This window comes from Salvelinus sp. IW2-2015, linkage group LG28, assembly GCF_002910315.2.
Source record: "Salvelinus sp. IW2-2015 linkage group LG28, ASM291031v2, whole genome shotgun sequence".
In the NCBI taxonomy this organism is placed as follows: Eukaryota; Metazoa; Chordata; class Actinopteri; order Salmoniformes; family Salmonidae; genus Salvelinus; species Salvelinus sp. IW2-2015.
In genome coordinates, this window is record NC_036868.1 from 29,330,931 (window position 1) to 29,398,598 (window position 67,668).

At 44.6% G+C, this 67,668-nt stretch overlaps 1 protein-coding gene across 2 annotated transcripts; it reads right to left on the reverse strand.

Moving 5' to 3' along the window:
- Window positions 1-5,204: 5,204 nt before the first annotated feature.
- LOC111954607 (A-kinase anchor protein 12-like) lies at window positions 5,205-57,102 on the reverse strand. Of its 2 annotated transcripts, none has more exons than XM_023974473.2 (4): window positions 56,780-57,102; window positions 33,905-34,010; window positions 12,256-16,959; window positions 5,205-6,201 (listed from the first exon to the last, which is right to left on the reverse strand). In XM_023974473.2, exons 1-3 carry the CDS (start codon window positions 56,894-56,896, stop codon window positions 12,281-12,283), a joined length of 4,902 nt encoding a protein of 1,633 aa, XP_023830241.1. In that variant the 5' UTR covers window positions 56,897-57,102; the 3' UTR covers window positions 5,205-6,201; window positions 12,256-12,280. The 2 variants fall into 2 exon arrangements, with proteins under 2 accessions (XP_023830241.1, XP_023830242.1); XM_023974474.2 differs by lacking the exon at window positions 5,205-6,201 and adding an exon at window positions 11,323-11,701.
- Between the last annotated feature and the right edge of the window lie 10,566 nt (window positions 57,103-67,668).

A 67,668-nucleotide genomic window follows, 5' to 3' on the forward strand; every position in this document is an offset into this window, starting at 1 on the left:
TTGTAGTTGTTTAAATGGTTGCATATTCATTTGAGATATTTTTGTGGGATACCATATAACCTATGTGTATGTCACGCCCTGACCATAGACAGCGTTTTATTCTCTATGTTGGTTAGGTCAGCGTGTGACTAGGGTGGGTTATCTAGGTTGTTTTATGTCTATGTTGGCCTGGTATGGTTCACATTCAGAGGCAGCTGTTTATTGTTGTCTCTGATTGGGGATCATATTTAGGCAGCCATTTCCCCACTGTTTTTTTGTGGGATCTTGTTTTGAGTAAGTGCATGTTGCACCTCTTATGTTACGGTTCGTTGTTTGTTTCCTTTTTGTTTTGTAAGTTTCACTTTAATAAAGATGTGGAACTCAGAGCACGCTGCGCCTTGGTCCGTCTCTACACTCGACCGTGACAGAAGATCCCACCACAACAGGACCAAGCAGCGTGCCCAGGAGGGGAGAGTATCCTGGACTTGGGAGGAAATCCTGGCAGGACAGGATCGCCTTCCGTGGAAGCAGATGCAAGGAGAGAAGGGAGGACAGTGACGACGCCAGAGTTCGCGGCCACATAGAAAGCCTAAAAGACAGCCCAATTTTTMGGGGGAGGAGGGGCACACGTGGTGGTCGGCGGAGCCGAGGAGTGAGCCAGAGACAACATGGGAGGAGATAGAGAGGTGGTCGGTCGACCCAGGGAGAGTGCCAGAGCCCGCTTGGGAGTCAATGGAACAGTGCGAGAAGGGATACCGGAGAATGGAGTTGGCGAGGTGTATGCGGCAACGCAGGCGTTTGGAGAAGCGTGTCACCAGTCCGGTGCAATCTGTGCCGGTCCCACGCATCATGCTTCCAGTGCGCCTCCCCAGACTGGTACGTCCTGTGTCTCCTCCTCGCACTCGCCCTGAGGTACGTGTTCCCAGCCCGGTGCGTCCTGTGCTAGCTCCCGCACTCACCGTGTGAAGTGTGTCATTGTTCCGGTACAAGTTGTACCGGCTCTACACACCAGACCTCCAGTACGCCTCCACAGTCCGGTACGTCCTGTGCCTGCCCCTCGCACTCGCCCTGAAGTACGTGTCACCAGTCCAGTGCAACCTGTGCCGGCCCCACGCATCAGGCTTCCAGTGCGCGTCCCCAGTCCGGCGACGGTCCCCAGTCCGGAGCCCTCCGGCGACGGTCCCCAGTCCGGAACCTRCTGCGACGGTCCCCAGTCCGGAACCTCCTGCGACGGTCCCCAGTCTGGAACCTCCTGCGACGGTCCACAGGCCGGAGCCCTCCTTTGCGACGGTCTACAGGCCGGAGCCCTCTTTTGCGACGGTCCACAGGCCGGAGCCCTCCTTTGCGACGGTGCGCAGTCCAGGCACGGCGCCCAGTCCTGCTCCATGGCAGGAGCCTCCCTTTGCGCCGGTGCCCAGTCCAGGCACGGTGTCCAGTCCAGCTCCATGGCCGGAGCTTTCCTCTGCGCCGGTGCCCAGTCCAGGCACGGCATCCAGTCCAGCTCCAAGGCCAGAGCCTTCCTCTGCACCGATGCCCAGTCCAGGCATGGTGTCCAGTCCCGCTCCAAGGCCGGAGCCTTCCTCTGCGCCGGTGCCCAGTCCAGGCACGGCGGCCAACTCAGCTCCATGGCCGGAGCCTTCTTCGGCTCCGGTGCCCAGTCCGGGTACGGCGTTCAACCCAGCTCCATGGCCGGGGCCCTCCTCTGCGCCGAGGCCCAGTCCGGGCACGGCGTTCTACCGGCTCCATGGCCGGACCCGTGGTCTGGGCGGGGGCAAAGTCCCGCACCAGAGCCGCCACCGAAGCTGGCGGATCCGCGAGCGGAGTGGGTACTTTGCCCCGCACCGGACCCGCCACCGACGCTAGATGCCCACCCGGACCCTCCCCTATAGTCAGGTTTTGCGGCCGGAGTCCGCACCTTTGGGGGTTACTGTCACGCCCTGACCGTAGAGAGCCTTTTATTCTCTATGTTGGTTAGGTCAGGGTGTGACTKGGGTGGGTAATCTAGGTTGTTTATGTCTATGTTGGCCTGGTATGGTTCCCATTCAGAGGCAGCTGTTTATCGTTGTCTAATTGGGGATCATATTTAGGCAGCTATTTCCCCACCGGTTTTTTGTGGGATCTTGTTTTGAGTAAGTGCATGTTGCACCTCTTATGTTACGGTTCGTTGTTTGTTTCCTTTTTGTTTTGTAAGTTTCACTTTAATAAAGATGTGGAACTCAGAGCACGCTGCGCCTTGGTCCGTCTCTACACTCGACCGTAACAGTGTAGGTTATTTTGGATATGACATTGTGTGGCTGTGAATTCTCAGTGTCTTATTGTCTATTGGTCCACATATCTCATTATATTGATTGTGTTCCCCATACTCTATATAATATGTTTGCGTTTATTTGATGGATTGATGCAGGGCTCATCCGTAAAATGATTGATCCTCATCTCCTGCTAAAATAAAGGTTAAATCAAATAAGTAATAGTAAACTTGAGTTCTAACTGATCTGGATCCTTCAGTCTGACCCGTCGGTTGTCTTTGGCTCCACACTAACCCCGTCCGGACATCTAGATGTGTGAAGGTTAGTGTCTTTTATGTAGGGAAGCTAATGATCCATCATGTATGACATTCCTTGGAGTGTGTAAACTAAAAAAAAATTATACCATAATATTTTTGCATGTTCTCTATAGTTACATACTTGGGAATTTATCAATTGACCAATTCAGACACTTGGGTACATTTGGGCAAACTCGTCTGATGCACACACACTGCTGCCATCTTCTGGACAACATCTACATTACACCCATATTCCAAGGTCAATGTATGGCCTTCCTTTCGCATTTCAAAGAAAACATGTTTTTTAGTTTTTTATCTTGAACCATATCTAATGTGTTATTCTCCTACATATATTTCACATTTCCACAAACTTGAATGTGTTTCCTTTCAAATAGTATCAGAAATATGCATATCCTTGATTCGGGTCCTGAGCTACAGGCAGTTGATTTGGGTGTGTCATTTTAGGTGGAAATTGAATGGGTCCAATCCTTAATTAATGTCTTAATCAAAATTATGGATTGCCTCTTATCCACTTGTCGTCCTCTTATGCCATAGTTTGTACATCTCAATTGTCAGTAGAAACCATATTTGTTTAAGCAAGTCAGCCATTTCAGCTATGTTTTATTAAAAGGCAATAAATGAGGTTGAATGAACTGTTTCGCTACCCGACAAGGCTCCTCTGATAGCCAGGTGTAGTGGTGGTATGGTGTTGGGACTGCGGTTGGGACAGCTTTATGTAGGCCCTAACAGTTTGTGGGCACCGTTTGTCTCCGTTATAGTTCAATTAATGTATTGTTTAGTGTTGTGCTGTGTAGTGGCTTTGCTGGCATGCATCTAAAACTTTTGGGGGGAGTTTGCCCCACCAAGATATGCATGCTAAAATTGCCACTGCTACCTTGCCCAGTTATATTCAAGGTTAGAACTACCTTTACGGGTTCTGATACTTCTAGACTTTATTTGCATTTTGATAACATATCTACAGTATTTCACTTTTTAATGTGTATAGTATTGCTTACTAGGTATTGTCCAATGAATTCTGTAACCACTCCCCCTTCAAATCAGGGTTGATTGGAAAAAGCTGTTCAAAAGAGGACATGGTATTATCATATCTTTGTACTCCCTGACGAAGGCCATGCAGCCAAAACACGTTGTCGTTCTTCACCTTTGTTTCCCTTGAACATGTCATAGAAATGAAGGCATTTTAATTATTATTATGACGAGTGCCTTGGTGCTCCTTTCTTTTTGATTACCAGTGTACCCCTTTTATGAAAGTGCACCTTCTGTCAACCTAAACCTACTATTGTGTACCTTAGCAGTGCTTCCCTTCCTTCTTTCTACAACATAGTACCATACTTGGCAACATTCTGAAGATAGAAAATGTTGGTAATGCTTTTGGAATGACAGTAACAACCATAACAGTTTAACTGCTACATGCATACTGGGCAACAAAGGTCGCCACCTAACTGTTATTTATTGACATTGTCATCATTGTATGGTATATCACCATTCATTCTCTCTAGGCAAAAGTTATCCTACATGAACACATACTCCAAGACCCTTTGTCGATATTCGCTCTGGTAAAATTTGGCCTAATTTACTACATTGGTTARTTAAGGCCAGGAAAGCATTACTGGTGTGGGACCAGGAAAAAACGCATCGATTTATATTTTGCTTATGACAGAATTTCACACTACTTCATATAAACATTACTGAATTAGCTAAACAATTTAGTTTAACATAACTTCAGATGCTTTGCCTACTTTTCTCATTTAAAAGATCACTGTTGTGGCCAGAGATTTTTATTTTATTAACCTTTAACTAGGCAAGGCAGTTAAGAACAAATCTCATTTACAATGATGGCCTACACCGGCCAAACCCGGACGACGCTGGGCCAATTGTGCGTCACCCTATGGGACTCACAATCACGGCCGGTTGTGATACAGCCTGGATTCGAACCAGGGTGTCTGTAGTGATGCCGCTAGCACTCCGAATGACTATATCAACGTTACACAGCGCATGTATTAGTACTCTTGTTCTCAAAACACATTATTGCAAAAACTATTGGCGTCTGCTGAATGCAAACCTATGTCAAACTTGCTACAGAATACCAATATCAAGAGGGGTTACTACAGAAATGTGTTTAGAATAACTACACACTGCTTATTACACACTTCAAGATTGAGCTCTTGTACTGTATACTGTATCAAGCAAGTCTTAGGATTACATTGCAAAACCCTAGTTATTTAGATATTCAAATCAGTGTAAATGCAATCTTCATAATGAAAACATTAACTTACCTTCATAATAATATAGATACCCTTCATGGAAGAACTGTTAGCCTTTGTTGTTTCCTAAATTTGTTCGTAGATGCCATGTATCAAGTTCTGTGGAGATCGGTCATTCAGTGCCAGACGAGTATTGAGTGTTTTTCCACAAAATTAAAAATAGCGAATAATTCATCATTATGTGTTCTTGAGGCAAATTTGTTCCTTGTGAGGGGAGGGACCTATGTACTGAATTGCAGGACTTTAGGTCACATGGGGTGAGGGGCGTTTCCCTTTTCAATCGCTTGTTATAGCGCCACTATGTGGCCAATTGGCATGGCATTGCATGAGAGTACGTGGCCTTTACCATTATGCAACTTTACATCCTCCAAGGCCTTGTTATCTCAGCAAAATTTGCATTGAAGTGTTTTAGTGTTTTATTGTATTTCTACACGATAATCAGAGACATACTATATATTTCAGAAAGTAACAATACTTTTTTCAGCCAGTGAAGTATGTTTTATCTACAGTAGGAGCAGAAAATATATTGTCAGGCTGAATGTCAAAGGTTAAAGTTTAAGATTGTTGCACTTCTATTGGCTTTCACCTCACACCCTGTCTATTCACATTAAGTCATCCTCTGTAATCAATGATACCGGACCCTGCCATTGAAATCACATCACATGGTTAAGGTAGACTTTCTGCAAAATCCAGACATTGTCTTACATATGTATGAGAAAATGGGGCACATATTCTATACAACCAGAAATAGAAAAGATAAAGGATGGGGAGAATGAGAAAATGCTCAAACAATATAAATACAATTTCCAAGATAATAATCCTCCAACTCTAAGACCACACACACACACTTTCTCGAACTCACTTTACACGTTTACACACACACACACACACACACACACACACACACACACACACACACACACACACACACACACACACACACACACACACACACACACACACACACACACACACACACACACCACACTCTCCATGGGACAGCAGACGAGTTCCAGCATGGGCGATGGAAGCTCATCAAGACAGCAAGCGTACATCACATTGATTACCAGCCAGGTGGGAAGCTTCAGATGAGTGGGACTAGGACAGTGGCTTGGTGTGTGTTTAGGGGGATTGATGCTTCACTCCAGGGGTGGGGGGGGGGTCACCTCTGTGTGAAGGGGCTGGTGCTACAGGACAGGGGGTGAAGGGGGCAGGGGGGAAGGAGAGGGGTGAAGTTGTCGCTCAGTCACTCTGGGCAGGGTGGGTTGGAGCTGAGTCTCAGTGTGTTTCTCCCCAGAGCATTCTCTCGCTCGATCTCTCTCGTTCCCTTTTTCACTATCACTCACTACCTGGTCAGGACAGTCAGGTTCCCAGTCAACCATCTTGCATCTACAGCTGGGGTAGAGAGAAATACATGTTATTAGTAAACGGATACCATTATCCTTGGAAACACARGTTATAACTATAACTACTGTTCCCTGAAGGTGGGAAACAAGGTGCAACACAACTATGGGGAGTTGCACTCTAGCGACTTCGATTGAAGAACAAAAATCAGGCCAAAACTCATGTCTTCCACAGGTGATAAGCGTGATGCTCAGATTAATTCCTTCAATTCAGTACTGCACTTCACAGAGCCTAGGAACGGGCGGTGCGGTGCCAAACAGGTGTTGTACCTCATTTCCCTCCTTCAGGGAACAGTAGTTATATTCATAACATTACGTTCCCTTTCATTCAGTACTTGTGGTACAACACAACTATGGGGAACTAGAATCCCGCCCCAAGCTGGCCCCAACGGATACCAAATGAAATGGCCCATGGCAGACCACCCAGACCTCCACCCCTCAAGATGCAGCAGTTGGGTATTGTGCACACGGGACACGCTGCCTAATGACCCTCTCCTGTCCTAGCTGTATGCATGCTGTGGGCTACACTGGGAGCAGTGACATCCCAAGCGATAAAACCTCACAAAAGTGAGTGGTGATACTCGCCGCAGCACAAATATGCCCTGCAGTCAACCCTTTAAATTATGTTCAAGACGCTGCCAGACACCTGGTGGAGTGGGCGCAAAACACCGCTATGTAACCCTTGGCCCTTTCTGCTATATGCCAGGGAGATAGCCTCCACAATACAGTGGGAGAGACGCTTAGAGAGTGCCCTGCCGTGAGCTGGTAAAACAGACAAAAAGCTGGTCACCTAACCGGAAATCCCAGGTCTGCTCAATGTACGTGCATAAAGCTCGTACTGGACACAGGGCATGTAACCTCTGTTGCTCTTCAGAAGCAAAAGGAGGCAAGGGAAATTGCTCAAAAGCTAAAGACCTGTGGGACATAACCATGACTTTCGGGAAGAAGGCAGCATTCAGATGCAACGTCCCCTTACCGTTGCCAGGGGCGAACTGAGTATAGGAAGGGTATATGGATGACGCGTGGAGGTCCCAAACACGTTTAGCCGAGGCCAAAGCCATGAGCTGGGAGGTCATGTAGGAGAGGATCTTAAGATCCACCGACTCCAGAGTCTCAAAGGTAGCCTCCAAAAACATAGCCAAATCCCATGTTGGCGCAATAGGTTTAGAGACCGGTCTGAGACAGCACACACCTTTTAAGGAACCTAACACCCAGGGGTTGGGCCCCCGGTGTGGAGAATGCCCGACCCTGCTCGAAAAGCTCCTGTAGGAACACTAGGATGTCTCTCACGGAGCACTGAAAATGAACAAGTCCTTTATCTTGGCACCAGAGCTCAAACGCCTGTCACTTAAACACAGCCCTCTCATGGAGGGTGCCCTTGCAGACTGAATAGTAGCAATAACCTTCAGAGGTAAACCCCGCGCACTCTCAGGGGCTGGGCCCAGAGGAACTCAATTATGATGATTTGCTGATGCTACAGTGCCTCCAGAAAGTAATCACACCCCTTAGAAAACTTGTAACATTTGTAGAATATTAAAAAATATATATAACACGTCTTGATTAGATAGGTATTCAACCCCCTAAGTCAATACATGTTAGAATCGCCTTTGGCAGAGATTACAGCTGTGAGTCTTTCTGGGTAAATCTCTAAGAGCCTTCCACACCTGGATTATGCCACATTTGCCCATTATTCTTCAAACTCCAATGGTTTGTTGGTCATTGCTAAACAACCATTTTCAGTTCTTGCCATAGATTTTCAAGAAGATTTAAGTAAAAACTGTAACTCGGCCACTCAAATATTTCACTGTCTTCTTGGTAAGCATCTCCAGTGTAGATTTGGCCTTGTGTTTTAGTTTATTGGCCTGCTAAATGGTGAATTCATCTCCCAGTGTCTGGTGGAAAGCAGACTGAACCAAGTTTTCCTCTAGGACTTTGCCTGTGCTTAGCTCCATGGCATAAAAAAATGTATCCTGAAAAACTCCCAGTCCTTAACAATTACAAGCATACCCATGACATGATGCAGCCACCACTATGCTTGAAAATATGGAGAGTGGTTTGCCCCAAACATAACACATTGTATTCAGGACAAAAAGTTAATTGCTTTGCCACTTGTTTTGCAGTATTATTTGGGCCTTGCTGCAAACAGGATGCATGTTTTGGAATATTGTTATTCTGTACAGGGTTCCTTCTTTTCACTGTCAATTAGGCTAATATTGTGGAGTAACTACAATGTTGATCCATCCTCAGTTTTCTCTTATCACAGTCACTAAACTCTATAACTGTTTTAAAGTCACCATTAGCCTCATGGTGAAATCCCTGAGCGGTTTCTTTCCTCCCCGGCAACTGAGTTAGGAAGGACGCCAGTATCTTTGTAGTGACTGGGTGTACTGATACACCATCCAAAGTGTAATTAATAACGTCACCATGCTCAAAGGGATATTCATGTCTGGTAGAGAGATGAGGTAGTCATAAAAACATTATGTTAAACACTATTATTGTAAACAGAGTCCATGCAATTTATGTGACTTGTTAAGCACTTTTTTACTCCTGAACWTATTCAGGCTTAACAAAGGGGTTGAATACTTATTGACTGAACACATTTCAGCTTTTACTTTTCAGCTTTTGTCTCCAAAAGCATAATTCCACTTCTCTATTCAATCCATTTTAAATTCTGGATAATGAAAAGGCAAGGGGTGTGAATACTTTCTGAAAGCACTGTATGTTTTGGCCATTGAGAGGCTTTGAAGCCACTGGCGGGCCATATTGGCACTCTCCAGTAGGAGCAGTCCTCCATAGGAAGGAACGGAATTCTACAGTATTTCAATTAAATGTTTAAAGGGCAAAATGACAAGTATTTAAATATTTTTTGTTGTTGTAGTGAGGACAGTAACATTAGTAATCACCGTCCATATCTCCAGAATTGAATAGCCATTGCACAGCGCATCCCTGTCGTGACCACCTTGCGGAATAACACCTGGCCCATGAGAACCCCTTGCGACAGTACCTGGGGGTCCTCCCACTGGGCCAGTGCCCGCACCCATGCCATGGACACCCAAAGCGACCGGTTTAGGTGGCGAGTTGTGTCCAAGCGAGTGGCTAGTACCCAGTGCTTGAAAGGCTGCATCAATAATAGCCCCAGGGGAACGACTACTACCATAGAAGCCATCATCCACAGTAAGCGCAGGAACTGGCGATAATGCACAGTGCGCCCAATCCAAAATTGGGCAAAGCTGAGCCAGGACCCGGAAACCCTCTGCATGGATATAAAAAGTGTGATTCACGTGCAAGTCTAACTCGAGACACAGGAACAGAATGCACTGCAATGGCGTCCGACAGCTCTTTTTCTGGTTTACAATAAAACCTATAGACTGAATATGGGACACTAGCCTGGATGTGTGCAACATCGCTTGTTCCCTTGACTCTGCTGCTATTAGCCAATTGTCCAGATAGGCCAACACCCTCAGCCCCTAGAGCCACCTCCACTACCTTTAAAAAGGCATGAAGCAAGAGGGACAGACCGCACAACAGGACCAAAAACTCGTAGGCTATCCCCTCATAATGGAACCTTCAAAATGTTCTGTGAACGGGGTACATGGGCACATTACAATACGCCTCCTTCAGGTTGATTGTGGTGATCCAATCGCCGGGACGCATGGACCATAACAGCCTCTGGTTTGTGAGCATTCTGAATGTGCAAACCCTGAGGTGCTTGTTTAGGGTACGAAGGTCTAGAATGGAACGTAGCCCCCTTCCCTTTTCGGAATACTGACTGTACCAGCCGTTCTGGGCCTCCGACAGAAGAACCACCGGTATTGCCTACTTCTGGAGCAGGGAGGATATTTCCTCCCTGAAGGAAGCACTATGCAGAAATTGCTCCGCCATTTCCTGGTTGAAAAAATTTGAATAGTACACCTAAATTCAGTTTATACGACAAGACAAGGAAGACAACTGTGTGTCTGAATGTGGAGGAGGGACATATTTGATTGAAATCACATGTGGGATACACATGTGGGATACACAACACTTTTGATACCCGTGAACAATGGGGTTGAAACAAGGTGTTTACGCACAAATGTTTGTCTGAAGCCCGGCCCACTCTGGATTCGTGGGCATTGGCCATCAGTGACACACCCAGATTGGCCGTGCCACTTGGGGGTACTGCTGTCACAATGGGTGTTTGGGGAGGCTCTGCCTCGGACTTGTAACGATCCGTCCTGGTGCTGGGCCCGGCCCCTGGGGCAGCCCTCTTAGCCAGCCCTCTTAGCCAGCGGGGCTCCACCTGTCGGCTTTAGGGAAGGTGCTCCACCGACAGCCCTGAAGGACCTCCGATGTAGAAAAGCGTGCAGCGCCTCTTCCTGCTTCTTTTAACCTTGAACCAGGCCTGTGTGGCCTCCAGGGCCGAGCTGAACAACCCCATAGGAGAAAATTGTCTCATCAGGGTACATCTGTCTGTCCCTCTCTGGCACCTGTAAGAGCATCAGCCAAAGACGACAATGTGCCATCACAGTAGCTCCCATGCTTTTCCCGAGCACCAGAACGGTACACCGGGACATGCGCAGAATGAACTCGGCACAGTTCTATGAATGACGCATTGGACACCAGGGCTTCCCCCGCTAGAGGTAGCAAAGCCCTGGTGTCCAATGCGTCATTCATTCATGCCCCTACTCCAAGCGGAGACAAACACAGAAATATTGAGTATCTTTGGAGATATAAAATAACCGCGTGACAATGGGCATGGWCGCGAACCCGAACCCGGCTTAGCCTTCATCTCGGTAGCATTTTTATCCAGCTTACTCATTGCAGAAGCAAATGAAGAATAACTCATTGTTTGTGATTAGGAAACWATGAGAACAAATACAAACTCCAGCACGTTAAGTTCAGGGGGTGWGCACGCTCTACCACGAAGGGACAGTTTAGTTGGGGCAAAGACAGATAGTCTTGTTTTCCCAAAAATGACGTTTTTAGTAGTGTGAATCGTTACTGCTCACATCGAGGTGAAGAGTGGAAGAATTTTAATAATGAATCCAAGCCTAACGCCTGTCAAAGTCACGAGAGTCTGACTCCTCTGTAACGGTTGTTGTCGGGAGAAAGAGAGGACCAAGGTGCAGCGTGGTAAGTGTTGATCTTATTTAATGAAAGTGAACACTTCAAAATACAAAACAACAAAGTGAAAACCGAAACAGTTCTATCTGGTGCAGACACACAAAGACTGAAAATAACCACCCACAAAACCCAACAGAAAACAGGCTACCTAAYTATGGTTCCCAATCAGGGACAACGATTGACAGCTGCCTCTGATTGAGAACCATATCAGGCCAAACACAGAAATAGAAAATCATAGAAAAACTAACATAGACAACCCACCCAACTCACGCCCTGACCATACTAAAACAAATTACAAAACAAAGGAACTAAGGTCAGAACGTGACATCCTCAAAGTTGTGTTGTACCGAGAGTGCTGACTGAAAGGGAACTGGTCTCCATCTCCCATCCTGTGGATAGCAATTAGGCAATTGAGTTATCTAGAAAAGTCCAATCAGTGATTGAATTTTCTTCTAATAGATCTTTCTAAGATGTCATACTTTGAGCACTCAAAGTAGTTTAAAACAGAATAACTTTATGACTCGTGTGTCTGAGTGGAGAATTCTTTTTTGGATATATTGTAGATTACMTCTCTCGCTCTCTCTCTCACTCTCCCCCCTAATAAAAGCAGGGCCCATTGTTGTTTTTAAAAAGCCACCACGAMAAGATTGTGTGATACCCGACAAAGGAATTCTGGAAAAAACAAAATAAATGTGGGTACTCTTTTCTATCACTCTTTTTTRGCTAGTGGAATAAAATAACCATAATAACATATCTAGAATTGATACCATGGTAAAACACAAGAAAACGCTTCCTTGTGGTAGAAGACAAGGCAGAGGGTATGATCAGATGACTAACATTAACTAAATSCATTTACAGTAATTGTGGGGAAATATTTTTGGAACTCTTTGACAACATCCACTCATTGCTTAAAACAGGTAATTGTATAATATAGACTGCTCACCTGCTCACGATGCTGCTGTGAGCTCTTAGGAGACAGGTTTGATCTCCTTCACCACCTCCTCAATCACCTGCACCATCACCTCCGCACACTTCACCGACGTCGACTTCTCTGCCGCTGCCTCCGCTGGGCTGGCAACTGTCACAGCCATGGCAAGAGCAACCTCCTCTTCCATGCTGTTAACTGGGGCGTCTTGGATGGCAGCCACAGCCTCTGTTGAAACATCCGTTTGATGCTCTTCCAGTGCTGTCTGGGGGCCGTCCGATYCCTGTTCCTGAACTGCGGCACTGTCGTCTTTCATGTTTGTTTCGACAACATCGGCGACAGTTGGAGCAGGGGCGGGGGTATCTGGTGTGGGTTCAGGGGTGGGGGTGTCTGGCGTTTGTTCAGGGTCTGTTGTGTCTTCTTTGGCCGGGGCTTCCTTTGTCTCTGGTGAGCTAACAATGGCATCTTTTTCTACCACCTCCTCCACCATGATTTCCTCTTCAATGATCTCTGTTGCCTGTATGACCACCTGTGTGGTCTGTGGGACTACGACCTCTGCAGTTGTCTCCTCTGGCTGGGCTGGGGCTTCAGCAGTCTCTGTGGGGGCATCTGGGACTGGGGTCTCTTCTGTCACAATCGTTGCTTCTGACTTCTCTTCAGCTGTCTCTGGAGTGGGAACCTCTGCTATCACTTCCTGAACCACCGCTATTACCTCAGCTTGTTGAACCTCGAGTTGGAATTCCTTAACTACTTCCTCTACCTRAGATTGTGGAACTTCCTGAACCTCTAATGCCTCGATGTTGCCCTCTACCTCTTTGATCTCCTCCTCTGCCTTTCCATCTGTCTCACTCTCTGTCTGTTCCACCTCTGTTACAACTTCAACCTCTACAACTTTCTCCACACTTACATTGACCTCCATTGCTTGCTTTAATTCCACTTCCTGTTTTATTTCCTCTACTTCCGCTTTGAGAACATCCTCCACCTCCTTGATACTCTTTGTGTTTTCAATTGTGACTGGAACGGTGTCAATGACCTGGACAGCCTCGTGGACTTCCTTTTGTGGTTTTTCAGCCTCGGCTGGTGCCTCTGGAGTAGCAGACACCTCTGCTGGGGTTTCTGGTGCTGGTGCCTCAACTTGGACTACAGGAGTTTCAGCAATGACAGGTTTCTCCTCTGCTACTAATTCAATCTCTTTCTCTATCGTTGCTACCGCCTGGACTGGTAGTGCATCTTCAGTTGTGATGGTAGCATTGGCAGAGGCAGGCGCTTTGGGTTCAAACTCTGCTTCAGACACTTTCTCCACAGCACTCTGGATGAGCACCTGAGCGATGACCAAGCCCGTCTCCTCCATGGCCTCTGCCTCCTTTGTCTCTTCAGCCTCTGTAACACCAACCTCAGTCACCTGCACTTGAATTTGGTCATCGCCAGCGGGCTCTGCAACTGCCACTGAGACCTTTTCCACTGCCACGGCCTCTGTGACCTCCACTTGCTGGGTTTCCAAGGACTCGGACAGTGGGCAGACGAGGTACGTGGTCTCCTTTACAATGGCAAACTCTTCAGCAGGGGCAACAATGACTGCCTCGCACACTTCAGTGACTGTGGGCTGGTTGGCATCAGTTAGTGAAGTGACCGTTTCTCGGGCAGCAGGCTCATTCACCTCCTCTACAGCAGCGATCTCTTCGACGGCAGCCATCTCTTCTTTACTTTTGACCTCAATGACAGGTGTCTCAGAGCCATACACAATGTTAGCGGCAATGGAGTCTTCGACAGTTGGTACAATGGGGTCCACAATGTTCTCATTCACCGCAGGGGCCTCAACAATTTCAACCTCCATCTTGATATTATTGATCGTGGTGACCMTTTCATCTTCATGCTCTTTACCCTCAGTGGCTATATTAGGATCTGGGATGTCTTCAATAGTTTTCTCTGGTGGCGGCTCCAGGAATATGCTTTCGACCTGCTCCACTTGAGCCTTGAATACTGGGTCCTCATTAGCGTCAGCCGCCTCAGTTGGATCAGCCTTATCTTCTACCGGCGTCTCAGTGGATAGACCATTGCTGATCTCAGCTAGACATTCCATYGTGGGAATTACAAGCTTCTCCACAGCCACCTTGGTGATCTCCTTGGTGTCCAGGACAGTGTAGATGGCGGAACCCTCGATTACTTCATGCACCATCAAGACAACCTTTGATTTGGTTTCGGTGAACTCGATCGGCGGTGTGGGTTCTGGGARGGAAGCAGCCTCCTCCAGTGGGATCTCTATGATTTCCACAGAAGTCAGGCTTGGAAGATCCCTGAGCAGCTCCACAGCCTCCTGCGGGACCTCCAAAGACTCTGTCTCAGGCTCATTGGGCAGAGGGGTGGTTTCGCCATACGTGGCTGGGATCATCTCTTCAGTTACCTCGGAAACAGACAGCTCAGGCTCCTGGCAAGTGACTGCTTCTGGGATCTGCTCTAAAATGTTCTCGGCATCAGAATTTGCAGTCAGCTCGGCAACAGACAACTCAGGTTCCTGCTCTTGGCATGAGAGCAGGAATGTGGTCTGTTCTGCAATGTCCTCTGCGATGGTGGTGTCAGCAGATTTGGGGGTGGCGGCACCCTCTTCTGGGATGTCACTCAACTGATCATGTGGAATCTCCTGGAGGTTTTCCATGACCGCCTTGGCTGAGATCCAAGAGGGGGATCTCTCTTCAATGGACAATTGGACCTGAGTGATTGGTGCTGCTTCCTCAGAGTCCTTTGTCTCCACTATCATTTCGGCTTCAGCCTCTTCTTTACTCTCGGCGTGCTCGTTGTCGTACTCTGAAAGAGGGACCACGGCTGGTGTGTCGGAATCTTCCTCGCCAGACCCCAGATTGGAGGAAAGCAGCTTCTTCTTTCTGCGTCCGGGAATGAGTTTCCTCAGAGAGAAGGAGGACTCTTCTTTGGGAATTTCACTGTCTGAGATTACCTGTTCGCCACCAGATTCATCTGTCTTCTCCTCGTTTTTGGGCTTCTTTCTATGGGTGACAAGACGCTTGAGAGTATCCCAGGTGGAGTCTCCTGCGGCGGGGCTAGTGGATGGTTCAGGGGATGACACTGTGTTTTCCTGATCTGCCTCTCCAGAGCTGCCAAGAGGAGACTCTGCTGTCCTAACCTGKTCTTCCCCCGTTGGTGGTGCCTCCTCTTCGATTTTGGTCTCCTCATCTTCAGAGTCAGAGGTCTTCCTGGTCCTCTTCTTGTTGCCGCCCATACACATCAGGGCCTCCCAGGAGAGTGAGGTGTCCATCTTCATCTTTTTGGGGTCCTCTGTGCTACCCTCCAGGTCCTCTGTGGTTTCATTTTTTGGCTCCTCCTCAGTGAGTTCCGGCTCCTCTTTCTTTTTCTCCACAAACATGGCACTCTCAGTGGAGAACAGGGTGGCCGACATGGCCTTCTCAACAGTTGCCTCGTCCTCGCTCTCAGAGGGCCTCTTGACTCGTTTCTTGGGTGTCACCAGCTTCTTGAAGGAGGACCAGGGCATGATACCTTCTTTCTTCTTCCCTTCGTCTGAGCTGGTTACCTCATCAGCCTCTTGGCTGGCCTCAGCTTGGGTGGCTTCCACCCCGATGGCATGCTCACCAGACTCCTCTGGAGATGATGCCCCACTGTCAGGTTTCTGGACCTCTGCCGACTCTGTAGAGGACTGGAGCTGTTCAGCCGCCTGTTCCCCAGACCCGGTCAGCTTGGTCTCCGTATCTTTCTTGTCTTTCTTCTGTTTCTTGGTAGAGAGCTTCTTCAGGCCAGCCCCAGTAAAGAGCTTTTTCAGTGGGCTTCCCTGGGCCTTGACCTTCTTCTGGGATGAGAAAAGCTCAGCCTCGGTGGTGACCTCAACTGGGGCCTTGTCTGATTCCACAGCTTCTTCAACATTATCCTCCGCTTGTTTGGCGTCATCAGTAATAGCGGCGTCTGAGATTTCCATGGCAAATTCGGCTTGGATCTTCTCTTTGATCTCTTTGGCAGATGCTTCAGGTGTCTCAGTTTCTGGTGTTGTCACTGGCTCCACCTCCTTCACCTCTTCCTTTGCTTTCTCTCGCTCCTCCTCCACCCCAGCCTCTGCTTTCTCCTCTCCCTCCTTTATCTTCTCCTCAGCAGCTTTCTCTTTTGGTTCCTCTTTGGCTCTTTTGATACTTGCCTTCTTGCGCTGGTTGGAGAAGATTCCCTGTGTAAAGAACCTTCTGAAGGGGGACATGGGGGCGTCCTGGCCACGTGGGGTAGTTGCAGCTGGGTCCGAAGACTCTTTTTCTGCAGCCTCTCCATCCACAGTCTTAGATGGGGCATCCACTGGAGTTGCAGCCTRAGCTGTGGTTTCAGCGGCGTCAGCCTCAACAGTGGCGGTCTCTGGCTCAGCTGCCTTCCCCTCCTCTGCAGTGGCGGCTTCCTCCTTAGTTTCCTCAGACCCCTTAGTRCCTCCTTCCACTTCCTTGTCCATCAACTTCAGCATCTGCACRGGGTCAGTCTTCTCATTTTTGTCCTTCTTCAGAGTGAACTTGAAGCCGATGAAATTGAAGATCTTCTTGAAACCCACCTCGTTGGCCTCGCCCGGTTTCTCCTCAACCTCCTTCTGTTCAGGCCCGGTGATGTTGTTGGCGTCAGGAGACTCATTCWCCTCCTTCTCTCTGTTCACCTGAGAGGCCACCACAGCCTGGAGGGASTCCATCYTCTCAGYAACCTCCTCCTTCTGAGACWCGGACACGCCATCAACTGAAATGACASAGAGATAAGTATTCATCTTTAGGTTGAGGTAATACACATTCCCACAAACAACAACCAGCAGGCACTCTTTCTCTCACACGGGCACATAGGGTGGAGCCAGACTAGAAACAAGACTGTCAGGGCAGAAGGAAAATGGGTAGAAAACAATAAAAAATATCAAACTGATATAATGTACAGTTGAAGTCGGAAYTTTACATACACCTTAGCCAAATACATTTCAACTCAGTTTTTCACAATTCCTGACATTTAATCCTAGTAAAAATTCCCTTTTGACCCCCTGAGTGGATTTAACCAATCATTTGATAGATTGGTTGCAGTGAGATTAAGTAAAAAAACAATGGTTTGATCAACAACAAGCCCTGGAGGAGACGTGTTTCACAATGAAAGCAATTCCATTGCCAACGCTTGAACAAAGATTCAGTCTCAAAACAAAGAAAGCTTACAGACAAGGCTATACTGTAAACCCCTTAGCTGTGTTGCTTTTTCCAAAGTTATAGCTACGACTTTATCCACTCATGCATCTACTGTAAGACATAGTTTCTCTATTGTTTAGTTTATAAAATGGCACCGAAAGAAAAGGCAGCAGTTTTACGGGCGCCCAACCAATGTGGTTTTTTTTTGCGTTATTTGTAACTTATTTTGTAAATTATTGTTATAATGTTTCTGCAACCGTATCTTAGAGCAAAAAATTGCTTCTGGATATCAGGACAGCGATCACTCACCTCGGATTAAACAAAGATTTTTTCGTCAACAAGCAGGACGCACAGGACATTCTCCTAACACCAGACAAGGCCAACATCCCAGTTAGTTGCAAGAGCAAGAGACGTAGGAACAGAGGACACAGAGCTGGATGCCTCATGAGGATCCGTAGAAGGTGAGTGGGAAAGCTGCCATTACGTCAATATTACTCGCCAACGTGCAATCATTGAACAATAAATTAGACGAGGTACGATCACAAATATCCTACCAACGCGACATCAAAAACTGTAATATCCTATGTTTCACGGAATCGTGGCTGAATGACGACATGGATATTCAGCTAGCGGGATATACGCTGCACCAGCAAGATAGAACAGCACACTCCGGTAAGACGGGACGTGGGGGGGGGGGGCAAATCTGTGCATATTTGTAAACAACAGCTGGTGCACGAAATCTAAGGAAGTCTCTAGATTTTGCTCGCCTGAAGTAGAGTATATTGTGATAAATTGCAGGCCGCACTACTTGCCTAGAGTTTTCAGCTATACTTTTCACGGCTGTTTATTTACCACCACAGACAGATGCTGGCACTAAGACCGCACTCAGTCAGCTGTATAAGGAAATAAGCAAACAGGAAACCACTCACCCAGAGGGGGCGCTCCTAGTGGCCGGAGACTTTAATGCAGGGAAACTTAAATCAGTTCTACCTAACTTCTATCAACATGTTGTTGTTTTTATTTACCTACCTTTTGTTCACCTAATTCCTTTTTTGCACTATTGGTTAGAGCCTGTAAGTAAGCATTTCACTCTAAGGTGAAATATTTATATTTCCTGTTATATTCGGCGCACGTGACAAATAAACTTTGTTTTGACAGAAAGAAAATGTGGCTGTTGAACTAGTGACAGGTGAGATAAAAAGAAACATACACACACGCACACACTGCCTGAAATTCCTGCCATGTCTATGTGTTTTGACAGGAGTGGGGTGGAGGTAGTGGGATAAGTTCACAGGCTCTGTAAAACCTCTGAGGCCCCCTTTCCTGTGACATCCCCCTACAGCAGGGGAAAGCTCACATCTGGTGCTGGGAGTCTTTTCTCTGGGGGTACTCAGCCTACCCTTGGACTCTCAGACTGGGAGACACACAGTCTCTTAATCAGAAAAACATGCTCATATCTTCATAGTGACCCTGTCACTCTCTCTTCTGACTGTCTATCTGCCAGATCAACACTCACACACACACACACACGTCCCTACCCCCCCACCACACACGCAATATACCCATAAAACAGCAGTATTAGAATACAGTTCAATATTAATAATTTGCCCTCTGACAACCTTGCTAATGTTAGTTTTTAATGCATGTCTGAAGATAATCCTATCTTTTTAGAGCCAACTAATGAAAGATCTTTCTCATCAATTTCTCTAAGGGATGAAAGAATGTGAAAAACACAAGGTAATATATCAAAAGAAATGTTAAACTAAGACATAAGACATTGGAGCATAAAGTTTCAATTTAAATTAAACAAATTATATACAGTGCATTCAGAAAGTATTCAGACCCCTTGACTTTTTCCACATTTTGTTACGTTATAGCCTTATTCTAAAATTAATACAATATTTTCCTCAATCTATACACAATACCCCATTATGACAAAGCAAAACAAGTTTTTCAAATTTTTTGCAAATGTATAAATAAATAAGTATTCACACCCTTTACTCAGTACATCCTCGAGTGTGCTTGGGTATGACGCTACAAGCTTGGCACACCTGTATTTGGGCAGTTTCTCCCATTCTTCTCTGAAGATCCTCTCAAGCTCTGTCTGGTTGGATGGGGAGTGTTGCTGCACAGCTATTTTCAGGTCTCTCCAGAGATGTTCGATCGGGTTCAAGTCCAGGCTCTGGCTGGGCCACTCAAGGACATTGAGACTTATCCTGAAGCTACTCCTTCGTTGTCTTGGCTGTGTGCTTACGGTCATTGTCCTGTTGGAAGGTGAACCTTCACTCCAGTCTGAGGTCCTGAGCGCTCTGGAGCAGGTTTTCATCAAGTATCTCACTGTACTTTGCAACTGTTCATCTTTCCCTCGATCCTGAATAGTCTCCCAGTCCCTGCCGCTGAAAAACATCCCCACAGTATGATGCAACCACCACCATGCTTCACCATAGGGATGGTGCCAGGTTTCCTCCAGATTTGACGCTTGGCATTCAAGCCAAAGAGTTCAATCTTGGTTTCATCAGACCAGAGAATCTTGTTTCTCATGGTCAGAGTCCTTTAGGTGCCTTTTGTCAAATTCTAAGTGGTGTGTCATGTGCCTTTTACTGAGTAGTGGCATCCGTCTGGCCACTCTACCATAAAGGCCTGATTGGTGGAGTGCTGCAGATTGGTGTAGTGCTCCCATCTCCACAGAGGAACTCTGGAGCTCTGTCAGTGACCATCAGGTTCTTGGTCACCTCCATTACAAAGGCCCTTTTCCTCGATTGCTCAGTTTGGCAGGGCGGCCAGCTCTTGGTGTTTCCAATCTTTTTCCATTTAAGAATGATGGAGGCCATTGTGTTCTTGGGGACCTTCAATGCTGCAGACATTTTTTGGAACCCTTCCCCAGATCTGAGCTCTACGTACAATTCCTTCAACCTCATGGCTTGGTTTTTGCTTTGAAATGAACTGTCAACTGTGGGACCTTATATAGACAGTTTTGTGCCTTTCCAAATCATGTCCATCAATTGAATTTACAACAGGTGGACTCTAATCAAGTTGTAGAAACATCAAGGATGATCAATGGAAACAGGAGTTCAATTTCGAGACTCATAGCAAATGGTCTGAATACTTATGTAAATAAGGTATTTGTTTTTTATTAGTAATACATTTAAAAAAAAATCTAAACCTGTTAATCAATTTTAGAATAAGGCTGTAACCTAAGAAAATATGCAAAAAGGGAAGGGATCTGAATACTTTCAGAATGCACCGTATATCCCTAAAAACACTTATATTTTAAGAGATATGTGAGGCTAGGGCTGTGGCAATCACGAAATGTCATCAGCTGGTGATTGTCAAACAAGTAACTGTCGGTCTCACAGTAATTGACCGTTAATTAACAAACACATTTATCATCTCCTGGCTTCCACACAGGCTACAAGCCAGTTTAAAAAGTCAAATAAATCCATGTAATATAGCCTACACCTTCACAATAAATCCATTATTTATTTTAGACAGGTCTAAAAGAAGCATGATATATAGAAAATGTAGTCCATTTCTGGAAAAAAATTATAGCATATTGCTTGGTTCTAATTATTAAAGTAAGAACTCGGACACTGAAAGCTTAAACCAACTTTATTCTTCCCAAAGGATCAATCAGCTGAATCGACGAAAACATATTCACACGAGCACCTGTATTTAACCCTTTCTCCTAATGCTGAGTCTCCTCCTACACATCTGAACAGCCAATGCATCTCTGTTGCTAGACAGAACCGTTAGTGATATCTGTTCTTCCTCACTTCATCTGACCTGACCTCTGCCCCAAAGTGCTCACTCCTCCACAACTCACAGGAAGGACACCTGTATACTTAATAATAATTTCTGGGACTGGTACCAGACTGTATCTCTTCTCCTCCCAGAGGATCCCTGATGGCTAACAATAACCTATCCTGACATAATGTAAACGTTATACATTACCCTCTCTACCTTAGTGACATGAATAAGTATATTTCCTATTCTCAGAACCCAACAATACTCTGAGTTGTCCTTATGTTAGATCCTGATGTGGCTATGTGTAACGATAGTCATTTTCTTCCTCCTCCTCGGACGAGGAGAGGCGAGACGGATCGGACCAATACGCAGAGTGGTTACTTTCCATAGTGATTTAATATATAACAAAAACAATATGCGATACAAAATAACTACCGTGACAGTCCCGTGTGGTAAAACACTGACACAAGAACAAACACCCACAAAACACACGTGAAACCCCGGCTGCCTAAGTATGATTCTCAATCAGGGACAACGATTGACAGCTGCCTCTGATTGAGAATCATACCAGGCCGAACACACAAAACCCCAACATAGAAAACAACACATAGACAACCCACCCAACTCACGCCCTGACCATACTAAATAAATACAAAACAAGGGAAAACAGGTCAGGAACGTGACACTATGCCAAATGGCTGTGGGCTACACTGGTTAATTTAGCAGACAAGATTTGTTTAATTAATATTCCGTGTAATTATTTTATAGTATGAAGAATACAATTGAACAAAGCTGAATAAAATACATTTTCTCCAAACGATTTGAGGGAGTGTGCACATGCGGCTATTCTGTCTTGAGTGGTTAAGAAATAGGTACTCCTACATATATGCTTAATTTAGAGTTATTAATGTAACTTTAGTTGTTCTACAAACGTTGGGCTATATGTTTTGATTTTTAATACATTGTAAGGCTGCATGATGAGACTAATGTTGATATGAAAAAAGTCGCTGGAAAGGCATGTGCTCTGCTTTGTTTTTTTTGTGCAGGCTGTACACACTCCAATAGTCTCTCATTCACAATTTGACAAGCACTTGATAATGCCTCGAATTTCTCGGCGGCATCCCCTTTGTGGCCGTAATGCACCCAAAACAAATCCATGCCTATTGCGGCCCGGAGTGCTGCGTTGTGCCCTATAATACTGCCTTTCATACCCCTTGACTTATTCCACATTGCTGTGTTGCAGCCTGAATTAGAACATTTCTCTCAACAATCTACACACAATACCTCAATGAAAAAGTGAAAACATGTTTTTATGAAATTGTTAAAAATGCTTGAACATATGAAGAATGGTACTCAGTGATGTGTTGTGTGGTTTTGCCTCAAATCATTTCTTTGACATATTTTTTGCAGTTTCACTTTAGCGCCCTATTGCAAACAGGATACATTTTGGAATATTTGTATTCTGTACAGGCTTCCTTCTTTTCACTCTGTCTTTTAGGTTAGTATTGTTGAGTAACTACAATGTTGATCCATCCTCAGTTTTCTCCCATTACAGCTATTAAACTCTAACTGTTGTAGAGTCCCCATTTGCCTCATGGTGAAATCCCTGAGCGGTTTCCTCCCTCTTCCGGTAACTGAGTTAGGAAGGACGCCTGTATATTTGTAGTGAATGGGTGTATTGATACACCATCCGAAGTGTAAATAATAACTTCACCATGCTCAAAGGGATATTCAATGACTTTTTATTTAATTGTTTTACCCGTCTATGAATAGGTGCCCTTTGAGAGGCATTGGAAAACCTCCCTGGTCTTTGTGTTTGAATCTGAGAAGAGAACCAGACGAGTAACCAGTGGTTAGGATAGACATAAACACTTTACTTGGAAAAAGCTCAACAGTAGTGTGGCGTACAGCAGGTCAGCCACCAGGGGGAGTCTCGTCGAGGCCTGGTAACAGATGGAGTATACATCACGAGGCGATGACTCGATCTGCTGGACGTGCCAGGTCTCGACGGGCTTTCCAGCCAGGACTAATTGGGGCTGATTAGGAGCTGGTGAGTAATCAAGGGCGATTTGCTCATCCACTGTGCAAGGCCCATAAAGCTGCCAGAAGGGCAGTACACAGGAGGACTACGGGAAGTGAGGTGACTTCCATGTGGTTGGATACGGTTACCCGAGCTAAGACGAGGGAGTTGAGGTTGTGTGCCCGACAGGATACAGGAAGACACGGAGCCCAGGAGAAGGTATACCGGAGAGGGTCTCATGGGGGAGATTAAAAATCGGACATGTTGGCTGGATTCACAATATGTTTATCTTTCATTTGCTGTATTGGACTTGTTAATGTGTGGAAGTTAAAMATTTCAAAAAAATATTTGATGAATTTTGCGCTCTGCGAAGGCAGCGGAAAAATGTGCATATTTGAGGTATAAATCATAGTTTTACATTGCAGCTACAATCACAAATAGCACTGAAGCAGCCAGAATAATTACAGAGAGCAACGTGAAATACATAAATACTCATCATAAAACATTTATGAAAAATACATGGTGTACAGCAAATGAAAGATAAACATCTTGTGAATCCAGCAAGTATTTCCGATTTTTTAAGTGTTTTACAGCAAAAACACAATATAGAAATATATTAGCTTACCACAATAGCCAAACACACAACCGCATTTATTCACCGCAAAGATAGCTTTAGCAAAAACCAGCAATAAATATAAAATAAATCACTAACCCCGTGGACAACTTCATCAGATGACAGTCTTATAACAGCATGTTACACAAAACATTTATGTTTTGTTCGAAAATGTGCATATTTAGAGCTGAAAACCGTGGTTATACATTGTGAAAATGTAGCAACTTTTTCCCAGAATGTCCGGATATATTTCTGACACTCACCTAATCTGACCAAATAACTCATCATAAACTTTACATAAAAATACTTGTTGTATGGCAAATGAAAGATACACTGGTTCTTAATGCAACCGCTGTGTTAGATTTTTAAAAATTACTTTAGTACGACATACAGCTTGCGTTATTGCGAGACAGCGCCCGCTAAAAGGGCGGAGAATAGGACTAAACATTTCACACAAAAATACGAAATAACATCATAAATTGTTCTTACTTTTGTTGAGCTTCCATCAGAATCTTGTACAAGGAGTCCTTGGTCTAGAATAAATCGTTGTTTGGTTTTAGAATGTCCCTTTCTCCTGTCGAATTAGCAACCTTAGCTAGCCAAGTGGCGCGAACATGTCCATCTTCTCTCGACGCAAACAACGGAAAACTCCAAAAGTCCCGATAAACTTTGAGTAATCTGATAAAACTCGGTTGAAAAAACATACTTTACGATGATATTATCACATGTATCAAATAAAATCAGAGCCGGAGATATTAGCCGTGTATACCGAACGCTTTTCAGAAGGCAATCTGGGGTTCCTTCTCGCGCCTTCGAAGACAATGAAATTTCCGGACCTGTCACTCCAAAAGCTCTTGTTCGACCTCAGATCAAGCTAGACACCCCATTTCACCTCCCACTGCCTGTTCACATCTAGTGGAAGGCGTATGAAGTGCATGTATATCAATAGATATAAGCCAGTTGAATAGGCAGGCCCGATTTCAGATTTTTCACTTCCTATCTGGAAGTTTGCTGCAAAATGAGTTCTGTTTTACTCACAGATATAATTCAAACAGTTTTAGAAACTTGAAAGAGTTTTCTATCCGATAGTAATAATAATATGCATATTGTATGATCTAGAATAGAGTACAAGGCCGTTTCATTTGGGCACGATTTTTTCCCAAAGTGAAAATAGCGCCTCCTACACACTAACAGGTTTTAATGGACCATTTTTTTTTTGCTTTTCTTTCAAAAGCAAGGACATTTCTAAGTGACCCCACACATTTGAACGGTAGTGTATACAGTCGTGGCCAAAAGTTTTGAGAATGACACAAATATAAATTTTCACAAAGTCTGCTGCCTCAGTTTGTATGATGGCAATTTGCATATACTCCAGAATGTTATGAAGAGTGATCAGATGAATTACAATTAATTGCAAATTCCCTCTTTGCCATGCAAATTAACTGAATCCCCCAAAACATTTCCACTGCATTTCAGTCCTGCCACAAAAGGACTAGCTGACATGATGTCAGTGATTCTCTCGTTAACAAAGGTGTGAGTGTTGACGAGGACAAGGCTGGAGATCACTCTGTCATGCTGATTGAGTTTGAATAACAGGCTGGAAGCTTGAAAAGGAGGGTGGTGCTTGGAATCATTGTTATTCCTCTGTCACCATGGCTACCTGCAAGGAAACACGTGCCGTCATCATTGCTTTGCACAAAAAGGGCTTCAGAGGCAAGGATATTGCTCCCAGTAAGATTGTACCTAAATCAACCATTTATCGGATCATCAAGAACTTCAAGGAGAGCGGTTCAATTGTTGTGAAGAAGGCTTCAGGGTGCCTAAGAAAGTCCAGCAAGCGCRAYGACCYTCTCCTAAAGTTGARTCAGCTGCGGGATCGGGGCACCACCAGTACAGAGCTTGCTCAGGAATGSCAGCAGGCAGGTGTGAGTGCATCTGCATGCACAGTGAGGCAAATACTTTTGGAGGATGGCCTGGTGTCAAGAAGGGCAGCAAAGAAGCCACTTCTCTCCWGGAAAAWKATCAGGGACAGACTGATATTCTGCAAAAGGTACAGGGATTGGACTGCTGAGGACTGGGGTAAAGTCATTTTRTCTGATGAATCCCCTTTCCGATTGTTTGGGGCATCCGGAAAAAAGCTTGTCCGGAGAAGACAAGGTGAGCGCTACCATCAGTCCTGTGTCATGCCAACAGTAAAGCATCCTGAGACCATTCATGTGTGGGGTTGCTTCTCAGCCAAGGGAGTGGGCTCACTCACAATTTTGCCTAACACAGCCATGAATAAAGAATGGTACCAACACATCCTCCGAGAGCAACTTCTCCCAACCATCCAGGAACAGTTTGGTGACGAATAATGCCTTTTCCAGCATGATGGAGCACCTTGCCATAAGGCAAAAGTTATAACTAAGTGGCTCGGGGAACAAACATCGATATTTTGGGTCCATGGCCAGGAAACTCCCCAGCTCTTAATCACATGGACAACTTGTGGTCAATCCTCAAGAGGCGGGTGGACAAACAAAAACCCACAAATTCTGACAAACTCCAAGCATTGATTATGCAAGAATGGGCTGCCATCAGTCAGGATGTGGCCCAGAAGTTAATTGACAGCATGCCAGGGCGGATTGCAGAGGTCTTGAAAAAGGGTCAACACTGCAAATATTGACTCTTTGCATCAACTTCATGTAATTGTCAATAAAAGCCTTTGACACTTATGAAATGCTTGTACTTATACTTCAGTATTCTACTGAAGCAGCAGACTTTGTGGAAATTAATATTTGTGTCATTCTCAAAACTTTTGGCCACGACTGTCTGTGTGTGTGTGTATATATATATGCACGCACACACACACACCTTGTTATAGGATTTTCAACATTGCAGAACCAATTAAATGTTTTAGATTGTAAACTTACACTTTTAATTTAGAAAATAAAGACAAATGGAATGGACAAAATGATTGGCATCCCGTATCTTGTACTTGGTTTCACAGCCTTTGGACAAGTTAACTGCAAACAAATGCTTCTTGTAGACATCAATGACCTTGCTGCACCTCTCTACTAGGAAATTCGGCCCACCTGCTCCACCACCTGCTGTTTTCAGCTCTTCACATAGGTTATGGGTGTGATTTAGGTCTGGACTTTTTGCTGGCTACTCCAGCATTTTTGATTAACCATTCCAAGGTGCTTTTGATGTGTGTTTGGGGTTGTTGTCTTGCTGGAAGACCCACAACCTTCAACAGAGAGACAATTTTTGGACGTTAGGTTGAACATTGCACTCCAAAACACATTGATAATCTGTCGATTTCATTATGTTTTACACACATTCAAGAGTCGGGCAAAGCAACCCCACAGCATTATCGAACCTCCCACATGTTTGATTGTAGGGAGGGTGTTATTTTCTTTGAATGCTTCATTTGGTTGTTGGTAAACGTAGGGAGACCCCACTGCTGAAAGAGACACAAGCTAGCTTTATCTAACTTCTCAAAGACCCACGTAAACAAGCCTAAATCCCGGGGGAAATGTTATGTGGACCAGTGAAACAAAAGTAGAGCTCTTTGGCAATACAGATCAGCTTTACCACGACCAAAAGAAGCATTCAATGAAAAGAAAACCCTCCCTACAATCAAACATGGGGAGGTTCAATAATGCTATAGGTTGCTTTGCTATCTCCGTTACTGGGGGTTTGAAAGTGCGCAAGTCATCATGAAATCAGCAGATTATCAGGACTATCATGCCGTGGCTTTGTTTTCTAAATTACAATAAACACATTTCTTAACTATTCAATTTGTATCGTGGAAGTTTAGCATTACAGCGTGATTGACATTTAAAGGCAATGTCCCCACGTTATGTTACCTTTTCTAGCTCGCCATCTGTAACACTTCAGCGATACAGATTGAATAGAGCCCTAAATTATCAATAGGATGTAAAAGGTTCAGGAAAGCAGGGCTGGCAGGGCTAGAGTGGTGTATACCATGAATGGTCTTGGCTACAACTGTAGTAGAGTTACATCAGTGAGATGGGAAGATGCTCCCTAGGAATTATCCAAGTGCTACTCACCAATCTGATCTAATGGTATGCAGCCTCTGCCGAATCCCCAACAACCAGATGTTCCGGCTTTCAGGGGAATTGGAAAGAGGGCATCCGCTTTTGGACGTTAACAAGGTGACACTCCATCTAACTCCTCCTCCGCATTTACTGGATTGGTTGAACAGTGCAGAAGGTAATGCCCCAACAGTTTTTATTTCTTCTCATCAAGACCAGTATGTAGGAGATCTAGTTTCAGCCATTTCTTTAACGTCTGCTACTTTAGGTTAAATGGTATGTTACGGGTCTCCCCAGTGGCGCAGCGGCCTAAGGCAATGCATCACTACAGATCCTGGTTCAATACCGGGCTGTGTCGCAGCTGGCCACGACCAGGAGACTCATGACATCATGAGCGATACATGGAAAATACCATATATATTTATATAAGTATACCATTTATATAAGTATGAGCGAGCCCAAGTTCCAGGTATTTGCAAACTACCAAAGCACATTCTTTATCTTTGAGAAATTCCCACAAAGTTAGGAAAACCAAACAATGATGCTTTTTCAGCCAAAACATAAAAAGAGTAAAAATAATATTTAGGTCAGTGACCATATAGTTAGCCTTAAACATTCCTTCAGTTAAAGAGATCTTTCAGGTAAGCCCTCCCCACACCCAACCTCTCCTCACTCCCCTTTTACACCCKCAAAACCCCTTCCTCCCCACCTCATTGTGTGTGTTCGGAACTCAAGCAGCATGGAAGTAATGCTTGGGTCAAGGGTGCATGGGGGAGAGAGGTATAGGGTGGTTTAGCTCTGGGTAATGCCAGATCTCTTTGGGAGGGGGTCTTTCTACACTACRCCTCACCCCTTTCTCTCCTATTCACTCTGTCCTCCCGTGTCCTTCAAATACAGTTCCACCAGACTTTAGAAAAGKAAATGGAAATCAGTCTGAAACCCCTCTCTCTTCACTCACTCCCTTTTTCTGGAGAGGTGACAGCTCACTGCTCCATATATCATATGGRGAATGTCACCAGTCATGAAGGGATGTTTCCAGAGTCACTCCGCTGAGGCAGTGTGGAGACTTCAAACTCTTTGGAGTTCCTTGCAAAGAAATATGACTATATTAGCAATGGAAGGAAGTAGTATGGAGTCAATGAGCKTTAATGCAACTTAAGACACCAGAACCACAAATAGCCTTTATTCTTGATTCCTACACTTCCAAGAATTTTTCTCAAATGGGTGCTAACGTCTCTAATCGAGTACTGTCTGGATGGATCCCCCCACACACAGAGTGTTCTGAGATGGAGCCTCATAATGCAAAACTACACACACAGACCTCCGAAGTTATCAGAGGAACAGAAGAGTTGCTGCAGGGCAAAATACACACATAGTCAAGTAGAAGCCTGTGAAAAAGTCCAACTCAATGAAACACAAYGCATCTTCTTTTCACAACACTCAACACTTCCTGTTAGTCATGTCTTTAAATGTGTTCATTTGCGGAAGAAATTAAATGAAATAAAGGCTTCATGGTTCTCATCCGAGAGMGGTGAGYGGTGAGAGGAACGCCAAGGGGACACTGACCCTTAAAACATATCTCTATTTGGGAGTACAGGGAAAGCCCCTCTCACAGTGAAAATGGCCTGAAGGTTCTAGAGAAAAGTCTTATCCTATTAGAGTAAAGTCTGCTTTGTTTATCCACAGCTTACTATTGTAATACTTCTCTTATAGTAATTTAACTGAAGTACAAGAGCAAACAAGTGTCTTGAACACATGTTAAGTAAAAGTAGTTTTTTAACATGTCATAAGCATACGTCTGGAGATGAATGTACAACATAAAACATGCCCGTATTGAACATGTAGTTAAAGAAGAGTCTCTGAATGAATAAGGTTAACATTGGATAGCTTAACTAGAGTTCACACACAGCTATACCCACTTATTAAATCAGTGGCGCCAACATTAATTCACCAAGAATGTGGCTTTGATGACACCACTGAGGCTCTCTATTATAACAGTGACTAATTAGGAAGTCTGTATTTCTCTCAGCAACCTAATTGAACTGTATTAATATGGTATTATAGTAGTAATATTATGCTGAGTTGACAGTGAGTCAGGGAGAGAGGAATGTTACTATGTCTGGAGAGGCGAAGAATACTTCGGATGGGGCGTGTTCCTTTCCCCCTGTATGGACCAGTGCGTTCTCTCTGTGTGAGTCATCATCACCGTCACATTCCTCGACTTCCATACATACTGGCACACACTCCCGCACAGATGGATTGGACAGAGCTTAGTGTAATGAAGTGTAGCATAGATGACTGTGTTGGTTGGAATATGTTGCCGAAACACTAAGACTGTGGGTTCAACCCGACTTGGAACGACGATGTGTGTTGTATTTACTGAGGGAAAGCCTCAATATCATGAACATTTCATTACAGTAAGCCTAAGCCTATCGCATTTTCATAGCATTTCTATAACAAACATGAAATAGATATTACATAACCACAGCTAAAGCAATGGCAAGTAATTACTGAACCGTATATCCCCAAAATATAGATATCTCGGCACCACCAAGTTTTATACCAGTGACGCCTCATGTATCTCCAGCATAAAAAAACAGGCCTTAAGTTAAAGCCCCCATGCAGTCTTTATAATAAAACATTTGAAATCACTGATGTGTAATAAGTCACTGTGTTAATTTTATGAAAACAACGGAAACATATATTTATCATTTATTTATTCTTAATGTTTTGTACACAGTGTGTATATATACACTGAACAAAAATATAATTGTCAGGCACATCTCTGGAGTTACACCAACCTCAACAGACTGTTAGTGTGTGTCACTTCCGGTCACAATTTGCAGACTTGTTTAGGTGCTGCTGTGCGTTTTGTTGCTAACCTTACTTTGCTACCTGACAACTTGACGTTTTTTACTTTTTAATTACGTTTATATTTTTTTGTTTTTCCCTCGCTCAACTTTTTTTCCATTCAATTTTTTCACTCCGGACGCTTTATCTGGACGTGGTTTGTCAGGACCTCCACCAGCCGCAGCTAAGTAGTAACATTAACATGATGCCTTCTAATTGCAGTCATTGTACTCATAATATACAGGAGAAGGATCGCCTTACGGCGAGGATAGCTGTGCTTCAAGCCCAGCTTCAGATGCAATCGTTAGGCAAGTAAGTGCCACCAGTAAGTACAGATAGTAGTATAKATCCCCTCGCACAGTCCCTGCAGCTGGACAAATTTCTCATGGCTTCTGGAGGGAAATGCTGTAGGAATGCTCAACCGGTGTCACTCATTCAGCTGACAAAAACTTTCAAACGGTTCTCTCCATTAAGCAGCGAGTTGGAGTCAGAGGCCGAGCCTTCTCTGGTCTCTACTCCTCCCGTTACGGGGTCTGAGACGCCGAAGCCTCCCACCATTAGCTCTGACAAATTGAAAACCCTAGTCATTGGCGACTCCATTACCCGTAGTATTAGACTTAAAACGAATCATCCAGCGATCATACACTGTTTACCAGGGTGCAGGGCTACCGACGTTAATGCTAATCTGAAGATGGTGCTGGCTAAAGCTAAAACTGGCAGGTGTAGAGAGTATAGGGATATTGTTATCCACCAACGATGTTAGGATGAAACAGTCAGAGGTTACCAAGCGCAACATAGCTTCAACGTGTAAATCAGCTAGAAAGATGTGTCGGCATCGAGTAATTGTCTCTGGCYCCCCCCCCAGTTAGGGGGAGTGATGAGCTCTACAGCAGAGTCTCACAACTCAATCGCTGGTTGAAAACTGTTTTCTGCCCCTCCCAAAGGATAGAATTTGTAGATAATTGGCCCTCTTTCTGGGACTCACCCACAAACATGACCAAGCCTGGCCTGTTGAGGAGTGACGGACTCCATCCTAGCTGGAGGGGTGCTCTCATCTGATCTACGAACATAYGCAGGGCTTTAACTCCCCTAGCTCCACAATGAAATAGGGTGCAGGCCAGGCAGCAGGCTGTTAGCCAGCCTGCCAGCTTAGTGGAGTCTGCCATTAGCACAGTCAGTGTAGTCAGCTCACCTATCCCCATTGAGACCGTGTCTGTGRCTCGACRTAGGTTGGGCAAAACTAAACATGGCGGTGTTCACCTTAGCAATCTCACTGGAATAAAGACCTCCTCCAGTCCTGCCATTATTGAAAGAGATTGTGATACCTRACATCTCAAAATAGGGCTACTTAATGTTAGATCCCTCACTTCCAAGGCAGTTATGGTCAATGAACTAATAAATMATCATAATCTTGATGTGATTGGCCTGACTGAAACATGGCTTAAGCCTGATGAATTTACTGTGTTAAATGAGGCCTCACCTCCTGATTACACAGGTGACCATATCCCCCGCATATCCCGCAAAGGCAGAGGTGTTGCTAACATTTATYATAGCAAATTTCAATTTACCCCCCAAAAACTACGTTTTCGTCTTTTGAGCTTCTAGTCATGAAATCTATGCAGCCWACTCAATCACTTTTTATAGCTACTGTTTACAGGCCTCCTGGGCCATATACAGCGTTCCTCACGGAGTTCCCTGAATTCCTATCGGACCTTGTAGTCATGGCAGATAATATTCACATTTTTGGTGACTTTAATATTAACATGGAAAAGTCCACAGACCCACTCCAAAAGGCTTTRGGAGCCATCATCGACTCATCGCCATCATCGTTTTGTCAATCAATTGAATTTACTCCAAGTTGTAGAAACATCTCAAGGATGATCAATGGAAACAGGATGCACCTGAGCTCAATTTCGAGTCTCAGAGCAAAGGGTCTGAATACTTATGTAAATAAGGTATTTCTGTTTTAAAATTTGAAGACATTTATTATGGGGTATTGTATGTAGATTGATYGGGATTTTTTATTTRATTTAATCCATTCTAGAATAAGGCTGTAACGTAACAAAATGTGGAAAAAGTGAAGGGGTCTGAATACTTTCCTAATYTACTGTACTGTCTAATCTCACCAGATCATTCTCTACATACAGTCCATCACTTCATTAAATAGGCTTTTTGACAGTGTGGTATGTGACATATCTCTCTGTTTAAAGTAGTATAGAGTTACTCCTTCCCCTGGCAGAACAGAGTTATTAAACGGCGAGGGTCACTTTTGTTCGAGTCAGGTCATTGCCTGCTAAATATTTAGGGAGGGAAGTGCCCGTGCAGCCCTCCCAGATAGACGGAGACCCTGTTAGGAACCTTAACGTAAATAAACAAACACACATACACAGAGTGGGCAGGGTCGTAAGGAATTCTACCTGGCTTTATTTAAGACCACAAACAAATTACTTTCAGGCTAGTTCAAGTGAATGGGCAGGTGTCTACACACAGTCTTACACCAGATTACCTAGAACAACTGAGCCTCCATGCAGTCCAGATGTGTGTTGGCTATGTGAGTGTGTGACATGCTGACCACATGGCTCGCGTGCGCGAGGGTTGCAAAATAAATGTACACATGTTATTCAATCATTGCACCGCTCTGCTAYCGCGTCAACAAGTGTCTGCMTAGCCAGGCGCTAAAATAGAACTTGGTTCTATTTGTGACGCTTGACGCACTGCAAGTCCRGCCTCTCCCATCTCCTCATTGGTTTTTAGGAGCATATACCCACGTGGGTGATAGAAAGATGAACTGAGGTCCACACTCCAGTCCAGTTGGTAATGCATCTTAAAGTTGGTTGCCAACCGCCATATAAAGTCCAAAGAAGAAGAAGAATCCTGAAGGAGGAGAGATTACTAGAAACAAACTCGGTTTACCCTTTTATCTGTGGATTAATTGTCTGATTAAAGGACCTTGTGCATTTCCGGTAAAATAACAACCCAATGTTTATATCCCAGGACAAAGTTGCAGGGATCTACAGATCACACAGACACACACACGAAGGGCCAGAGGCTGAACATGGGTAACATTGTATTTTGTGTCAGTCAGGGGCCATACCACACTCACACACACACACTCTCTCTCACACACACCCCACCCACCTGCACATCGAATGCACACATACGATCAGGGACAAACTCAAACAGACACATCCATACATAAACACAAGCTCACAGACAATCCCAATCACATAGATAAATAAACAACTGTCTCTCTAACCTTCCTCTGCCAGGGTGTTGTCCTCTGAGTGGCCATTGAGCTCTGTCTGTTCATCTGCCTTCCCATTCAGACTGGAGATGGAGATCTGTCCATTCTTCTGCTGGAGCTGATGAAGAAGAAGGGGGGGAGAGGAGAGGAGAGAGAGAGCACTGAAAGATAACTCCAACAACACAGCAGAGATACTCATCAGTAAAGCACAGCATCTGCACAGTATTCAATCCACAAATTGGATGTCTTGTCAAGAGAGCAGAACAAAAACTAATGGTTTTCATCAAGGTTTTAAAATAAACATGTATCATAATAATATTCCTCCATCCAACAATGACATATAATGTCAAATTCATAACAAAGTAGCTACACACCTCTCAGAGGTGTCATGCCCATAGGGGGCACAAGGGCAAGTGCCGTCTCAGACTTAAAACAGTGCAATAATAATACCTGTGCCTCGACACAATCCTGTCTCGGCGCTCTACGGACAGATCTTTTTGTCCAAGCCATGGCTTGGTTTTTGCTCTGACATYCACTGTCAACTGTGGGACCTTATACAGACAGGTGTGTGCCTTTCCAAATCATGTCCAATCAATAGAATTTACCACAGGTGGATCAAGTTACAGAAACATCTCAAGGATGATCAGTGGAAACAGAATGCACCTGAGATCTCATAGCATATGGTCTGAATACTTGTGTAAATAAGGTACTTCTGTTTTTAATACATCTGCAAAAAAAACAAAATGTAAACCTGTTTTCGCTTCGTCCTTATGGTGTATTATGTGTAGATTGACGAGGAGAAACACTAATATAATACATTTTAGAATAAGGCTGTAACGCAACAACATGTGGAAAAAGTCAAGGAGTCTGAATACTTTGAAAATGCACGGTATATCTAAACTCAGCAAAAAAAGAAACGTCCCTTTTTCAGGACCCTGTCTTTCAAAGATAATTCGTAAAAATCCAAATAACTTCACAGATCTTCATTGTAAAGGGTTTAAACACTGTTTCACATGCTTGTCAATTGAACCATAAACAATTAACGAACATGCACCTGTGGAACGGTCTTAAGACATTAACAGCTTACAGACGGTAGGCAATTAAGGTCACAGTTAAGAAAACTTAGGACACTAAAGAGGCCTTTCTACTGAATCTGGAAAAACAGCAAAAGAAAGATCTGCGTGAACGTGTCTTAGGCATGCTGCAAGGAGGCAAGAGGACTGCAGATGTGACCAGGGCAATAGATTGCAATGTCCGTACTGTGAGACGCCTAAGACAGAGCTACAGGGAGACAGGACGGACAGCTGATCGTCCTCYCAGTGGCAGATCACGTGTAACAACACCTGCACAGGATCGGTACAGCCGAACATCACACCTGCGGGACAGGTACAGGATMGCAACAACTACTGCCCGAGTTACACCAGGAACGCACAATCCCTCCATCAGTGCTCAYACTGTCCGCAATAGGCTGAGAGAGGCTGAAWTGAGGGCTGATAGMCCTGTTGTAAGGCAGGTCCTCACCAGACATCACTGGCAACAACGTCGCCCATGGGCARAAACCCACCGTCGCTGGACCAGACAGGACTGGCAAAAAATGCTCTTCACTGACGAGTCSCGGTTTTGTCTCACCAGGGGTGATGGTCGGATTCGAGTATAACGTTGAAGGAATGAGCGTTACTCCGAGGTCTGTACTCTGGAGCGGGATCAATTTGAAGGTGGAGGGTCCGTCATGGTCTGGGGCGGTGTTTCACAGCATCATCGGACTGAGCTTGTTGTCATTGCAGGCTATCTCAATGCTGTGCATTACAGGAAAGACATCCTCCTCCCTCATGTGGTACCCTTCCTGCGGGTTCATCCTGACATAACCCTCCAGCATGACAATGCCACCAGCCATACTGCTCGTTCTGTGCGTGAACACAGGAATATCAGTGTTCTGCCATGGCCAGCGAAGAGCCTGGATCTCAATCCCATTGCGCACGCCTGGAACCTGTTGGATCGGAGGGCTAGGGCCATTCCCCCCCAGAAATGTCCAGGGACTTGCAGGTGCCTTGGTGGAAGAGTGGGGTAACCTCTCACAGCAAGAACTGGCAAATCTGGTGCAGTCAATGAGGAGGAGATGCACTGTAGTACTTAATGCAGCTGGTGGCCACACCAGATACTGACTGTTACTTTTGATTTTGACTCCCCCTTTGTTCAGACACATTATTCCATTTCTGTTAGTCACATGTCTGTGGAACTTGTTCAGTTTGTCTCAGTTGTTGAATCGTGTTATGTTAAAACAAATATTTACACATGTTAAGTTTGCTGAAAATAAACGCAGTTGKCAGTGAGAGGARGTTTCTTTTTTTGCTGAGTTTGTTTTCTACTGTTACCGTTTTTAAATTGAGAACACATAAGCTAAAAAGTATATAAACAGTGTGCATTGCAAATGTCCATAATGCTAATGCCATCATACTTTAGGCCAGTGCTTCCCAACTCTGGTCCTCGAGTACCCCCAACAGTACACAGTTTTATTGAAGCACACCTGATTCAACTTGTCAACTAATCATCAGGCCCTCAATTAGCGGTGGTGCAGCCATTCAAGATGCTCTCAATGGTGCAGCTATAGAACTTTTTGAGGATCTGAAGGCCCATGCCGAATCCTAACACATCTTAACACAGGCAGCACGCTGTGAAGGCACATTTGTTTTTCTTAGGTAGTGGAATGACCTTTGATCTCTTTCCAGATTTCTGGGCACATCCCACTCACCAAGCACCAATTAAAATTGMGGTGAATATGTGGTTGGTTGTAACTATAAGCAATTTGCCGTCAAGATTATCTGTACCTGGGATGCAAGATGGCGCCGACAGACATGGCAGCTTTGCTTCTAGCTCCTAAGCAACGTTGCAATATTTTGCTTTCTTACATTATTAGCTCAGAATGTTGTTTTGTGTTATGACATCCAGCCGTAAAGAACTTTTGGATATCAGAGTAGCGGGTAACTTACCAGCATTACGACCAGGAATATGACTTTAACGAATTGGATCCTTTGTTCGCTAATGTTCAGTCTCTGGTAATATAAAGTGGACGAGCTCAGGGCGAGGATCTCCTTCCAGAGAGACATCAGGGACTGTAACATACTCTGTTTCACAGAATCATTGCTCTCTCTGYATATACTGTCCCTGTTCACACAGCCAGCTGGGTTCTCAGTACATCGCACAGACAGGAATAAAGAACTCCGGGAATAAGACCGGCGGTGGTGTATATTTCATGATTAACTACTCATGGTGTGATTGTGATAACGTACAGAAACGTACGTCCTTTTGTTCACCTGACCTAGAATACCGTATTACCTGCCAAGAGATTTCTCTTCGGTACAAGCACCATCTGGACTGGACATAGCTAGACAAACTTATGTTTTTGAGAAGATCAGGGAGTTTTGCGATGAAGAGGCTATGGACATCACATGCCCTGCCCCAAAGTCAAGGGCAGGAGAGAAACAGTAGTCCCATATGTTGCTGCTACAATTTAATTGTTCCTGCTGCTCAGCTACCTTACCCCTGATTGTATGCAAATAACTACCTCATCTGTCACTGTTATTGTTATTGATATTGTTCTTGTACATACTGTATATTATTTTATTTATATTGACACTATCAGTTTCTGATATTGCTACTATGCAAGTAACCATTTGGCTGTACTGTTTACACCTTCTGTAGAGACCCATCCACTTGGCAATATGTGGCTGGAGGTTAAAGCATTTCTTTCACATGACACATCAATTTAGACAAGTGTGTCTTGGTAAGCATCATCTAATATCTATACAATATTTTTTATCTGGATACTTTCTTGTTTACCTGGAATTTTTCCTTGTAGGCTACTACCTTTACCACTTCTAGTATTACTCTTTACTACGCTACTCACTGTTTAGCACATGACCTTACATGTGAATCCTTAAAGATAAGGGTGGGGCTGGCTTAAGAGTGTGTGAACAATCCTGAATGGGTGTAGACAAAGGAGAGCTCTCCAGTAGGTACCAAAAGATTCAAAGGCAATTTTCTAAAGAGTGAGTTTACAAGTTTATCAACTGTCAAATCAGAATTACTTTCCCATTGTTCCTCAAATGCAGTGTATGATATACCATTTTGTAGCTCTGAGTCTCTACTTTTATACAATGTAAAAAAAAAKAKRATWTCTAAATTTGCTACATAAGACCGATTTGAGCCGGTCGGTCACGTAGTCTATTTTACTGTCTTTTAGTCAATGCCACTACGACATTGCTCGTCCTAATATTTATATATTTCTTAATTCCATTCTTTASTTTTAGATGTGTGTGTATTGTTAGATACTACTGCACTGTTGGAGCTAGGAACACAAGCATTTCGCTACACCCGCAATAACATCTGCTAAATCTCAGTGTATAAGTGTATGTGACCAATAAAATTTGATTTGACCTATCATCAGAAAGAGATAGCAGCATCCTTTCCACCTCTTCTCTTTCTACCTGGTGGAATTCAAACTTGTAATGCCTTTCACACATGATACAATATTTATCAGTGTATATGATACAATATTTTATCAGTGTATATGATAGTGGGCCATTAGTTGGCATTTTCCATCACTCTTGACTTCATTTTGTGCTGATAATATCCTTTCTTTTTACCTTTTGTTTACTTGGTTCTTGTCATGCAGCGCCAATCTCAAGTAACAGCATATTCGGGAATAGTACTTTCTTCTTTCATATCTCCACATACATAATATGTATACCAACAAACTCCACTGTAAAGCCTTTTTGAAATCTGACACTGGCTGGATTCACAACAAGTGTAGCCTAATTTGGTATACTGAATGCGTGATTTCATGAAAGTTACATTTCTATAGTAATTTATTTGAATTTGGCGCTCTGCATTTTCACTGGATGTTGGCCAGGTGGGACGCTACCATCCCACATATCCCAGAGAGGTTAAACAGGTCAAAATTCACAAGGCTGCGGGGCCAGACGGATTACCAGGACATGTGCTCCGACCATGTGCTGACCAACAGGCAGGTGTCTTCACTGACATTTTCAACATGTCCCTGATTGAGTCTGTAATACCAACATGTTTCAAGCAGACCACCATAGTCCCTGTGCCCAAGAACACGAAGGCAACCTGCCAAAATTACTACTGACCCGTAGCACTCACAGACGTAGCCATGAAGTGCTTTGAAAGGCTACATCAACACCATTATCCCAGAAACCCTGACCCAACCAATTTGCAAACCTCCCAAACAGATCCACAGTGATGCAACTCTATTGCACTCCACACTGCCCTTTCCCACCTAGACAAAAGGAACACCTACGTGAGAATGCTATTCATTGACTACAGCTCAGCGTTCAACTCCATAGTACACTCAAAGCTCATTACTAAGCTAAGGATCCTGGGACTAAACTCCCTCTGCAACTGGATCCTGGACTTCCTGAGGGCCGCCCCAGGTGGTGAGGGTAGGTAGCAAACATCTGCCACGCTGATCCTCAACACTGGAGCCCCTCAGAGGTGCGTGCTCAGCCCCCTCCTGTTCACCCACGACTGCCGTGGCCAGCACGACTTCAACACCATCATTAAGTTTGCAGACAACCACAGTGGTAGGCCTGATCACCGACAACGACGAGACAGCCTATAGGGAGGAGGTCAGAGACCTGGCCGGATGGTGCCAGAATAACAACATGTCCCTCAACGTAACCAAGACTAAAGAGATGATTGTGGACTACAGGAAAAGGAGGACCGAGCATGCCCCCATTCTCATGGAAGGGGCTGTAGTGGAGCAGGTTGAGAGCTTCAAGTTCCTTGGTGTCCACATCACCAACAAACTAGAATGGTCCAAACACTTCAAGACAGTCGTGAGAAGGTCACGACAAAGCCTATTCCCCCTCAGGAAACTAAAAAGATTTGGCATGGGTCCTCAGATCCTCAAAAGGTTCTAAGCTGCAACATTGAGAGCATCCTGACCGGTTGCATCACTGCCTGGTACGGAAACTGCTCGGCCTCAGAACGCGAGGCACTACAGAGGGTAGTGCGTACGGCCCAGTACATCACTGGGGCTAAGCTGCCTGCCATCCAGGACCTCTACACCAGGCAGTGTCAGAGGAAGGCCCTAAAAATTGCCACAGACCCCAGGCACCCCAGTCATAGACTGTTCTCTCTTCTCTCTACTACCACATGGCAAGCGGTACCGGACCAAAAGGCTTCTCAACAGTTTTTACCCCCAAGCCATAAGACACCTGAGCAGGTAATCAACTGGCTACCCGGACTATTTGCATTGTGTGGCCCCCCCTCCCCCAACCCCTCACCCCTCTTTCTGCTGCTACTCTCTGTTTATCATATATGCATAGTCACTTAAACTATACATTCATGTACATACTACCTCAATTAGTCCGACCAACCGGTGCCCCCGCACATTGGCTACCTGGGCTATCTGCATTGTGTCCCGGCACCCACCACCCGCCAACCCCTCTTTTACGCTACTGCTACTCTCTGTTCATCATATATGCATAGTCACTTTAACCATATCTACATGTACATACTACCTCAATCTACTGTTATAGCCTCGATTCTGTTATTTTTCACTGTCTTTTTACTGTTGTTTTTATTTCTTTACTTACCTATTGCTCACCTAATACTTTTTATGTTTTACTTAGAAACTGCACTGTTGGTTAGAGCCTGTAAGTAAGCATTTCACTGTGAGGTCTACACCTGTTGTATTCGGCGCACGTGACTAATACACTTTGATTTGATTTGAGATTGGTTCAGAACTTTTGTGAAACATCACAGCGCAGTTTAAAAATATATGGCAAAAATCTAAACTTTTCAGAGATAGAAGGCAGAAGGGTGGGACTAAAGYAAAAGAGGGATAACTAACGTAAAATGTACCGTGCTCATAAAATGTATAGGTTGGAAGTAGAAGTCTAGATATTGATCCATTAGCTGATCCATTAGTTTACTCCAATTAGGTGGGGGGAGGGGTAGTGTTATGGGAAAATAATAAAGCAGGAAAATATATTTTAAAAATACAATAAAAAGTGGGGATAGAAAATTATGCAAACAATTGCATTGATAGAACCCACAATCTATCTGCAATATATTAAAGCTGATCTACCCCCGCCTCCATCCCCCCCCCAAAATATTTTAAAAAGCTGTCATATGTTCATATCCAAACAGAGACAGTATCAACCCCCCCAGCCATGTCTACTGTATACCAGCCGTAGACAGATAAGATATTCTTTCAGAGAGGAGCTGTACGTGTACGCTATCCATTTCCATCGCTCAGCAAAAAGAATAACCACAGTCAGCTATTCTGTAGTGTGGAAGTCTCCCCATCCCTCTGTACACTTCCCAAGGCTGCAGGATTTACACTGACGATCCCTCAGGGATTGATCAATACAGTAAATCCCAGAGATTTTACAGTGGATGGAGGGAGAGAGGTAGGGAAGGAAGGCGGGAGAAGGACAAATCCGCCATGCCCCTACACACCACACAACAGCATGACCCTACTGAGTTATGAATTGTTTGTCCTTTAGACGTGCCCCGACACACACCAAAACTCGTCGCCAAACCCACTTCTTTACTGACCGAGTCACTGGTGCTTTCTGCTTTAGTTTTTGCTTGTAAGCAGGAATCAGGAGGATAGAGTTGTGGTCAGATTTGCCAAATGGAGGGCGAGGGAGAGCTTTGTACGRGTCTCTGTGTGTGGAGTACAGGTGATCTAGAATTTATTTCCCTCTGGTTGCACATTTTACAGGTTGATAGAAATTAGATAAAACAGATTTAAGTTTCCCTGCATTAAGTCCCCGGCCACTAGGAGCGCCGCCTCTGGATGAGCGGTTTCCTGTTTTTTATAATTATTTATTACAAAAAACAAAAGGAAGGGGTAACATTAAAGTATTAGAACATGAAGGACAAACAATACAGCATCAAGACACTATCAAACATGTATCAGTCTTTCCGCAACAGAGCCATCCTTATGTGTGAGGGTGCGTGTGCATGATAGTGATATAAAATATATGTCATAGTTTCCTTTTTCATGATCACAATCTTGTGAAACCCGAACCCTCCAAGATCCCCCACAGTTCCCCAATAGTTGTCCCTCAACCATTGGAGACCCCTCCCACAGTCCCCCCCACCTGGAAGAAAAATATTAAAAATACAATTAATTCCATTCCCCACCCCAAGAACCCCCAATGCACCAACAACCAAGAGAAGAACTAAAGAGAAAAAGGAAAAGACAGAAGAAAACAGCAAACAATGCATTAAAACAAAGGACATCAAGGACAACTGACATCAAGGACAGCGTTTTCCTGTTTGCTTATGGCATTATACAGCTTTCTGTGGAAATCTGAATCAAAGTTCTTTTGATTCAACAGAATTGGCTGAAGGGCAAAATGTTTTTCAATGGAAGCGGGTGACAGCAATTAGCCCTCAACAAACTGTGTATAGAACATTATCCTCACACAAAATCAAAAGATCAAGGAAACTGATTTGACGTGTGTCAGATTTCATAGCGAATCCCAGGTGCTCAGAACAAGAGTTAAGAAAAGCATGGAACGCCTGAAGCTGTTTCGCATCATTTTAAGACTCTTTCCTTGCACATGACATACACTTTAACCTAAAACAACAGGGTACACAGGACCAAACGCAAACAAGACATGGCTGTTCTCATACTTTATGTATGAGTAAAGGAATTGTGGAAAGGTAGAGGGCTTTCTAAGAAAATGTTAATTAATCAAATCAAATTGAATTGGTCACACACATGGTTAGCAGATGTTATTGCGAGTGTAGCAACATGCTTGTGCTTCTAGTTCTGACAGTGCAGCAATATCTAACATGTAATCTAGCAATTCCACAACAACACATTATTAAAGTGTCTAGTGATCCATTTATTGAAGTTGCCAATGATTTCAAGTCTGTATGTAGGCAGCAGCCTCTATGTTAGTGATGGCTGTTTAACAGTCTGATGGCCTTGAGACAGAAGCTGTTTTTCAGTCCTCAGTCTCAGCTTTGATGCACAGGCAGTGGCTCGGGTGGTCGTTGTCCTTGATGATCTTTTTGGCCTTCCTGTGACACCGGGTGCTGTAGGTGTCCTGGAGGGCCCGTAACATACTTTGTTTCATGGAAACATGGCTCTCTCTTAATACTCTGTAGGAGTCAGTAAAGCCAGCAGGATTCTCAGTACATCGTTTAGACAGGAATCAATATCTCTCCAGGAAGCGGGCGGGGGGGGCGGGGGGGTGTTTCATGATTAACGACTCATGGTGTAATTCTAGGAACATACAGGAAATCAAGTCATTTTGTTCAGCTGACCTAGAATACCTCACAATTAAACGGCGACCATATTATCTCCCAAGAGAATTCTCCTCCGTCATCGCCACGGCCATTTACATCCCATCTATAGCCGAAACCTCAACGGCCCTCAAAGAACTTCACTGGACTTTATGCAAACTGGAAACCACATATCCTGAGACGGCATTTATTGTATCTGGGGATTTTAACAAAGCAAATCTGAGGACTAGGCTGCCAAAATTCTATCAACATATTGACTGTCCTACTCGCTCTACTAAGACTCTCGAACATTGCTATTCAAACTTCCGGGATGCTTACAAGGCCTTCCCCCGTCCTCCTTTCGGCAAATCTAACCACGACTCCATCTTGCTCCTCCCATCCTATAGGAAGAAACTCAAACAGGAAGTGCCCGTGCTTCTTATTATTCAACGATGGTCTGACCAATCTACTGGACAACCAGCATTTGATGTATTTTATGTATTAAAGACATGGCTGGAAAAGAGGGCATGTTTTCAGCTGATCCCAACAGTTATACGTTAGAGTTTGGTTGTAGACCAAACTACGTTAGAGTTTGGTTGTAAATGTATGTGTTTTACTTAAAGATGAATATCTCAAAATGGAGTCGCAATTCAACGGCTCAGACACGAGACGTTTGTGGCAAGGACAACAGACAATCATGGACTATAAAAGGAAAACCAGCCACGTCGCCGAGACCGACGTCTTGCTTCCGGACAGGCTAAACACATTCTTCACACMCTTTGAGGATAACACAGTGCAACCAACGCGGCCCGCTACCAAGGACTGTGGGCTCTGCTTCTCCGTGTCCGACGTGAGTAAAAAATTTGAACGTGTTAACCCTCACAAGGCCACAGGTAAAGACGGCATCCCTAGCCGCGTCCTCAAAGCATGCGCAAACCAGCTGGCTGGTGTGTTTACGGACTTCTTCAATATCAACCCAATCCCCGTCTGCTGTCCCCACATGCTTCAAGATGGCCACCATTGTTCCTGTACCCAAGAAGGCAAAGGTAAATGACTATCACCCAGTAGCACTCACCTCTTCACCACATGAAGTGCTTTGAGAGACTAGTCAAGGATCATATCACCTCTACCTTACCTGTCACCCTAGACCCACTTCAATTTGCTTACCGCCCCAATAGATACACAGATGTTGCAATCGCCATCGCTCTGCACACTGTCCTATCCCATCTGAACAAGAGGAATACCTATGTAAGAATGCTGTTTATTGACTATAGCTCAGCATTCAACACCATAGTACCCTCCAAGCTCATCATTAAGCTCGAGGCCCTGGGTCTGAACCCTGCCCTGTGCAACTGGGTCCTGGACTTCATGACGGGCAGCCCCCAGGTGGTGAAGGTAGGAAACATCACCTCCACTCCGCTAATTGTCAACACTGGGGCCCCACAAGGATGCGTGCTCAGCCCCCTCCTGTACTCCCTGTTCACCCATGACTGCGTGGCCAAGCACGTCTCCAACTCAATCATCAAGTTTGCAGACGACACAACAGTAGTAGGCTTGAATACCAACAATGATGAGACAGCCTACAGGGAGGAGGTGAGGGCTCTGGGAATGTGGTGCCTGGAAAACAACCTCTCACTCAACGTCAACAAAACAAAGGAGATGATCGTGGACTTCAGGAAACAGCAGAGGGTGCACCCCCCGCTGGCCAGACCTGTGCGCATCCTCATCACAGGACAATGTCTCCCAAAGATCCAGAGCAGGCAAATCCCCCCCACCGCCCAACACCTCAGCATCTGGTCTCATCACATTTGAGATTAAAACATGGGAGACAAATCAATTCGATTCTTCAAGGGATGCCATCCGTCATTTGAAAAGAGAGGTAGAGAGTGCACGTGTGTTGGGGAGGAGGAGGGAGTAGATTCATATTTGGATGTGTGATCAATCCAAAGATCTCTTCCTACTTACAGTATTAAGTTGACTGGAACCATAGCTGTGCGGAGGGAAACGTTTTCCCATCAGATCCCACACACATCCTTCGGGCAAACTAGGGATGATGACCATGTCTCCCCAGTATGACTCTCTTCATGGGGGCATGCTGGTTCTGCTGTGTCATTCTGTATCTATGTGTTCACTGGGATACCATTTATGCATGAGATATATGGCTGTGTTTTCCAATACTGTATGTTAAACCCCAAAGGTTAGGGTTTACCATATCTAGCTGGGGTATATTATAATCAAATGAATGTAAACTAAATAACAATGGCATGACTGATGGAATGGGGGACAGGGTATTTTACATACAGACGTATATGTGGGAACATTGCATGAGTTAACAGTTCTCTGCTGCCAAGATAGAAAAATCCCACACCCACCTAAATTCCCTTTTCCCCTTTTCCCAAGAATGAAAGCGGATAGCGAATTGTTTGTTTTCCATAGGATTTGAATAGATAGTGTTCCAGCGTCCGGTGGAAAAACCAGCTCTGAGTGCCGATCCAGAGGTGCACTTGTCCCTAAGTCCTACTTGAAAATAGTACTACTGTACATAAAAAGAGAATTCATTACAAGCCATTACAAGCCATCTTTAGGCCTACTTCAAGTCAAAGCCGTTTATTGTAACTATGTTGGGTCGTGCCACACTTTCTAATGCACTTTTATCACAGTGACAAGACAACAACAATACAACGATTTCAAATATTCTGATCAATCTGTCAATAATAACCAGATGAACAACCAGCCATCTGAACTGGAGAATCCACAGACACAGTGGAATAAACCTGTCCGGTGTTGTGTGTAAAATATAACAGGACTAGAACAAAAGGACAACCTGTTAGATTAGAGAGCCACAGACCAGACGGCTCTCCGTGTGATGCTTCCCTTATCCCTATAACGCAATATAACTAACAGAGAAACACAGAAAGACACTCATGCTGTGTCAAGGACGGCCTCCATAGAGGGGGTAAACATTTTAATAAGATAATCATAATATAATTTATATAATTATATTCATAGATTTTCCCGATTGTTATGTTCCTCGTTTATTTTGTTGCCGTTTTGTGATTKCGGGTTTCCCTGAAACTCATTATCATGTAAAGGGATTGAACTCCCCATCAGAGGGAACGAGGGGTGAGAAACTTACAAAAGAACAAGAGCCTCCTCTCCTTTCTAAAAGCCCAAATACACAGGTCCATTATTTCCAGAGCTGAGCTGGCGGTGGATCTGACATGGCCGAAATGGGGGGATGGAGGACACACTCTAATTACACACAAGCTTCTTCTCCTCCATTAAGAGAGAAAGGGAGGCAGGAGAGGAGAGCTCGTACAGAGCAGTGAGACATAAAGACCAAAACAACACAAAGTAGACACTCTGGGAGAAGAACATTGTAGCGTTACTAGTAGGGTTGCACATTTTGGGTAATATTCAGAGGTGGAAACTTTCTGTGGGAATTAACAGGAATATATGGGAATTAACGGGAATATGTGGGAATTAACGGAAACATATGCAAATTAATATTAATCCCATTTAAATGTAGATGTTTTTTGCATTGGATATATTAGCCATATCACATGGAGACAAAAACATAAACATTTTATCTTATCATAAGTAGACATAATAGCAAATTATTAAATTCTGTAAAATGATAGTCTAGAAACTAAAGCTTTGGTTGTCTTCCTCTCAGGCTTTCATGTCTTCTCCCTGGACCACAACAATGTCCCCCACTTGAACATCAGACTCTGAGTCCTCGTCTTCACTGTCACTCTCCAAGCTTGTTGTGGATGGCTCGTTGCCAGGTTCAAAAAGCCTCAAATTTGCCCGGATGCCCAGATTTGCCACAATTTTCTTAACCCTTGTATTCGTCAGCCTGTTGCGGGCTTTGGTGTGTGTGTGTTCCCAAACAAGGACCAGTTGCGCTCTGAGGCGCCTGATGTTGGTGGGATTTGGAGGAGGATGGAAGCAACAGGGGAAAGAGCCTCAGATCCACAAAGTCCCTTCCACCAGGTGGCTGATGAGGTATGTTGGCACGACTGCCATATTGCAACTCCTTCTCAAAGCCCTTGCTTGGAAGTGTACTTCACCAGACTACCAAGAACCTTGCCCTCATCCAAGCCAAGGTGGCGAGACATGGTAGTGATGACACCATAGGCCTTGTTGATCTCTGCAACAGACAGGATGCTCTTGCCAGCATACTTGGGATCCAACATGTGGCGTGTATGGGCTTCAGGCAGAAGTCTTCACGCTTTTTTATGTATTTCAGAACTGCAGTTTCCTCTGCTTGGAGCAACAGGGAAGTGGGCAGGGCAGTACGGATTTCTTCTCTTACATCTGCAAGCAGGGTCTGAACATCAGACAGGATGGCATTGTCTCCCTCAATCCGTGCAATGGCTACTGCTATAGGTTTCAGGAGTTTCAGGCTGCTTACCTCTCTCTCTCAAAATACATCATCCAGGAGGATCCTCTTGATGGGGCTGTCCATATCGGTAGACTGTGATATGGCCATTTCTTGGAGAGACTCCTTCCCCTCCAGGAGCCTGTCAAAKATGATGACAACCACCCCAATGGCTTCAATGTGGTGCTCTTATTCTTCTCACTTTGCTTGGTGGGGTAGATTGCTGATGTAACTTGATGACCCTTCAATTTTTTTGGCTCTCTTGTAGAGCGTATCCATTGTTTTCAGTGCCATAATGTCCTTGAGGAGCAGATTCAATGCATGAGCAGCACAGCCAATGGGTGTGATGTCCGGGTAGGACTCCTCCACTTTAGACCAAGCAGCCTTCATGTTCGCAGCATTGTCTGTCACCAGTGCAAATACCTTCTGTGGTCCAAGGTCATTGATGACTGCCTTCAGCTCATCTGCAATGTAGAGACCGTTGTGTATGTTGTCCCTTGTGTCTGTGCTTTTGTAGAATACTGGTTGAGGGGTGGAGATGATGTAGTTAATTATTACTTGCCCACGAACATTCGACCACCCATCAGAGATGATTGCAATACAGTCTGCTTTCTGTATGATTTGCTTGACCTTCACTTGAACTCTGTTGAACTCTGCATCCAGCAATATAGTAGATAAGGCATGTCTGGTTGGAGGGGTGTATGCTGGGCGAAGAACATTCAGAAATCTCTTCCAATACACATTGCCTGTGAGCATCAGAGGTGAACCAGTTGCATACACAGCTCGAGCAAGACATTCATCAGCATCTCTGACTATGTTCCTCCATTGAGTCAAAAATACTTCTGATTCCAGGAGGACCATGAGCTGTTGCTATCGATAAGGTGTCTGATTCATAATTTTCATCTCAAATAAAAGTAGKGAGACTTTTGTCAGAGGTTGCTTGTTGTGAGCGCTGAGGTGTTGTGAACGCTGAGGGAACTTTATGCACTTGGCCAGATGTTTCTGCATCTTTCTTGCATTCTTCACATATGATATGGCACAGTATTTTCAAATGCACACAGCTTTTCCTTCTACATTCGCTGCAGTGAAATGTCTCCACACATCACATAGTGCCCGTGGCATTTTCCTGTAAAGATTAGAAAAAAATATCAGATAAGATAAATGGAATTCCAATTCTACTTCCCTTCCCAAACTSCTTTTGCCTTTCATAAACAATTAGGCCAATCCCCTTCCCTAATTCTCCTTTATGTTGTCACGCAAGGGAGCAATTCCAATCATTCCTCCCCATTCTAGTGTCCATAGTGATTGATCTCCGCACTTCTAATCATCTTACAACTATCTATGCATTCTATGCATGGTTTGGCTTATATTGGGCTGACCATGAGTTAGAGAGGATTTAATGAAGATAAAGAGCTAACACGGAGATCTTTGCAGGGACCTGTTTATGTGAGGAGGGAACAACTTATCACTTTGGGAGGTGACACAAAAATTATGGGATGCTCAGTTTTCCTGTAGAAAAACGGGATCAAATACATAGACAACGCAATCTTGTGCAATGATATGCACATGAGAAAGGTACCATCGCAAATGGACTGTATACGTGTTGCACGTGCATTCTGTCTCGTGCATACATCTCCGTTCACTCTTAACGAATTAGGCTACCTTCAGATATCCCTCTAGTGGTGTGGGGGCAGTGCTCTGGCAAAGTGGGTGGGGTTATATCCTGCCTTGTTGGTCCTGTCCAGGGGTATCGACGGACGGGGCCACAGTGTCTCTCGACCCCTCCTATCTCAGCCTACAGTAATTATGCTGCAATAATTTATGTGTCGGGGGGCTAGTGTCAGTCTGTTACAGTGGCTTGCAAAAGTATTCACCCCCTTGGCATTTTTCCTATTTTGTTGCCTTACAACCTGGAATTAAAATAGATTTTTGGGGGGATTTGTATAATTTGATTTACACAACATGCCTACCACTTTGAAGATGAAAAATATTTTTTATTGTGAAACAAACAATAAATAAGACAAAAAAAATGAAAACTTGAGCGTGCATAACTATTCACCCCCCCAGAGTCAATACTTTGTAGAGCCACCTTTTGCAGCAATTACAGCTGCAAGTCTCTTGGGGTATGTCTCTATAAGCTTGGTACATCTATCCACTGGGATATTTTTCCATTCTTCAAGGCAAAACTGCTCCAGCTCCTTCAAGTTGGATGGGTTCCGCTGGTGTACAGCAATCTTTAAGTCATACCACAGATTCTCAAATGAATTGAGGTCTGGGCTTTGACTAGGCCATTCCAAGACATTTAAATGTTTCCCCTTAAACCACTCAAGTGTTGCTTTAGCATTATGCTTAGGGTCATTGTCCTGCTGGAAGGTGAACCTTGAAAAGGACTCACGTATAGTTGGGGACGGTAACAGGAGGGAGTTCAGTTTTTGATCCCCACAGGATACAGCAAGACCCGGAGCCCAGAAGACGGTAACCCGGAGAGGGTCTCTTGGGGGAGACTTATTCCTTTCTTTTGGACTATTATTTTAATAAACACCTTTTGAAACTGAGCTAAATCTACTCTGTCCGTGTCTGATCTGTGTAAACGTTTTGACCCAACCCCCTGGTCTGCCACAATATACTGAGATCATGTGACAGATTGCACACAGGTGGACTTTAACTCATTTTGTGACTTCTGAAGGTAATTGGTTGCACAAGATCTTATTTAGGGGCTTCATAGCAAATACATATGCATGTACCCCTTTTCCATAATTTTTTTATTTATTTTTTATTTCCCTTCACCAATTTGGACTATTTTGTGTATGTCCATTACATGAAATCCCCCCAAAAATCTATTTAAATTACAGATTGTAATGCAACAAAATAGGAAAAAACGCCAAGGGGGATGAATACTTTTGCAAGGCACTGTATATCTGGAGTATTTCTCCCGTCTTATCCGGTGTCCTGTGTGAATTTAAGTATCCTCCCATCTAATTCTCTCTCTCTCTCGCTCTCTTTCTCTCTTCTCTCGGAGGACCTGAGACCTAGGACCATGCTTCAGAACTACCTGGCCTGATGACTCCTTGCTGTCCCCAGTCCACCTGGTCGTGCTGCTGCTCCAGTTTCAAATTTTCTGCCTGCGGCTATAGAAAACTGACTCGTTCACCAGACATGCTACCTTGTCCCGGACCTGCTGTTTTCGACTCTCTCTCTCTACCGAACCTGTAGTCTCCAACTCTGAATGATCAGCTATGAAAAGCCAACTGGCATTTAGTCCTGAGGTGCTGACCTGTTGCACCCTCTACAACCACTATGATAATTATTATTTGACCCTGCTGGTCATCTATGAACATTTGAACATCTTGGCCATATACTGTTATAATCTCCACCCGGCACAGCCAGAAGAGGACTGGCCACTCCTCAGAGCCTGGGTTCTCTATGGGTTTCTTCCTAGGTTCCTGCCTTTCTAGGGAGTTGTTCCTAGCCACCGTGCTTCTACATCTGCATTGCTTGCTGTTTGGGGTTTTAGGCTGGGTTTCTGTGCAGCACTTTGTGACATCGGCTGATGTAAAAAGGGCTTTATAAATAAATGTGATTGATCTCCAGAAGCTACTTCCATTATGGTTTAACTGAATTATGTAATCAGGTGAGGCTCCTATAACATGAACCTAGTCAATGAAAGGTTGAATCTAAGGCATGCACGTCCCAGTAGTCTTCAATAGCAAACTCTCATCATTGCCTTTCCTTTGTGATCAAAGATCTGACAGGACTGGATAGGTAATGCTATATTGTTGAATCCTATCCAGTCCTTCCACCCCTCAGTTGTCATGAAGAGAAGAAGTTGGGGAACGGAGGGAGGCCTTGTGAGAGTATTGGGACCTAGCTACAGACTCCTACTCAGTCCAAACTCTCCCATTAACCCATAGCTGCAGATGAGAGAGGAGGTCCTCGATCCAACTAGCTCTCACAGTCTCATGTCAGAATTAGACGTTCATCTATGTTTCTCAAATGTCAAATTTCGAAGTTGAGGCAAACATCACATTTTGAAGTATTTTAAGTTAAGGCTCCCGACTGATGCAGCGGTCTAGGCACTGCATCTCAGTGCTAGAGGCATCACTACAGACCCTGGTACGATTCTAGGCTGAATCACAACCGGCCGTGATTGGGTGTCCCATAGTCACAATTGGCCCAGCATCGTCCGGGTTTGGCCGGGGTAGGCCGTCATTGTAAATAAGAATTTGTTCTTAACTGACTTGCCTTGTTAAATAAAGGTTAAATAAAATATAATATAAAAAGTTTAGGCTTTAACTCCAAATGGTCAAGGTAAGGGTTAAGGTTTGAGATATGCTTAAAACAGAACATTCAAAAAAATTCATATTGCTGGATTCGAACCAGCAACTTTTGGAATCAGAGGCAGATGCTTATGCCCATCTGCCAACCCCCTACAATCAAACAATGGAATCTARCTGAAGGTAACACCGCTCACTGTTGCCCCTAGTGGCCAGTTTCCGCATCATCTTCCAACGTGTTCAGACATGGATGGACGTCGAATACTGACTTGTATCACGGGTGGCCTGGCTGCCTAGATCTCCCCATTAGACTTTTTCTTTACCTGAGTCCATTTCACTCTCTACCCCTGCTGTCATCAGGATCCTTTTAACCAAGGGGACCAGGAACAATCACCCGATTCATCTGTCTTTATGTCACCCTGGCAGGTCCCCATTTCACTCCAAATCTCGGTCTCTCTATACCTCTCTCCTCCCCCTCTCTCATACCTCCATCCCCCCACCCACCCAAAACACTCTCCTTCCTGGCTGTTTTGGGCTGGTGCACACTCAAGCCTGTCTCCCTCAGCCTATCCTCAATGGCTCCTCAATTTGGCTTTACGCTCTCTTCTCCTCCTCCCCCCTCCTCACCCACTCCCATCCCTCTATGCCTGCCTCGTCCTTCAGTCCTAAACAGGATAATAAGAGTCATAACCGAGCTAGACCAGCCAAAGCTCATTATAAAAGAACGTATGGGCCTTTAAGCAATCTACTCATTACATGACATAACATTACCCATGTCAATGTTTATAATCACCCGCTACTGTGTTCTGCTGAGAGCAAGTGAATGGCCCTTTATTGTGAACTGCATGTAGCATGACACAGGCATGTGCAAACAGTGTTTGTATCAATGCATGTATGTGCTTATGGATGGATGGTGCTGTGTAAGGAATGTTCATGCTCCATACATTTCTTGATTGACACAGGTATTGTGTGCCAGGAGCAAAACAATGTATTTAGTAGGGCTGGGAATTGCCAGCGACCTCACGATAAAATATTGTCACAATACTTAGGTGCCGATACGATATGTATTGCGATTCTCACGATTCTATATGTATTGTGATACGGTACGGAGATTTTATTGCAATTTGATGTTCCAAACATATTGCTCACTATATGTCTGRGACAGAGAGATGAGAGAGCATGAGAAAATATGTTTTTATCAGTCAGGGAAATAAAAGTGCTGAAAACAGGTTGGCTCATTATTTAAAAAGAAGATGGTGAACAAGCTATAGGATGAAAAATAACCGAGTTTTGGTGCAAGTAGTGCCGACTAGCGGTAGTTATCACTAGCTACATTAGCTAGTCGGCTTTTTACAAATCGATACTAGGAGTCAAATATCGATTTCCTATCGTCCAAAAATAATATTCTGATAAGTAAATATCGACCCCCCCCATTACTAGTTTTTAGGATCCCGCCTATTCTCGTGTAACCATATATCAAAAATCACGATGTTGTCACGCCTCCTTTTGAAACGGCTAGAATGGGCCGCTGTATTCCAGCTGCTACATTGTGATGGATGTTACATTTCAAGAACCCCTCTCCACATGCCCGTAGAAGGGGAGCGCGTGTTAGTCACTAATTTCTGAGTCGATGAAGGAAACAACTGCTCTGCTTGAACACGCTACAAAAAAAGAGATGTTATGACATGCTCACCTACAGGCTATAGTAAAAGTTGTGTGGCCGTATCAAGTGTGACCGACAGTCTGCAATTTGTCTTGSGGTCGGAAGCCGAGCAGATGCCGTACCAGGCAGCGATGCAACCAGTCAGGATGCTCTCGATGTTGCAGCTGTAGAACCTTATGAGGATCTGAGGACCCATGCCAAATATTTTCAGTCTCCTGAGGGGGAATAGGTTTTGTCTTGCCCTCTTCACGACTGTCTCGGTGTGTTTGGACCATTCTAGTTTGTTGGTGATGTGGACACCAAGGAACTTGAAGCTCTCAACCTGCTCCACTACAGCCCCGTTGATGAGAATGGGGGCATGCTCGGTCCTCCTTTTCCTGTAGTCCACAATCATCTGCTCTGTCTTGATTACATTGAGGGATAGATTGTTATTCTGGCACCACCCGGCCAGGTCTCTGACCTCCTCCCTATAGGCTGCCTCGTCGTTGTCAGTGATCAGGCCTATCACTGTTCTGTCGCCTGCAAACTTAACGGTGGTGTGGAGTCGTGCCTGGCCATGCAGTCATGGGTGAACAGGGAGTACAGGAGGGGACTGAGCACGCACCCCTGAGGGACTCCATGCTTGCGGATCAGCGTGGCAGATGTGTTGTTACCTACCCTTACCACCTGGGGGCGGCCCATCAGGAAGTCCAGGATCCAGTGGCAGAGGGATGTGTTTAGTCCCAGGATCCTTAGCTTTGTGATGAGCTTTGAGGGCACTATGGTGTTGAACGCTGAGCTGTAGTCAATGAATAGCATTCTCACGTAGGTGTTCCTTTTGTCCAGGTGGGAAAGGACAGTGTGGAGTGCAATAGAGATTGCATCATCTGTGGATCTGTTAGAGCTGTATCCCCACCATCCCTGAGATGGTCTGGCTTCTCATTGCCACTGGGTGACAATCCTACATTTCAATATCATAAAGATGGTATAACTATGTTATAACAGMTCATGAGGGTCTACTCAGTCAGATGGGCTGGATTATATGACATATGAGGTAAGCGAAACCTCACACCATAAGGTAGGCTTAAAGACAACAMCAAACGTCTAAAGCTGGTTGGATTTGCATCCCGACCAAAACTCTTAACACATGATGGCCCTAACAGAGAAGTTCCTAGGCCAAATGACAAAGACTCTGCCGTAAACATGCATGCAATGTTAGTTTAGTCACTAAAGGGCTGAAAAACTGTAAACGTTTGATTTACTTCAGGCTGAAACTGAATAGGTGTGTATGCAACTCATAGCTACTTCAGTGAGCAGTTGATCTCTTCCTGGTCTTATCAAGTTMAGAATGCTCTCTAATTCGATAGGTGGACATTAAACCAATCAGATGGGAAACCATCAAAATCATGACCTTCATTGTCATTGCATAAAGCTGGCTCCTGTATCCAATCCTCCAACTTAGTTGGGTAAAAATGCAAGAAGTTACTCAAATTTGAGATTGGTGAGAAAGCAAAAATGTTTGAAGTAGCAAAGCAGGAAGTTGCTGGAATAGTCCTACAAAGCTGCTACAGCGGGGTACATATTGTCATCTGCAATACATACATGCCTATTTCTCTATTCTTGCTAAAATCACAAATCACAACACCCTCACTATTACACACCACGACATCAGGAGCAAACACAGCACACAGAAAAACAAGTTGCGGGAATGCTTAGTTTGTGCAATACAGCTTCATCAAAATATAAGGAAAATGGAACTTTGAAAGTCTTTAATATTTACTATTAATTTGCTGTTCAGCGCAGAAGGGTAATATTTCAATACTCTTTGATGTGGCTGTTGACCTTTAAAATACCGCAAAATAAAGATCAACTTGACTTCTCACCTGGCTACTGAAAGGTAAAGAAATGCATTATGTTTAAGGGTGCTTCAAAAACAGCAGGTGGCCAAATGTACCAAGCCATTAACTGAAGTCCTCTTAAAGCTGAATTATTCATAACCCACAGAAGCGTTCACACAGAAGCAATATATCCATAGCCCATCTGGAGTCAGTGGGCCTATCTCCTCTTATCTTACAGTAGAACAAAAACATCACTGATGCCTATCCACAGCTCCCAGCTGCAGAGTATCATGTTGGACACCCACTGTGCCACGCCTGGCTTCTAGAACACCAGCCAAAATAAAAGAATGATTGTTATGCCTAATTAAATTAAGGTGTGTGTGTGTGTGTGCGCGTCGGTGCGTCTGGATCTTAAGTCAGAACCAGCCAGGCACCCCCTTGGACACTTCCTGTGCTCTTGTTATTTTTGTTTTCACATGGTGCAAATTGAGACATGCCTTCCCAGCGCTGCTGAGTCTGGGCCACTGCACTGCACTGTCCACCACAGCAGAATCAGTGTCAGTCATATGGACCTTGTTGTCAACATGATCCATAGTTCATTGTTCGCAATATAACATAGATGTGGCAGTTATGCACCCTACATACTAACATGGGACCAGCAAATTGTTAAATTAGTCAGCTATGTATGAGCTGGGACAAGCACATTGGAATCAAAACATAGCATTATCATGTGACACAAAAKGCTAAAAGGTTATTACTGGCCAATACCTTTATGATTTTCATCATTTTATCTCGGGTATCTTTGAATATGTTTCAAAAAGTGCAGGAAAATATCTAGATGTGGAGGCTAAATCTGAAGACCAAGACAAGCAGCTGTCAATCAACTTGGGGAGTGCCATTCATTACAAGCTACAAAATATTGCAGCCTGTATTATGACTGCATGTGTGTTATGAATATGATTATAAATGTTTAATAAATCTCTTTTTTATTCTTCTTCTTATCATTCTCCATCATCATCAGCAGCAGATCCATGTATCTTAAACATCTATAAATGTTGTAATATTAGTAGGTTAGGCTGCTATAGGCTATTGAAACGCACACAGGGACTGTTGATGCCGTGAGCCCATGGTATTGAGCCGTAAATCGTGACCATGGCAGACCACAGTTGACGTTTTTATTACTGCGGGAGTAGAGTTTAGTCCGCTACTACAGCCTACTACAGACAGGCTAAGTGCAGCGACCACAGGCACCTCATAGCATTACTCAGCAAAAGAAAAGTGGCACTGCATCGCAGCATCGTGAGTTTATGATTTCTCAAAAATATTCAACATTGATGCCCAATATTTTATACTTTGTTTATCTATCAAAATAAACTGAAATATGTTTATAAACCTGGGGTGTAGGCTAAGCCTGAGGGTAGTAGATATTGACATTGTCAGCTGTAAAGTGGCCATTACTGGGTACCATTGTTTTACCTTGGATTCGACGACGCTATCTCCCTCCGAAATCGCGTGCACCGCTGATCTCAGATTCTCGGCTGAAGCATCCTCTTGGCTCTTCCCGTCCCGATGCGCTGAGGTCTGTGCTCCCATCGCGAAACCCACACTTATTTCACCTCTTTGCCTCCTGTTCGTCCGGAAACCACGGCAAACGCGATAAAAAGTAAAAAAGGTAGTCAGTGATAGCAAGTATGCATCCACGCGCCTAAAATGCGTCCTAGGACCGATCCGGGGTAGTCGAGCGCTCAAGTGATGAAACGTGAGTGGCAGCGAACTCTTTTAGGACCCCGCTCCTCCCCTCCCTACAACATGGCCAAGGCCAGTGTGCAATAGCAAGCGTTGCATAATCACCTAATTTGGTAGCAGCATCATGTCACTGTGACTTTCTACCCGCTACACCAGAGCGCGTTGTTTTCAGATCAGAGGGGAAGAGCATCTTTATTCTATTTTCCCTATTGTACTGTACCATATTTATTGTTTATGCCTATGTTTTCTGCAAGTATTGGAAATAAAAAAGTATCATATTGGATCCTATAGGCAGAGTCTTGGTCGGGCAAAAAAAACAACATGTGGGATGCATGCCAGCAAAGCCACTACACAACACTAAACAATGCATGAKTTGCACTATAATGGTGACAAACGCTGCCCACAAACTGTTAGGGCCTACATAAAGCTGTCCCAACAGCAGGCTCAACACCTTACCACTGCGACACCTGGCTATCAGCGGAGCCTTGTTGGCAGCGAAACAGTTCATTCAYCCTCATTTACTGCCTTTTAAAAAAACATTGCTGATATGACTGACTTGCTTAAACAAATGTGGTTTCTACTGACAATTGAGATGTAGAAACGWTGGCATAAGGGGACGACAAACGGATAAGAGGCAATTTGTAATTTCATTTAAGACAATGAGCAATCTAGGACYGACGTAGTCAATATAACTATTTGTTCAGCACTTTTGAAATGTACAGCGACAGAATTCAGAACATGGGCCGTTCTTACAGTGTTCTCCCTGTACACKAAGTCAGAACGGTAGGATACAATATTCAATGATTACATTTCTCAAAAACAAGTTGTAGGCTACATGTGRACCATCAAGTCAGAACAGTAGGCGAAATTAAGAGGTGAAAATAGACCAAATTATTAGAGTGAGGCGAACGGGCCACACAGCATACATTTATTATTACTTTCTTAGCTACAGTATACATATCCCCTTGGCAAATGACATAATTTATGCAGCAGCATACAATACATTTTTGGACTCACCTTGTTGTGCTGTGCTCACTTGAACAGGAAGGTGGCGTGGCGGCCCTACTTAAGCAAACTTTGCCATCAAAGTCTGGCATTCTCTGGATTTATGGTGCTTTTAAGACAACTGGGAACTCTGAAAAAAAAACAGTTGAATCATGATGACATCAGTGATCTTCAGGTCGTAGATCTAGAAAGAGCCCCGAGTTCCGAATTTACAATTCCGAGTTGGATGAAAGTTCCAAACTGTCACATCTGCTCCRGCTCCCCCTCTCTTACGCTCGAAGGCGCCAGGCTGCCCATCATTACGCACACCTGTCAACATCATTACGCGCCTCAGCGCTTCATTGGACTCACCTGGACTCCATTACTTTATTGATTGGCTCCTCTACAGTATATTTGTCTCTTCCTCAGTTTGATCCCTGTGTCAGTGTTATGTTTCCCTTGTCCAGAAGCTGTCCGTGTTTGGTTTCATGTCTGTTATTCATTAAATATTCACTCCCTGTACTTGCTTCGCATCTCCCAGGGTCTGTACGTACACAAACGTACTTTCCCAGTCGTAGCAAATTTTTTCCATAGTTCCCAGTTGTCTTGAACTCACTAAAGTCCGATTTTGCAGTTCCGAGTTAACAGTTGTTTTTTTTGTCCATCAAGATGTGGTTACGTTGTGRGGGTTTGAGTATCAGCGTTCATTGCAGGTTTGGCAGCTCGCCAAGCCTCGACTGTGGTTCTGGAGCCAAACCTATCCCAGATCCCCAGCACACACTGAAAACAAACAACCAAACAACAATGTATGAGGGGAAAACAAAACTGACTTTCATTGAGCCCATTTTATCACCAGCAGTCCAGCACATAACACCTTAGTAAATCTGTTTAGGCTACTGGATAATAGCTTACTCCTTTATAAAATATGTATGYGATATCAACGTACAGTACTTTTACGTTTTATTATAGATGAAGGGTTCATATACAGAATAACAAAAACATTACACGTTACACCTATTGACAATCTGTGGTTTGATAGGTCTCTGATAGTATTGACACATGTACAGTAGGCCTGGTGCTGCATTCCCCCCGAATATGCCGATTTGGCAATCGCCTTCTGTAAAAAGAGGGCGACCCAATTACCACCTCATCGACAAGGGGATTGTGCGATAAACCTCCAGGTGAACGCCGCACTTCCCAGGAGTCACGTGTATCCCCTATCACAGGAGGAGACGGTGGCTATGGAGACATATGTCACCGAATCTCTGGGACAGGGGTACATTCGGCCCTCCACGTCACCTGCCTCCTTGAGTTTCTTTTTTGTGAAGAAGAAGGAGGGAGGTCTGCGTCTGTGCATTGACTATAGAGGTCTAAATTCCATCACAGTGGGGTGCAGTTACSCGCTAGCTCTCATCGCCACGGCGGTGGAGTCATTCCACGGAGCACGCTTCTTCACAAAACTGGATCTCAGGAGCGCGTATAACTTGGTYCAAATCCMGGAGGGAGATGAGTGGAAGACCGCGTTTAGTARCACATCTGGCCATTATGAGTACCTCGTCATGCCGTATGGYTTGAKAAATGCTCCAGCCGTTTTCCAATCCTTTGTAGACAAGATTCTCAGGGACCTGCACGGGCAGGGTGTGGTGATTTACATCGATGACATACTGATCTATTCCGCCACACGCGCCGCGCATGTGTCTCRGGTGCGCAAGGTACTTGGGCGACTGTTGGAGCATGACCTGTACGTCAAGGCCGAGAAATGTGTGTTCTCCAAACAAGCCGTCTCTTTCCTGGGGTATTACATTTCCACATCTGGGGTGGTGATGGAGTGTGACCGCATTGCGGCGGTGCGTAATTGGCTGACTCCGACCACGGTAAAGGAGGTGCAGCAGTTTTTAGGGTTTGCCAATTACTACCGGAGCTTTATCCGGGGTCTTTGGCAGGTGGCTGCTCCCATTACCTCACTGCTGAAGGGGGGYCCGGTGCATTTGCGGTGGTCAGCGGAGGTGGACAGAGCTTTTGGTCGTCTGAAGGCGTTGTTTACCGATGCTCCCCTATTGGCGCATCCGGACCCCTCTTTGGCATTCATAGTGGAGGTGGACGCGTCCGAGGCTGGTGTTTGAGCCGTGCTATCACAGRGCTCGGGCACGCCCCTGAAGCTTTGCCCCTGCGCTTTCTTTTCGAGGAAGCTCAGTCCGGCGGAGCAAAACTATGATGTGGGGGACCGGGAGTTGCTGGCTGTGGTAAAAGCTCTGAAGGTGTGGAGACATTGGCTCGAGGGTGCGAAACACTCTTTCCTCATCTGGACTGACCACCGTAATCTGGAGTACATCCGGGCGGCGAGGAGACTGAATCCTCGTCAGGCAAGGTGGGCAATGTTTTTCACCAGATTTCGTTTCACCATCTCTTATAGACCAGGTTCCCGTAACGTTAAGGCCGATGCACTGTCCCGTCTCTATGATGACGAGGAGCGGTCCATCGATCCCACCCCCATACTTCCGGCCTCTTGTCTGGTGGCACCGGTGGTATGGGAGGTGGACGCGGACATCGAGCGGGRGTCCCGGTTAGAACCTCCTCCACCACAGTGTTCAGCTGGTCGGAGGTACGTCCCGCTTGGTGTTCGTGATAGATTGATCAGGTGGGCCCACACGCTACCCTCCTCTGGTCATCCGGGTGTCGATAGGATGGTGCGGGCTCTTAGGGGGAAGTACTGGTGGCCCAKCTTGGTGAAGGACYTGAGAGTTTATGTTTCCTCCTGTTCGGTGTGCGCCCAGTGTAAGGCTCCTAGACACCTGCCTAGAGGGAAGTTACAGCCCCTCCCCGTTCCACAGCGGCCTTGGTCACACCTGTCTGTGGACTTTCTTACCAATCTTCCTCCGTCACAGGGGAACACTACGATCCTGGTCGTTGTGGATTGGTTCTCTAAGTCCTGCCGTCTCCTCCCTTTGCCCGGTCTCCCTACGGCCCTACAGACTGCGGAGGCCCTGTTTACACATGTCTTCCGGCACTACGGGGTGCCTGAGGAACATAGTTTTCTGATCGGGGTCCCGGTTCACTTCCCGGGTTTGGAAGGCGTTCATGAGCGTCTGGGGGTCTCGATCAGCCTGACCTCTGGTTTTCACCCAGAGAGTAATGGGCAGGTGGAGAGAGTGAACCAGGATGTGGGCAGGTTTCTGCGGTCGTATTGCCAGGACCGGCCTGGAGAGTGGGCGAGGTTTCGTCCCATGGGCCGAGATTGCTCAAAAATTCACTTTGCCACTCCTCCACGGACCTGTCACCGTTTCAGTGCGTGTTGGGCTATCAGCCGGTCCCTGGTACCGTGGCAACAGAGCCAGACCGAGGCTCCTGCGGTGGAGGATTGGTGCAGCGCTTAAAGGAGACCTGGAGGACATCCAGGAACCCTTGAAACGGCCGGTGGGCACTGACCGCCACCGTAGTGAGGCCCCCTGTTCGCACCAGGGACAGGGTCTGGCTCTCGACCCAAAACCTGCCCTTCCGCCTGCCCTGCCGGAAGCTGGGCCCGCTGTTTGTGGGCCATTTGAAGTCCTGAGGAGAATAAACGAGGTGTGTTTTAGGTCACAGCTCCCCCCTACTATCGTATTAACCCTCGTTTCATGTGTCTCTCCTCAGGCCGGTGGTAGCTGGTCCACTGCAGGACTTGAGGTGCGGGAGGTCCCTCGCCCCCCTGGACATCGAGGGGGTCCGGCGTACACTGTACGTTCCATCCTGGACTCTAGACGTCGGGTGAGGGGCCTGCAGTACCTCGTGGGTTGGGAGGGTACGGTCCGAAGGAGAGGTTCTGGGTACCGGTGGAGGACATCTTGGATCCATCACTGCTGAGTGATTTCCACCGCCTCGCGGATCGCCCTGTGCCCCGGTCGTCCTCGAGGCCGGTGTCGGCGCGCTGCGGGAGCCGCGCTTCGGGGGGGGAATGTCACGACTTCCACCGAAGGTGGCTCCTCTCCCTGTTCGGGCGGCGCTCGGCGGTCGTCGTCGCCGGTCTACTAGCTGCCACCGATCCTTTTTCCTTTTCATTTGGTTATGTCTGTCTRGTGTTTCACCTGTGTTCGTTTAGGGTAATTAAGGGGGTATTTTATCTCGCCATACCCTCTGGGTTTTTGTGCGGGATTGTTACGTTTGCTGTCATTTAGTTTGGGTTGAGTTTTCTTGTGTTCTGTTGAACAGGTGTTTTTTTCCTGGACGGTGTCTGGTTGTTTTGAGGCTACTGTTYTAGTCCTGTTTCCTGTTCTTTGGACTTAATAAAACGCCCTTGTGAATTTTGCTCTCTCCTGCGCTTGACTCCACACCCACTTCTCCTTGGGGAGATTATCTGACACTACTATAGTGACTGAAATAACTGCAACACTTAACAAAGAGTTGCAGTTATTTTCAGAGTGGGTGGCAAGAAATAAGTTAGCCCTAAATATTTCAAAAAGTATTGTATTTGGGACAAATCATTCACTAAACCCTAAACCTCAACTACATCTCATAATGAATAATGTGGAAATTGAGCAAATTGAGATTACTAATTTGCTTGGAGTAACCCTGGACTGTAAACTGCAATTGGCTCAGAACAGGGCAGCACGGCTGGCCCTTAGAAGTACACCGAGAGCTAATATTAATAATATGCATGTCAATCGCTCCTGGATCAAAATGGAGGAGAGATTGACTTCATCACTACTTGTATTTATGAGAGGTATTGACATATTGAATGCACCGAGCTGTCTGTTTGAGCTACTGGCACACAGCTCGGACACCCATGCATACCCCACAWGAAATGCCACAAGAGGTCTCTTCACAGTCCCCAAGTCCAGAACAGYCTATGGGAGMCGCACAGTACTACATAGAGCCATGACTACATGGAACTCTATTCCACATCAAGTAACTGATGCAAGAGGTAAAATTTGATTTACAAAAACAGATAAAAAACACCTTATGGGACAGCGGGGACAGTGAAGCAACACAAACATGGGCACAGACACACATACACACGATAACATATGCAATATACACACACATACACATTGATTTAGTACTGTAGATGTGTGGTAGTAGTAGTGGGGGCCTGAGGGCACAGAATGTGTTGTGAAATCTGTGAATGTATTGTAATGTTTTTAAAATTGTATAAACTGCATTAATTTTGTTGGACACCAGGCCGAGTAGCTGCTGCCTTGGCAGATAATGGGAAATTAATTCTGCTTTGAAAGTTGATAAACTTGTAAACTCACTTTTGAGAAAATGTCACTTGAATATCTTGGCGAACGTGCTAAAGAGCTCTTCTTTGTCTACWCCCATTCAGCATKGTTCACACCCTCTTAAGCCTTAGCGCCACCCATCTCTTTAATGATRCACATAAAGGCCATGTACCAAACAACCAAAGATTTCATTACTAAAAGCTGGTTTATACTACATCTATCAACAGTTGTAGCAGTGACATTCTATTGTCGTCCGACATCAAACTTGTCGTTATGAAAAAGTATAAACACAAAAACTACAGGCTGAATGACATCAGCAGCCTGGTGGTCAAGAATAGCATAACTAGTGTATTTTCACACCAATAAATCCACCGTTTATAAATGAATTTAATATATGTCGATCTAGCAAACCAGGCAACTAAAAGCGACTTTATAAACAATGTTTTTGTTAGTTTCTAGCTTGTTAGCTAGCTAGCTAATGTTAAGTTAGCTGGCTAGCCAGTTCAAATAATGACCATATCATATAGCTGACAATGTCTTCACTTTAGATAATTTGTCTTCATTATTATGGAAAATAACCTCACAACTAGATCATTATCTACAAGTTAATGGTGAGCCATTTACAGAAAATAGCTTAAGGTTGTGAGTGTGATGAAATATAAGAAGGGCATTCTACCGGATAATTTTAGAACGTGGACACTGTCTCGTTGGCCTAACGTTATATCCTAATTTGACTTTGGCGCAGGTCATGTTCTTTAAATTATCATCTCTGGTAAACACATTCTATATAAAATCAAATCCAAGTTGATTTGTCACATTCACAGGATACAGAAGGTGTAGTGAAACGGTTACATGCATAGTAGAGTCTTTTGTTTAGACATGTAGCTAACWAGCTAAACAATGAACCATAATCCAATCTCATAACGTTACTACCCTGAATGAATCTGGGTAGGTATCTGGAAGGAAAGGGACACATTGGAAGGAAAGGGGTTCAATAAACGTAAAAAAGTTTACGTTCAAATGCTTCTCCTGTGAAGTAATGACGCGCGACATATGACTATGTTTCCTGAAATGAGTCAAATGTTGTGATCACTACATCCGATGGATTTGGATACTGCTTTAAATCAGAATTATGCAACATTAGTAAAGATGCTAGCAATACATGTTGATAATTTAATTCCTGTGCTGTTTGTAAATACCCTGGTAGATTGACTGATAACCTGAACCAGGTTGCAGACAATGGTTACAGTTGATGAAAGCCCATCAATATTAAGGTCACTCAGAAAATATACTTCTCTGTTGATATCACATACATTATCATTTCACAAATATTATCCAGACTGACTGTTAGCACTTGGTGGTCTATAGCAACTTTCCACAAGAATGGGCTTCAGGTGAGGCAGGTGAACCTGTAGCCATATTACTTCAACAGTATTTAACAATAGATCCACTTRACAGGAATGTGGCTCTGAATATAGACCCCAACACCACCCCTGTTGGCATTTCTGTCTTTCTTTCGGTTCGATGTTATAACCATGTATTGCTACCACTGTATCATCAAAGGTATTGTCTAAGTGAATATCAGAGATAGTCAGAATATGAATGTCATCTGTTACAAGCAAGTTATTGACCTCATGGACCTTGTTTCTTAGGCTGCATATGTTAATATCGGCTATTTTTAGCACTTTTCTGGATTGCTTGATTGTTTTTTATGCTTTACTGGGAAGCTTATCAGAAGTAGATGCGCTCATGTTATTTATATGTTGGAGCCGATAGAGCAGGGTGAGCTGCACACGGTGGTCTTCCTACTATGGCACACCGCCTCAGTGCTAACAGTATAACTCTGGTTCAAAGGCTCATGATTACTGCATATAATAGCTGTAGGATCAACAGAGGTATTCAGGGCAATTAGGGGGACATCATTTAAGTTACTTCCATTGTGTCTGCCAACGCCACTAGGAACCCGTACATTTGATGCAGCATTATGACGACTCATTGTCACAATGGTAGAGATTAACGGAGCTGGTCTTGGGTCATTGTTTCAACGCAGCCTTGATTTGGATGGACTCCGTCATTCCTGTAGAGGTAGAGGCAGGGTGTCAAAGTTCAAATGGACGCGCAGGCCAAATAAAAATTTAGCTACAAGCGAGGCGCGACTGTTCGACATGTTCATTGAAAAAATTTTAAATACCGCATATAGTCTAGTGAACCTAATTGAACCTACTGAAAACCTAACAAAATATTCCAATATGATCAGATAAATAAAGCAATATTTTCTTATGGCTCTGTCAGTAATCTTTAATTTTCAACAGACACAAAAGACAAAATTTCCTTTATATAAAAATCCCCATAACATGAACATTAAATGAAAGAAACCGTATTCAAGGCACCATCAGTAGCCTATATTTCTATTTTAGCAAAAGTGGGCTAATTTACTTCAAAGAAAAAAACAATAATAGCAATTTTCTATCATCCACTCAACTGAAATATTTTAAAATATAATTGGATTGAAATACAATAAAATAAAGTGCAAAAATCTATTAATCAAAAACAACACTTTGTTTAAGGAGATAGTAACATGCAGTGAAAAAAATAATTAAACTTTAACTTTTAAACTTGAACTGAGTAAAAATCTAATATTGTGATTGCACAGTAAATGTTCACTTGTTTGAGGTTAGGGTGATACTTGGTGGTGTCCCATCTTTTCACAAGTTATCAATGTTCGGGGTAAGGCTCTGAGTGAGGAAATCCTCAGAATTGAGGAGGTGTTCAGCAGTAGTCGACTTCTGTGTGATGTTTTGTTCAGGTTCATCAAAGAAAACAGTTGTTACACAGGTATGTGCTGGCAAACATAGACAACGTTTGAGCAGCCTGGATGCGCAGCTGGGGCATTGTGTCGGGGAGGAACGGGCGAACTCCCGCAGCACCCACTGCCGCATATTTGCCCTCAGTGCATCATTGCATTGAGGTCACATCAACTCCATTTGGAGGTTGGTGGTGAGCTTTCCACGTCAACCAGCAAATGGGTTACCGAGCAGTTCCAACCTGCTTTTTTGTGCTTCAAAGTCAGCAAATCGGCGTCGAAAGTCAGCGGCAAGCATACTATTTTATCAGCCACTGTGCGCTCGGGAGACTGGTAGAGAGCTTCTCTTTCATGTCTGGCACGCTGGGAAAGTGGCTCAAATTTCTTTCCGCATCTGCGTCTCCACAGAGTCAGTTTGGTTTTAAATGCTTCATGTACTGTACATATCAGAGATGACATGATCCCGACCTGCCAGCTGCAAGTTCATTGCATTCAGATGACTCGTAAGTCACACAGAACAAAGCCATTTACACAGAAACATTCGTTCGTCTCGGAGTGTGTTGTGTCTTTTCCCTTTTGCTGTCCAAGAACAGACAAATCTCCTCACGAAGCTCGAAAATCCTTTGAAGCACCATTTCCCTGGCTTTAGCCATCGCACCTCCTGTTGTGATAAGGCAGAATCAGCCATTGCTCCGTTTCTAATTCCGGTCAGAAATGCCTTGAACTGCGCGGTTATTCAAACCTGTGGCTCTGATAAAGTTAACTGGCCTGGCGTGATTGATGCTCAGTTACATTGCTCCATTTTCAAGGCTTTACCGCACAACGCTTCCTGTGTATTCGATACAATGATAAGCTGTCAGCTCACCTGTCGCGTTTTCCTCTTGCATCTTTTCGCCGGTATCTTCCGCAGCAGTCGCTCCTGGTGTCCCACATGGCAGGTGCTCTCGCTCGGTTGTTAAACCCCACGGTTCTTCAAGCGCAGCTCATCTCATTTACCACATCTTGACACCTTCATACAAATCATGCCCGCTATTGTGCCATGCATAGGAGTAAAAGCCAAAAACTCCCTCTGTCACCGCTTAGAGTGGAGTCCTCCGCGGATGAAAATTGAAACTGCGGCAATGTCAGAAATGTCGGTGCTTCTCATCCACAGCCAAGGTATGCAATGAAATCTTTTCCCTTTTTCAACAGCTTCGCTTTTTAGATTGATGGACAACTGGGTTTACTCTCTCTGGCCAATGCGGTGTTTCTGCTCAGACTCACATTTAAAAAGAGTTTGCTTTTTTCTCGGGCAAACTTCGCACAAACTTAATCATGCAGTTTTTTGATTGAATATCCCCCTCCGTAAAATGGCCGGGCTGATTTAGCGATCTCTTCTGCCACAAATAACAAACTGGCCTGGACAGCAAGCCTGGCCTTGTGATTTGGCTTTTTTGAACAGAGCCTGTCGAGCATTTGACGGGCTCGTTTTTTAAATCTCCTCTGCTTTTGTAGCTTTGTTCCATGTTCCATATTCTTGTTTTTGTCCGCGTTTCCGGTCTCATAATGTGTCTGCAGATTATTATCTTTTCAGCTACGCCACACTCTTCTCCACACCGAGAACACACAGGTTTTTTCCAGCTACCTATCTCTCCTCG